Source organism: Rhincodon typus, chromosome 32 (genome assembly GCF_021869965.1).
Source record: "Rhincodon typus isolate 14 chromosome 32, sRhiTyp1.1, whole genome shotgun sequence".
NCBI classification, from domain to species: domain Eukaryota; kingdom Metazoa; phylum Chordata; class Chondrichthyes; order Orectolobiformes; family Rhincodontidae; genus Rhincodon; species Rhincodon typus.
In genome coordinates this window covers 6,326,969-6,399,057 of record NC_063363.1, presented here as the reverse complement: position 1 = coordinate 6,399,057, position 72,089 = coordinate 6,326,969, and the positions used below count along the sequence as shown (strand labels likewise).

The 72,089-nt window shown below is 39.9% G+C and overlaps 2 protein-coding genes across 2 annotated transcripts in view; both read left to right on the top strand.

Moving 5' to 3' along the window:
- The first annotated feature begins 15,233 nt into the window (after positions 1-15,233).
- htr3b (5-hydroxytryptamine (serotonin) receptor 3B) lies at positions 15,234-42,699 on the top strand. The gene is made up of 9 exons (XM_048615357.1): positions 15,234-15,270; positions 23,561-23,718; positions 24,408-24,452; positions 27,151-27,260; positions 28,829-28,998; positions 34,794-34,951; positions 36,234-36,444; positions 38,181-38,390; positions 42,416-42,699. Exons 1-9 carry the CDS (start codon positions 15,234-15,236, stop codon positions 42,697-42,699), a joined length of 1,383 nt encoding a protein of 460 aa, XP_048471314.1.
- A 14,557-nt stretch (positions 42,700-57,256) lies between these two features.
- The window catches only part of htr3a (5-hydroxytryptamine (serotonin) receptor 3A), a 20,471-nt gene continuing 5,638 nt past the window's right edge, over positions 57,257-72,089 (top strand). The window contains exons 1-5 of the mRNA XM_048615586.1: positions 57,257-57,320; positions 64,706-64,866; positions 67,485-67,529; positions 68,233-68,342; positions 69,981-70,150. Coding sequence (XP_048471543.1) covers positions 57,257-57,320; positions 64,706-64,866; positions 67,485-67,529; positions 68,233-68,342; positions 69,981-70,150 — 550 coding nt within the window. The remainder of the gene's footprint in view (positions 57,321-64,705; positions 64,867-67,484; positions 67,530-68,232; positions 68,343-69,980; positions 70,151-72,089) is intronic.

The window sequence follows — 72,089 nt, the reverse complement described above, 5'->3', positions numbered from 1 at the left end:
GTCTAATCACCTCATGGGGCCCATTGCCAAGTCTTTGAAAGAGAGGTTCCTGTTTTTCCATTCCAGTCTTAGCCCATGCCCTGAACATTATTTTCTCTCTTTCATGTACCTGTTGCCTTTTGAAAGTTCTTACTGATTGCAAGTCACAACTCTTTTTTTTTAATTCTGATCTCTGCTAATTACCTTAAATTGTGCCCTTCTGGTTAGAGTCCTAGAGTCATACAGCATGGAAACAGACCCTTTGGTTCAGCTAGTCCACTCCAACCATGTTCCCAAACTAAACTAAGTCAGAAGTTGCAGGACATCTTGTTATAATCCAACAGGTTTATTTGAAATCACAAGCTTTAGGAGTACTGCTCCTACATCAGGTGAAGTGGAGGGATGCACACAGCCCTCTGAAAGCTTGTGATTTCAAATAAATCTGTTGGACTATAACCTGGTGTCATGCGACCTCTGACTTTGTTGACCTCAGTCCAACACTGGCACTGCCACAACAAACTAAACTAGTCCTACTTGCCAGCGTTTGACACATATCCCTCCAAACCTTTCCTGTTAAAATATCTTTTAAATGTTGTAACCCTTCTGCCTCTTGGAAACAGCTTCTTATTTATTCAATTAAGACACTTTGTCACTTTTTCCCCTTTATTTCTCACAGAGTGTCATGAGCTTTTGGAACCAAAGTTGATGGAGATATTTTAAAGGCACAGGTAGATACATTCTTTATAGATGAGGAGGCAAAAGGTTATTAGAGATACTATTGTTATTATTAGTAGACAGAAATGTGGAGACATCAGATCAGCCCTGACCTTATTGAATGACACACCAGGCTAGAGGAACCGAGCAGTCTAATCGCAGAACAGCGAAGAAGGAGGCTTTTCAGCCCTCCTGTTCCTCACTTGTGTAGATATTTTCTAATTAACCTCTTCAGAGATGTTATTATACACCTCAGGAGCACGTGGGTCATGAACCCAGGCCTCCACAGTTGAAGATAGGCACAGTACCATGTGCCACTAGAGCCCCTTATTTGTATACTTGTGTATGTATGATTTTGAACATTTCTATTATACCTCCTCCTAATCTTCTCTGCTCAAAGAAGAACAATCCCAATTTCTCCAGTGTCTCTGCATAACTTAAGCCTCTCAGCCCTGGTACCATTGGGGTAAATCAACTTTGCACTCTGTCTCTCAACATTAAAAGAAAATTACTCTTGGCTCTTGAATATCATTTCCAATATGTTAATACTCCTAATCCCTACTAGTTCAAAGTTTGATCAATTAAGTATCATGTTGACCCACTTCAGAGGGACATTAGATGGCAAACACCTACCTGTGGGACTAGAGTCACGACTACATCAGACTAAATAATGATGGCAGATTTCCTCCCCTGAAGGACCTTAATGAATTAGATGGGTGTTTGATTCAGTCCTTTTCATTCAAAAACATCTTCAAAACCCATGACATCTACTACCTTGAAGGATAAGGACAGCAAATGCATGGTGGCAGTGAGCTGATTTCTTGAACTGTTCAGTCCTTGGGATGTAGGGACACCCACAGTGCTGTTGAGTTCTAGACCCAGGGACACCAAAGTAATGGTGATATCTTTCCAAGTCAGGATGTTGAGTGGCTTGGGGGTGTTGTGACAGATTACTTTACAAAATAATCTCAGGAGTCTCAAGGTACAGGTTAACTACTGATTATTGAGGCAATGTTAGCAGAGGATTCTGGGGTAATACTCAAATTCAACAAGGATTCATCAGATACTTACACATTGTAAGTCCTGTAGATAGTACATCACTTGAATTCTGAAATTGTCTAATTTAGACAAACACTCGTTTTCACAGATCAAAATGTTCAGGGGTGCCTAAACTCTCTGCTCTTGATCTACTCCCCATACCTTCTGTCTCAGCCTTGAGATCCCCATAGCTGTGTCTGGAAGCCTAGTATATTAGCAGAATTTCAAACTTGCCTGCCAGTTCTAAATCTTTTCAACCTGACAACTTTTCTTGAATAAAGAAAACTGAAAAACGAATCTTAAATAGGTGTTGTTTACTCAGCTAACTAAAACTCACTATTTTATTCAAATTCCAGCATAAGACTGATGTGGAATCAACCTATATTTATGTCATACCAAAAATTTCCCCTAACAGAGGATAACTTGGTGTTCCCATGTATCTGCTGCCTTTATCATTCCAGGTGTTACTTCCTGCATTTGCAATGGAAAGGTGCTTTAGGGAAATGGCACGTTGGGGGTGACTCATCTGAGAAGCAGGAGATCCCACAATGCAGTGGTCCCTTGATGCTCAGTCAGTCTCGTTTGTACGTTCAATTTTCTCAAATGCTACTTGAAACCCTAACTTTAGATTTAAAAGCAAAGAAAATTACCCCCGAGCCATGGCCAGGACTGTAAAATAAATACATTCCTTTTCTAGAGCCTGTTACAATGGATCACTGGTTCTTCAGGTCAATTTTTGCCAAGGTTTCTTTGACAAACTTTCCAAACCTGTGACCTCTACTACTGGGACTGACAAAGGCAGCAGATACATGGGAACACCACCAACTGCAAATGTCCTCCCAAGTCACATACCATCCTTACTTGGAATGCTATCACCATTCCTTCATGGGTGCTGAGTCAAAACCCTGGAACTCTGTCCCTAACAATTAACTATTAAACTTATCACAGTTGTAACCAGCGAGAAGGGTTTATGCTGTAGATTTCCAGAACAATATTTATTAAGATTTAAGAACTGATACACCTAATCAGATAGCATCCACATTGAAAATCAAGTAATATTTAGCCATCGTATGTTTCAACCTAATGCGGATTTTATTTTCAACTGAGAAACGTAAAGATAGGGATGATCTTCACAGAATGGAGTTGAAAAGAGTATGAGAGAATGTGTGAGAATAAAACAGTAAATGATTAAGGATGTAGGTCACATTCAATAAATACTTAATTCCAAAATTTTTTTTTTTAGTCATAATTATAATCACAATTATATTGATAATAAGGGCCTGGCATGTAACAAAATAATACAAATTTTGTATATACTGTACATTATAAAATATATCATGATTTGACCATCACAACCATTCACCTTCTTTGAGTTAAGAAACTCTATGCAATATACTTTGCTGCAGAAGTTTTCTGGTCCTGTGAGCTCAGTGAAAATGTGTTTGAGATAACCACTAATTGATGATTAGGGACTAGAGTGATAGCATTTGATAGTGCAATTAGCTGTATATAGTAAATGATAGCAGTGTGTTCACAGGTGACAGTAAACCTGTCCCAAGCTGTCAGTATGACTCAGTTATAGCATTCCTGCTTGTGTGTTATAATGTATCAATTCAGGTCCTGTTTATGCTGAATTGACACCATACTGCAGCACTGAGGGAGTACTGCACCATTACTGCAAACTTCTAAAGATATCAGGCAGCAGGAATGAAGTTACAATTGTTGAGGTAAACTTCTATTCAGAGAGTCTTTTTGGACATTGGTTAAAGTGTTGTCCAGTAAGTTTCCATTGCACAACTTGCTTTTCGATGTTTTCTACTTACAGATTGTCTGTAGGTATAATATTTCCTCAGGGTATGAGTTCCTACAATGAATTGTCAGGAGATGGGCATTGGTTGGCAGGAAAGCATTTTATAAACATCATGAGTTTTTCCAGAGATAATAAGAATTATGAGTTGGAGTAGGTTATTTGCCTTTCCAACTTGCTCTTTAATTCAAAAAGGTCTTCACTGATCTTTTATTTCAGCTACACTTTCACCAATATCTCCACATCCCTTAATTCCTCAGGTACCTAAACATCTATTGACCTCTAACTTAAATTGACTCAAAAACTGAGCCTCACAGCTCTCCAGGGTAGAGAATTGTAAAGATTCACAACCATTTGAATGAAGAAATTTCTGCTCATCTTAGTTCTAAATGACTGACCCCTTATACTGAGCCTGTTACCCGACGTTCTATATTCCCAAAGTAGGGTAAACATTTTCTCACAATCTATCCTGTCAAGTTCCTTAAGATTTTTATGTTGCGATGAGATCACCTCGCTTTCTCAAACCACCAGTGAATATTTCTCATCTATTCCATTCATCCTTACAAAAGAATCCACTTATGGGACTCAGTCAAATAAAATTTAATTGCACTCTCTCTCTATCTCGGACGAGCAGGTCGGAGAATGATGAGGGGTCTTGTGGTGCAGTGGTAGTCTCTCTCTGATCCAGTAGTGCATAATAACATCTCTAAACAGGTTGATTAGAAAATATCCAATCTAACAGAATAGTTTCAGAATCGACAAGTTTTGGCAGACTGTTGTTAGGACAAAACCAGAAATTGCTGGAAAAACTCAGCAGGTCTGGCAGCATCCGTGGAGACAAATCAGAGTTAATGTTTCAGGTCCAGTGACCTTTCCTCAGAACATCTACAATGTTCTCACAGACTCCCATAGAGGCTTTTGTGGTGCAATGGTAGATTCCTATCTCTGAGACATGGGATCCAGGTTCAAATCCTACCTCACCAAAGAAACGTCATAACATGTCTGAATCATGTTGATTATGGGGGAAGGGACTAGTATTACAGAGGCCTAGGCTCTACCAGTATGGGGTTAAATCCTACCACCATGGCATTCAGTTAACAAATCCGAATAAAGCTCAGTAAAGGTGACCATGTAACTGTTGTTGATTGTCCCATCTGTTTCTGAAAGGTTTGTAAAGATTGTTGTGACTCCAAGCAGCAAAGTGGTTGATTCTCAAGTGTCCTCATAAGCCACTCAGTTTGAGGAACGGGTGACAAATACTGGCCTTGCCAGTAGCACAATTCTCATTTGGGAATAATGAAGAAAAATCCTTTCCTTTAGATATTAAAACTGTACACAGTATTGCAGATGTGGCCTCATCAATGTTGAATTTATCAGTGATCAAATCACATGGAAGATTTATCTTGCACACCTTAAAACCTAAATGTGCAACTTCAAAACTTGTTTTTAGGACAGCAATGTTCTTGTATTGAGTTCTTTTTCATTTATGAGCATGAACATTGTAGTGATTTGAATGATGACCAGGTGGATCTCATTTAGTATGCGATCCCTGATTGGAGTTGTTAACCTGGGCCAATCAGGGAGCCTTGGTTGACATGATAAACAGAGTGACAAGGCTTCTGGTCACTGTAGGAACTGGCTCTCAACAGGCTGGTCAGAGTCCACATACTATGTATGTGTAAATAAAGGGTGACTAGGTAACACGATATTGGCCTCTGTGGAGTTATTTCAAACATGAAATTCACTTGTAATTGTTCTTGTAATTGTGATAAAAATTGATATGAGATTCCCTATTTAGAAACAATCACCATATACTTTATTTTTGACACTGCTGGTGTTCCCCTTTAAGTAACTCTTACTCTGGCCTTTATCGCCCTCATATGGCGGCATTCTGAATTACAGTTTATTCAGGGCTCTCTTTTGCACAACAGAAAGTGAAAAGCACAGATATGAGTCTAAGGCTTAACAATTCAAACATAAAATCAAGCAGAACTCATGACTAAACGCAAATAAGGTTCACGCAGAACCAATCAAAGTTTTGATAGGGAATGTGAATGTCTTTGGCTAGGCCAGCATTTATTGCCCATCCCTAATTGTCCTGGAGAAGGTGATGGTGAGCTGTCTTCTTGAGCTGCTGTAGCCCATGTGGTGTAGGGACACCTACAATGCTCAGTTCCAGGGTTTTGACCCAGCAACAGTGAATGAACAGTGGCATATTTCCAAGTCAGAATGGTGTGTGACTTGGAGAGGAACTTGCAGGTGGTGGTGTTCCCATGTATCTGCTGCCTTTGTCAGTCCCAGTAGTAGAGGTCACAGGTTTGGAAAGTTTGTCAAAGAAACCTTGGCAAAAATTGACCTGAAGAACCAGTGATCCATTGTAGCAGGCTCTAGAAAAGGAATGTATTTATTTTACAGTCCAGGCCATGGCTCGGGGGTAATTTTCTTTGCTTTTAAATCTAAAGTTAGGGTTTCAAGTAGCATTTGAGAAAATTGAACGTACAAACGAGACTGACTGAGCATCAAGGGACCACTGCATTGTGGGATCTCCTGCTTCTCAGATGAGTCACCCCCAACGTGCCATTTTCCTTAAGCACCTTTCCATGGCAAATGCAGGAAGTAACACCTGGAATGATAAAGGCAGCAGATACATGGGAACACCAAGTTATCCTCTGTTAGGGGAAATTTTTGGTATGACATAAATATAGGTTGATTCCACATCAGTCTTATGCTGGAATTTGAATAAAATAGTGAGTTTTAGTTAGCTGAGTAAACAACACCTATTTAAGATTCGTTTTTCAGTTTTCTTTATTCAAGAAAAGTTGTCAGGTTGAAAAGATTTAGAACTGGCAGGCAAGTTTGAAATTCTGCTAATATACTAGGCTTCCAGACACAGTTATGGGGATCTCAAGGCTGAGACAGAAGGTATGGGGAGTAGATCAAGAGCAGAGAGTTTAGGCACCCCTGAACATTTTGATCTGTGAAAACGAGTGTTTGTCTAAATTAGACAATTTCAGAATTCAAGTGATGTACTATCTACAGGACTTACAATGTGTAAGTATCTGATGAATCCTTGTTGAATTTGAGTATTACCCCAGAATCCTCTGCTAACATTGCCTCAATAATCAGTAGTTAACCTGTACCTTGAGACTCCTGAGATTATTTTGTAAAGTAATCTGTCACAACACCGCCAAGCCACTCAACATCCTGACTTGGAAAGATATCACCATTACTTTGGTGTCCCTGGGTCTAGAACTCAACAGCACTGTGGGTGTCCCTACATCCCAAGGACTGAACAGTTCAAGAAATCAGCTCACTGCCACCTTTTCAAGGGCAATTGGGATGGACAAAGAATGCTGGCCTAGCCAATGATGCCAACAACCAATGAATTAATAAAGAGAATGCCCTTATGCCTCATTTCTCCTCACTGTTCAATGCTGCCACCAGGTGAAGCAGCATTTAATGTGTACACCTTCCAATCTAGTCTACATTTGCTGCTCACAAGTTGATCTCTTCTACATTGAGGGAACAAAGACTGGATCGCCACTTTACAGAGCACATCACTTCAGTCTGCAAGAATGATCCAAGTTGCGGGTAGCCTATTATTTTAAATCTTTGCCTTGCCTTCATGCTCACATTCTTGATGTGTTGTACTGAGCCCATGTGCTCAATGAAAGCTTCAGTAACAGCACCTCATCCTTCAATCTGGCACTTTAATCACTCTAGACTCGACACGGAGTTTAACATTATCAGACTGTAAACCCTTGGGGGCAAAGGAACAGGAAGATGTCCTTCAGCCCATTGACCCTGCCTTGCCAATCAATACGATTGCAGATCATCAAACACTTCAATGCCTTTTACCCACCCCATCCTCATAACCCCCTATGACACTGGTTATCAGAAATCTATCAATCTGTACCTTAAACATAGTCAAAGCCTCCACAAAACTCTCTGGTAGAGACTTGCAAAGATTCACCACCATCTGAATAAAAAAGTTTCTCCTCATCTCTCCTGTTTTTGAACTGTGTGACCTGATTGTAAGCTCCCCAACCAGGGAAAATCTCTTCCTTGCATCTACCCTGTTTATCTCTTTAAATATTTTGTAAGTTTCAATGAGATCATCTGTTAGAGAATCCAGGCCTAATCACCCCAGTCTCTTTTCATAGGGCAGTTCCCGGGAACAGCTCTGGTGAATATTCATTACAATCCTTTTATCTTTCCTGGAATAAGGAGATCGAAACTGCAAATAGTACTCCTGATTTAGTCTCAATGAGCTCCTATAGAACTGAAGTAAGACTTCACTACTCCTATATTCAAATCCTCTTGTCCCCACTTCATTTCCTTTCTTTGACAATTTTGTATTTTTCTTTCAGCCAGCAGCACACACCTGCCCCAGATACATCTTTTGTTTCTTTGTTTTTGTTTTCTTGTGCCTTCTCCATTCTCTTTATTCCTGGCAGGCTGACATTTCTATCATTTAATCTCTCCTGGCTTCAACCCTATCTCAGTTGCTTTTGTCCCACCCACTCCTTGCTCAAAATCCATTATGTCTCTAACTTTTGCTAGTTCTGAAGAATGCTTACAGATCTAGAATCATTGAATTTACAGGACAGAAGGAGGCCATTCAACCCATCATGTCTTTATCAGCTCCCAAAAGAGCTACCCGGCTAATCCCATTCCTGAGTCCCACTTCTGTAGCCCTCTAAGTTCATTACTTCCAAATATATATCCAGGTCTGTTTTGAAACCTCCTATGGAGTCTGCCCCAGCCACTTTCCCAGCCAGCATATTCCAAATTCTAACATCTCTGTGTACTATCATCTGCAAATTTAGAGATTTTGCTCTTTACATCCATCTCCAAATCATCTATATAAACCAAAAAAACAAGCAAGGGTCCTAACATTGATATCTGGGGTACACCAATTTCAACTCATCTCCAATCTGCTAAATGCCCAACTACACCTACTCTCTGTTTTCTACCTTTTAGCCAACTTCCAGTCCATGCTGCCAAGGACCCATCAATTCCAAATACTTCTAATTTGCCAACCAACCTGCCATGTGGCACTGAATCAAATGCTTTCTGAAAGTCCAAATGTACAATATTCTCAGCATTGCCCTTATCCACCCCCGTGTCACTTTGTCAAAGAACTCAAATAAATTTGTCAGACATGACCTGCCATTAACAAAGCCATGTTGACTATCTAGCATTAACTTATTTTTCTCCAAATGTATATTTACCTTCCCCATATTATGGTCTCCATTGGTTTTTCCCTACTGACGGCAAGCTGACAGCTCCTGAGTTATCCTTTGTTAAACAATGCCATCATACTTGCAATCCTCCAGTTCCCTGAAACTAACCCTGTGTACAGAGAGGCCTGGAAAATTTCTGTACACAGCTCTATGATTTGCTCCCTTAACTCTCTCAGCAATCTAGACACATCCCATTCAGGCCTGTCAATTTTTCTACCTGGAGTGCATCCAGCCTTTTTAGCACCTCTTCTTTATCTCTCACTATCCTGCTGAGTTGCTAAAAACACATATTTTCAATTGGGCCATGGTCACCATTTTCTAATTTGGTAAAGACAGAAGCGAACTATTCATTTAGTACCTGTGACAGATCCTTTGCTTCAGTAAGCAGCTTACTCTGCTTGTTCCTTGAATCTGCTCTGGTTTAAATTTTAGACTCCTAAAATCTGTTGTTTTCCAATCTGGGATCTTAATACTTGTCTGATTTTTAAAAAATCTTTTCCAATTTAATATTGAACCTTATTGTATTATGATTATTATTTCCAAATACTCCTTCACTATGATATTCTCCACTTGGCCTATCTCATTTCCTAGCATAGCTCCTTCCCTGGTAGGACTGGAAATATACTGTTCCTGCACACATTGTAGGAATTTCATGCCCCACATTCTACAATTTTCCCAACAAAAGCAGAAGTTGCTGGAAAAGCTCTGCAGGTCTGGCAGCATCTGTGAAGAAAAAATAGTTCTGAGGAAGGGTCACTGGACCCAAAATGTTAACTCTGATTTTTTTTCTTCACAGATGCTGCCAGACCTGCTGAGCTTTTCCAACAACTTCTGTTTTTATTCCTAATTTACAACAGTTCTTTTGGTGTTTATCTACAATTTTCCTACTTTACCCTAGGGTAACTGAAGTCACCAACTATCATAATGCTACTTATGCTGCAGATTTCATAATCTGCCTACAAATACTCTCTTCTACTTCATCCTCACTATTTGGAGGTCCATAATAAATACCCAATAAAGCAATAATACCCTTCCTGTTTCTTACTTCTAACTACATAGATTCTAATTCAGGAACTGTATCTCATTCAAGGACTATATTATCTTTGACCAAGACTGCTACACATCCTCCCTTTTTACCTGCACTGTTTCTACTAATAATCTTATAAGCTGGGATCTTAAAAATCCAGTCCTGTTCAGACTTGAGCCACGTTTCTGTGAATGCAACTATGCTATATCCCCATAGAGCACTCACCCAGTTCCCCAACTTTGTTCACTATATTCTGTGCTTTTGCATATGTGCAATTTAACCCTGCCCGTATCTCTTTCTTGCCTATTGGAAGGTGGTCGCTTTCTTTGTTCACTGTCAACACTCAAGTCTTCCCTCACTTCCTTTTCCTCATATCCTTTCTTTTCTCTTTCACCCTCACTGGTACTTCCTAGTCAACCCAAACCCCTGTTTTAAGATCTGAAATCTTAACTCTGTTTTTCTCTCTGCACAGACGCTGCCTGACCAGCTGAGCACTTTTTATGCAAATTTCACATTTCCAGCATTTGCAGTGTACTGTTTTACACTAAATTGAGCTCATGTACCATCAAAGATGTATATAGAAGATGTTATGGCATTATTGTGAAGAAGAGTGGATGGGCTCTTTCCAGTATCCTTGTCAATATTGATCCCTTAACCCAAATTACTGGAAGATTGATCGGCCATTTACCTCAAAGCCATTTGAGGAAACTTGCTATAAACCAAAATTGGCTGCTACATTTTCTACATTACCACAAGACTACATTTCAGAATTGCTGTAACGTGCAGTGAAACATCCTAAAAATGGTACGTCAATGCAAGTCTATCCTAAATCATGATATGTTTTGCATCACATTCAGGGTCACCTTCAGTCCATCTTGTCACAGTTTAACCAACTCTTAAACTGCTCCAGAGCTTTTGTCTCACATAAAGTTGACTGATTGGTCAATGTACTGACTGCAATGCTGCTCCTTTCTGTGGGAATAAATTGATTCACAGAAAAGCCTTGGAAAGTGAATGTTCCTCAATAGTATTTGGTCTTTTGTTGCAGGGTTATTTGAAAGCACAAACATTTTCTAGCCACTATGTATAATAGGCAAATCACATAGGTAAGAATACATTATATACTGTGTGGGCTGTAGATCTTTCCTGAGATAAAGTGCCCAGAAATGAATGCATTCCTCCGGATGGGCCCTGTACAACTAAAGGATGACATCCATTTGTATTCCCGTCACTCTTGGAGAAAAAGGCCAACGTTCCATTATGAATAAATGAATTAACTTTACTGACATATGTACTCAAGTGGGTACAGTGAAATGTTTGTAAGTCACCACTCATGCCACCATCTTAGGTACAAAGTTACATAGGTGCAGATTCTTCAGTACAAGTTCTTAGGGAAAAAAAAATTAGAAAAATAAAAAAATAAGAAGTCCAGCATTGCAGATTTGCCTTTTTTGATTATTTTCTGTATCCGATAAATAATGACTCAGTTCTCCACTTTAACCTGACAAATAACCTGTCTATACAGTCACAGAGTGGAACTCTATTAAAGTGAAGATATTAATGTTACTGAAGAGTCAATGCATCTGCAGGTCAAACTAAGGACAACACAGCTATCAATCATAAGCTCGTGGAAACTTTTGACAATTTGCATAAGGGAGCACTTGTCAGGTCTGCAATAAGCAGTGTTGCTATTTGCCTGGGAGCTTATGGGTGCCACAGGTTTTATCTTGTACCTTTTGGCTTGCAACAAACAAACCTGCCCAGTTGCCTGAGGGGCTGCTCTGTTTGAACAGGAGAATATGTCTGCGCGTGTGCTGGCATCTGGCCCCCAGGCAGCTAGAACAATCTCAATTGAGCTTTACAACAAAATATTCAATCAAAAAGCAGGAAGTATGTTCTGAAATGTAGTAATTATCACTAACTGATGAACACAACAGCCATTTTGGGTGTATTAGGTTTCCACAAAGCATGATCATTAATGAGTGATTGAAGGTGGTGGTAGACAGGCTGTGAATCGTTTTAACTAATTCATGGGATGTAGGCATCAATGGCTGGGCCAGCATTCATTGCCCATCCCTACTAATAGAGTCGCAGACTCATAGAGATGTGCAGCACAGAAACCGAATCTTCGGCCCAACTCGTACATGCTGACCAGATACCCTAAATTAATCCAGTCCAATTTGCCAGCATTTGGCCCATACCCCTCTAAACGCTTCCTATTCATATACCCATCCAGATGCCTTTTAAATGTTGTAATTGTACCCAATTCCAGCACCTCCTCTGGCAGCTTATTCCATACACGCACCACCCTTTGCGTCAAAATGTTGCCCCTTAGGTCCCTTTTAACTCTTTCCCCTCTCAACGTAAACCTATGCCTCCAATTTTGTACTCCCTGGGGAAAAAACCTTGACTATTCACCCTATTCATGGCCTTCATGATTTTAGAAACCTCAATAAAGTCACTCCTCAGTCTCCAACACTCCAAGGAAAATAGTCCTAGCCTATTCAATCTCTCTCTATAGCTCAAACCCTCCGACCCAGGCAACATCCTTGTAAATCTTTTCTGAACACTTTCAAGTTTAACAGGTTTAACTTGTCCTCAAGAAGCTGATGGTCAACTGTCCACTTGAACCGCTACAGTCTGTGTGTTGTAGGTAAATCCACAATGCCAATAGGGAGGGAGAGGTAGGATTTTGACCCAGTGACAGTGAAGGAATGTTGATATATTTCCAAGTCAGATGGTGGTGTTCCCATGTATCTGCAGCCTTTGTCCTTTTAGATAAAAGTGGTCATGGGTTTGGAACATGTTGTTTAAAGAGCTTTGGTGAATTTTCGCAGTGCATCCTTTAGATTGTACACACTGGGGTTACTGAGCATCACATTATCTCTTTATCTTTGGTCTTATACATCATAGTCATTTCAGATTTTAAAATAATTAGTTTATTTGATTATTGTACAATACGAAAATGGCTTATACCTAATAACCCAACATTGCAAGTGTCTCAATCCTTCTCTATGTCAGATGGCAGGTTTGATAAACAGGGATTTCACAAGCTCACTGAAATCCCTTGTAATCAGAGCTTATGTTAGACAAATACAAAATAGTTGAGCATGTAGTGAATGCAGCATACTCACATGAAAACAGGTGGCTTTGGGTTACAAGAATTTGGAGTATGGTTCTCAAAGATTTCTATATTTGGGCCTCATGACTGGGTATGTTATAAATTAATTGATTGAGATTGATTATTATTGCATCACATGAATATCAGGGTGGTTGAAGGAAATTAGATATGCCCTGGATGAGAGAGTTCTGTAGCCTAGTGGTAGCAACACCACCTCTGGACCAGGAGAGCTGGCTAAGTCCCAACTGCTCCAGCAGTGTGAAATAACATCTCTAAAAAGGTTGATTAGAAGATATCTAGACCGTGGATGGGCTTGGTCCAGGAATTCCTGCACACTATTAATCTTTTACAGTGTGCCTAATGCCTGGTGGATGAACCTTTCTCACTGACTGGTGAATGTCCGGATAGGAAAATTGGCAACAAGTGAATATACCTGGAGCATTAAGTGAAAAGTGTGATTACAAATGTGCCCATGTTTTCTTTAATCTGGCATTTGGGCTATTACTGCCATTAGCGATAGCACAGGTTGCACAGGTGACAATTGCAGTTGAAGGAAATTCAGCAAAGTCTCAGTTGTTTCAGTCTGTGGCAATCACAGAGAGTGCAAAAGGTGATCAGCGATGATTCTTAATTCATTGTCATTTTGTTATCATTCATTCACGGGATTTGAGAGTTAATGGGAAGGGCAACTTTGCACATTTTGGACAGATTACTTGGACATTTATGAGGGCAGTTGTGCATTTGATTTATTTTCTTGAAGTGCCTGGATAACTTATTCAGAAGTTATCAGGTCATCAGGTTATAGTTCAACGGGTTTATCTGAAATCACAAGCTTTCAGAGCGCTGCTCCTTTGACAAGTGAAGTTACTTCACCTGACGACGGAGCAGCGCTCCGAAAGCTTGTGATTTCAAATAAATCTGTTGGACTATAACCTGGTATTGTGTAACTTCTGACTTTGTGCACCACAGTCCAACACCAGTCAGTGGGACCAAAACTAAGACGCTTTTCTTCGTGGATAAAGTTTGTTAACTACTGAGTCTTACAACTCCTTATGCACACCAGCTCCATCTATTTCCCTCCTTTTTAAAATCAATATGATTGGCCATCACATGCTCATTATCATCACATGCTGAGGTGGAAACTGAACCTAGACAGTTGGCCCAGAGATAAGAATACTACCATTACGCAACACGACTGCTAAAAAGGCATGTTGCTTTTTGATTTATCACCCAAATCACCCAATCAACTAATTAACAAATATTAAATTATATAAAAAGATGGAAAAAACAAGAGAGAAGTCTGAATCAAAATAGACTATGGGGTGGGGGGAGGTGGTGGAATAGTGCACCCTGTGGTACCCACAGCTCCCTAAAACCATCAAAGATCTGTTCCCCTTTAGTTTTCCCTAATCAACCTGTTCAGAAATTTTGTTACACACCTCTGCAGCGGGTGGGAATTGAACTTGTGTCTCCTGTCTCAGAGGTAAAGACACTACCACAGCATCACAAGAGCCCCTCTATTCTCCATTTTGTTTTGTATCCAGAAGAGCTCTTACACACAACTGTAACCCATCACCGAACGACCCATTGTATTTTCTTTTCATCCATTAACCAGCACCAGTAACTCAACCATGTTTTCCAATTGATTAATTTACATGCAAAGGCCATTAAGGACAATGCAGACCATCAAAGCTGAGGGAGAGGTAGGGAGAGAAGGGACAACTATTCCTCTTTGATTCTGTCCAGTCAATTAATTAATCAGTTGACATCAACCATCTACTTAACCATTTGCTAAAATGACACAGTTCACAAGAAAACTGAATTCACTGCTCCAAATCCAGAGTAGTGGCAGATTAAAAAGTGCAAGGGCATGAGTCATGTTAGGAACAAATAATGCCAGATAGAGACTGTTATGGGAATGCATTAAATGTGTTTACAATTGCTCAGCGTATGTATTATAAACCCCGTGAGATTCACTCCCATTAAGCCATTATCTTGTTAACATCTCTCACTCACAATAAAATGAAATTGCAATCTATAGGCAGAAAGCTGGGGTCCAAATTACAATCTTTTCAAGAAATCTCTCCCAGCTTTAGCTTCTTGCATCAAGGTACAGTCAAGGATCGGATTCTCGCTAAAAGTAATAGGCATATAATATTAACAATAAGATTTGGGAATAATTAACCAGGCTGCTATTTAAGCCTTATGAAGATCAGTCTGCCAGAATTGTTAAGTAATTTTCATCTGGTTTCAGTCTAGATAAAGCAACACTGATTTGAACCAAACTCCGACAGTGTGGAAATGGCATTGCTTCCATTCCTCTTCTGCCTGTTTGCAGGTAAGTTTTAATCACAATTTCTTTTTGTCCATCTCTGAACTTTGTGCATTATCTCGTGTGCACAAAATAGATGCATTTAAAAGTAAGTTTTTTTTAAGAAAAGCTGCAACCCATTTACCCCCTTTAAATGAACAATTGCACCAATGAAGAGTACAAAATGCTTTTATTATTGTAACAGGGTGGGTTTTTTTAATCTGAAAGGTTATTGGTATTATTTTGAAGGAAATGACTAAAGAAAAGATTTTTGGCCTAAATACATTTGACATCATTAACCCAAAAGAGTTAAACAAACCTCCAGATTTTTAATGCTTTCAAATTAATAGATGATTGCAATATTTTCATAAACTACTTTTGTAAAAACTTCTGCTTGTGATTTTATTTCCAATTCTACACTGGTGAAATTTGAATTGAAAAAGCTGATGATAAAGGTCTTCTTTAGACCTTTAGATCTTCTTTGTTCTTGGGACTACACAAGATTCAGTCAAAGACCACATTTAGAAGGCAACAACCTATATGTCTCTATAAGGTCAATTAAATTTGTTCAATACCTGCAAGTACTTGAAAATATGAGGATGCCCAGGAGTCATTCTGCTCAATGAACTCAAATCTTCATTCCAAATTGTTCAAAGTGTTGTTTGTATGGCCATTATTATACTTTCAGTCATCCCTTCCAGCTATGATCGCCAGGTTTGTGAAACCCATTCTTGGCCACTTCATTACTTTTTGGATTTTGTTATCATCTCTCTTATTCTTTTGAGGCTTGGCCCTTTCCCAAATTTCTTAGAAATGGTAAGCTACCTGCTGAGGATAATGAACTGTTTTAATAAAGTATTGGTATTGTTTGATTAACTTGTATTCTCTAAACAGTTGCAATGCTGTTGGATTTAAATATACTTGAGCTTAATTATAATAAAAACAGAAAGTGTTGGAGGAACTCAGCTGGTCTATGAATCTTCTGGTTGGACTCAAAATATTAATTCTGTTTCTCTCTCTATAAATGCTGCCAGACCTACTGAGTTTCTCCAAAACTTTCTGTTTTTATTTAAAATCTCCAGCATTCACGATTTCTGAATTTTATTTTAGCAGAGTAATATGATCTTTTTTCAAAACAGTATAGAAAGTGAATGTGCAATCACCAATTAAAATTCCTGAACTCTGGCATTTTCACTGCTCAAGTGAAAACATCCATCAATGGGTTTTCACAAACCTTCGTCTCTTTCAATTCATCTGCAATTTTCCATCACTCTAAAAAAAGGCTCAGTTGCCTTTCACTAATTTATTAAGTTTTCTGTGACAATTTGTCCTTTGACTTCCTTCTCTGGTCCTTTTCTTTCTCCTCGCTCTATCTATGGTGAATGTTGAATCCCGAACTCCAAACCATTTCTTTCCAGGTTTTCCATCTCTCTATGTTTTACAAAAGCTCGCATGAAATAAATTTTAAAGAATGATAAAGACAAGGTGATTCCGAAAGTAAACCTAAAAAGAAATTACCACAGAGAAATGGACCAATCAGTCCAGCAGATCTTCGCTGAGGTTTATGTCAACATAAACCACCTCCCATCCATTTTCACCTGATCCCATCAACTGGTACTTCTTTTCCCTTCTTCCACTTCTGCATATCTAAATTCACCGTAAATGCATCTGTTATTTGCTTATTTTACATGATAACTGCACATTTGAATTGATGCATTATGAGTAAATTCTCCACACTGATGTGGACATAGAATATTATAGAAATTATAACCATTACTGAAGCTCTTTTTCCAAAATGGATTTCATTAGCACACAGCTTCACTCGTTGGGATTTTTTCATTCTTCCATTTTTCTATGCCCACAAAACATGTACTTAGAAATTAGATTCGTAAATTTCTTCTTGCGCTTGTGCCTGATAGACTCTACGGAATATTGAAAACAGACAGAATATCACACAGACCATCCTCCCGGGTTTAATAAAAAGTAATTCAAAGGTTAACATTACAAGGCAGAGGGACTTGCATTTAAGAAAATTTTGGCCTTCATGCTCTTTCCCCATTGGAAAATATTACACAGTCCTGCAACCTCATGATCGAAGCATTAATTACCAGGTAGAAAATCTCTGCAGTGATCATTTACACAGTAAGTGCCCTTTTTACAAATAGCCCTTCAGAGACATAATTACTTTGGAAATCAGGCCCTTAATACACAGCCATTAACAAGCTATTGTGGTATGGGAATAAGGACTGAGAATTGATTTTTGAAAGAGATAGGCCTTAAATGAGAATCTAAAACAAGGATAATGTCATAACCATCAACTGATATAATTCATATCATCGTAAATGAGGCCAGCAAGATTACCTGAAGACTTGAAAGCAAAAATCAGTCAAAAATCAGTCTAGCAATTAAAAAAAGATTAATCAAACCAGTTGACCCCATTTTCCATTGGTGGGTGGGTGTAAGAAAGATTCTCTTGGTTAATCTATTAGAGTTTGAGATAGGCAAAGCTATAAACCAACACAGGTACCAGTTCGTGATTGGAACAAGGAGAATTTCATCTGAAAGACAATTAATTAAAATAATTCCCCTCCCTTCCTCTTTTAAAAGCAATTATTTTTTCCACATATTCCATTGAAATGTACTAGGGAAGGGTTATTCTGAGATTATACCCTCTGGTCCTAGACTCTTCCAGAAGGGAAACGACCTTTCTGCGTCTGTCCTGCAAATTCCCCCAAGAATCCTACATATTTCACTGAGCTTGCTTCTCATTCTTCTAAACTCCAATGAGTACAGCCCCAACCTACTCAATCTCTCCTCATGAGACAGTCCCTCTTGTATGTTCACCAGTTACCATAAATCTATACCAAGGGGTCACTGTTTAAAAATAATGGGTCACCTATTTAAGACGGAGATAAGGAAAACCTTTCTCACAGAATGATATAATTCTCTAGAACTCTCTTACTCAAAAGATGGTGGAAACAGAATGCTTACATCTTTTTAAGGCAGAAGTAGATAGATTCTTGATAAGAAAACTCATAAAGGGTTATCAGGGTACACTGGAAGGTGCAATCAATAGATCAGCCATGATATTACTAAATAGCAGAATAGGATTGAGGGCCCAAGTGGCCTTCTCCTGTTCCCAATTCTACATCCAATTGTAATTCCTGTCTTCATGTTATCAACACTCCTACCAATAGAAGCAATTCTGTAAATACCTTGCCTTAATATTTTTGTGTATTTTTGATTGTGGACTGAAATGAGAAAAAGACTGTTTTAAAAGCCAAGGATAGTGGAAGGGATTGTTGCAGACATTTAAAAAAAAAACTAGATTACAGATACTTTTTGTAAGTGCCGTTTCTGCTTCTGTTTGCTTAAGCAGTGGTAGTGGCATGTGTGGTGTAGGTTAGTGCGGATGAGCTTTAACCAGGGAATGTGTATGAAGTAAGATTCAGCCAGCAACACATAGCAGATTGGTCTGTGGAGAGGTGACCAATTTTGATGACAAAGGCCTTCTTCCTGCTACCAACCACGTGATTGGCTGTCAGGCAACTCAACAGCTTGAGGGTATGAACGAGGTGATCAGAAGCCTTTGGAACTCTGGAAAGGGAGGTGGTCTCTGTCTCCCTACTGTAAAACAAAACCAAAGCCTGCAGAAAGCCTGCTCATTTTCCCTCACCACATGCTGTAAATTGTGATTTTGTAAACAACAAGACAGTGACTTTGTAAGTTCTGAACTAGTTGCTTTCTGCTTCTTGAAAGCAAGTGAAAATATGTGGAGAAGAGAGATCGAGGAGCAGCAAGTCATGACAAATCAAAGAATCATTGCAGTGAACCCTGTGATAGGGACTATTGAACAGCTTTCGCCATTTTTCCCTTCACCCATAACATTTTTGTTTTGTCTGTCTGTGTGTGAAGGATGCATTTATAAAAGGGTTACAGTTTTAACTGGTAGAGTAATATATCGACAGTTCATAACTGTTCACTTGTTGCTAGAATCTATTTATTTGTATTAAATAGTGTTTCTAGGCAATCAGGAACCTGATCCATGTTTTCTATTAAGTTGTCTTAAAAGTCAGGGGAATTTTCCATATTTTGATTAAAATCTTTAACTTTTGTGATGACTCTAGGGATGGCAGGGTTTGATTTCCAGTGAGCTATCCCAGTGAGCTGTGACATTTCTGTCAAAAGCACTCATGATATGACCAACTCTATTGGATTTTAACTTTTGTCCAGGAGAACAGTATACACTGACATTTAATCATGCAGCATGGAAGCAGGCCCTTCAGTCCAACTTGTAAATGCCAGCCATGTTTATAAACTGAACTAGTCCCATTTGCTTCAGTGTTTCCATGTAGCAGAATTCCCTCAGGCCTAATAACATTGCAGTAAATCTCTTTTGTCCCCTCTCCAAGGCCTTGACGTTCTTACTAAAATGTTGTGCACTGAATTGAATACATAACTCCAGCTGTGCCCAAATCAGTCTTTTATAAAGATTTAACGTAACTTTGTCTTTTGGTTGTTCTGTCATGTAATATGGGATTTCCTGATTGCTCCTAAATTGAGTGGGCTGCCTAGATTATTTCACACGGCAGGTAAGAAGCAACCACATCACTATGGATTTGAAGTCACATAGAGGCCAGAATTGGTAAGGATGGCTTGTATTCTTCTGTAAAGGACATTGGTGTACCAGGAGGGTTTTCCTTCAATTATTAGTTCCATGGTTACCAATATTGATGGGCTTTAACAATGTTTAAATTCCACCATAATTATTGATAAAGCTAAAGATCTTTTTTGTTAACAGCCTTATCCATACCCTGACAACTTCATAGTTCACTCTGTTCCTTCACCCTCCTTAAGACAGTATTTAGTTTTTATTGCCTCTCCTCAATCTTCCTTCAACCATACTTATTCGACCATATCTATTAATTTCCATCTGACATATGTCTGTTCATTTCTCCAGTTCAGTTATCTCTGCCTTAAATTTGCTACAGTCATCCTCCCTATATTTTTGAAGTTTGTGTCACCTGCAAACTTCAACATTGGGTGCTTTATAGCCAAGGCAAGGTCATGAATATGTATCCAAAATAGCTGCAGACCTAGAATCAGTTCTTGGGGAAAACCATTGGATACCCTCCTCCAATCTGAATCACCATAATTTTCTGCAGTCTGTCCCTCACTCAATTATGTTTTTCATTCATGGGACATTTTGTAATGCTGGTTTGGCCACCATTAGTTGCTGGCCCATTTCTATTTGCTCTTGAAAAGGTTCCTTTTTGACCTACGGCGGTCCGCATGTTGTATGTAGACCTACAATGCCATTAGCGAGGGAGTTCCAGGATTTAGACTCAGCAGCAGTGAAGGAACAGTGATATATTTCCAAGTCAGGCTGCTGAGTGGCTTGAAGGGAACAAGTGGTTGTGTTGCCATATATCTGCCACCCTTATCCTTTGAAATTGAAGTGGTTGTGGTTTGGAAGGTGCTGTAAAAGGAGCCTTGGTGAATTTCTGCAGTGCATCTTGTAGATAGTACACACAGTTGATTCTGAACATCAGTGGTGGAGCAAATGGATGTTTGTTGATGCGCAATCAAGTGGGCTGCTTTGTCTTGGATGTTGCCATGCTTCTTGAGTGTTTTTGGAGCTGTACTCATCCAGACAAGTGGAGAGTTTTCCATCACACTCCTGACTTATGCCTTGTAGATGGTGAACAGGCTTTGGGGAGTCAGGAGATGTGTGATTTGTTCCAAGATTGCTAGCCTCTTTATGAGCCAATTAAAGGCTATTGGATTAAGAGCTGTGACCAGAAACTGAACTGGACTAATACTGTTTCAGAGATAGTAGGAACTGCAGATGCTGGAGAATCTGAGATAACAAGGTGTAGAGCTGGATGAACACAGCAGGCCAAGCAGCATCAGAGAAGCAGGAAGGCTGACATTTCGGGCCTAGACCCTGCTCCTCTGAAACAGTATTAGTCCAGTTCAGTTTCTGGTAACAGCTTTTAATCCAACAGCCTTTAATTGGCTCATAAAGATTTATTCGTAGTTGGAACAGAAAGAACTTTCTTTCCATCTCTATGACAGGTAGTGGTCCATTCATAAGTATCAGTTAATGGTTAGGAAAGGGAGTACTGCAACAGTCATCTGCTGGTTATTGGTGTAGGAGAAACTCAATTGACCAATGTCTGTTGTGGTTAGGTCACTCTGTTGAGCAGTATCTGTTTGTGGTTGAAACAGAAGGAACTTTAAAGGTAGTCAGATCATGCAGGAGGAGCACTATTGTATAGATGTTCAGTTTGACACCACAACACGCCTTATGGTATCACACTAGCTGTTACATGTGTTTAAGTATTCAGCTTCATTCAAGTTAAGCTGTTGGTAATCATGCAGAAGAGATTCTGAGTCCATATCCTAAGTGTAAAAATTAATCAACTTTCACAAATTATTTGTGCCCTAATCAATATTTTCCCACATTATTTCAGATCATAGATCTGTTACAATTGCCACAGGGAAACTTTAAACTAAAATAACCAAATTTACCAGCTTAGCCTCAATGAAGATATTATCAACACAATTTCACTTTTTGTAACTTTTACTTTAGTATGAATTTGAACTCATGGTTAATACATGTTGATTAACAGAAAAATGATTTAGAGGTAAACTTCATTTTAAATAGTTGGTCCAACAAAGATATAACTTATACCATTGCAAGCATGCTCCTTCATGCATGGAATTACATAACTACAATTCCATAATGTGATGTTTTTCATTCTTACAAGGTAGGTCAGATGTCCTACTTATTGTAACAGTTTAGTCCTGCTGAACTTATGCATTTCTCAGGGCAATGCCTTGAGTAGAGTCAATCTGCAAGGTTTAAATTTAAACACAATTTGACAGCTAATTGTCAATCATCACCTAACTGATACATTCATCATAACAATGCCGCTGTCAATCATTGTCCGCTTGCTACCCACTCAGCATTCTCTTCCATACAGTATAAAATTTTGTTCCCCTCTATATGAGTATTCTTGTAAATGTTATAATAAATATAAGTCAAAACCTTTTACAAAATGTGTCTTTTTTTCAGCAATACTCAACAGCTGTAACCTTCATGTTTCACAGGCATGAATATCAGCAGGGCACACTCTCTCCTTCAGTTCACAATTGTACTAATGATGTAGCTTTCCAGCTTTCCTTTTCAATTCATCAACCAATAACACTCTGGTTCATGGTTTGATCATTTCTAGGAAAACAGACAGCTCTTTAATACCCCAATCTTTTCACACAGCTTTCCTGGTTTTAGACCATTTTTAACTTGCTGACCCATTGCCTCCAAGTAAAACCAAATGCTTACTGGGAGTGATTTGCTTCTGATCCACACAAACATTCTCTATGTTGCACCTTCTGTCTCTGTCTGCTTTCTCATTGTGTTTATAGCTGTAGCTCCACACTCCAACTCTCCTCCTTCTGTCACTCAACATTTTATCTGCAGAACTCCTCTGTCCTTGCCAGTTACAGCCTACTTTAATGTTGGCTTTGCCAATGATCATCACGTCACATGGCACAGTATTTCTTAATACTCAGTACAGCAGCTCAGTGGTTAGCACTGCTGCCTCACAGTGTCTGGGACCCGGGTCTGATTCCACCCTCAGGCGACTGTCTGTGTGGAGTTTGCACGTTCTCCCCGTATCTGCATAGGTTTCTGCCGGATGCTCCGGTTTCCTCCCACAGTCCAAGGATGTGCAGGTTAGGTGGATTGGCCATGCTAAATTGTCCATAGTGTTCAGGAGTGTGTAAATTAGGTGGATTAGACATGGGAAATGCATGGTTATAGGGAAAGGGTAAGGGGATGGGTCTAGGTGGGATGCTCTTAGGAGGGTCAGTGTGGACTCGTTGGACCACACTGTAGGGATTCTATGATTCAAGAAAATCACAACTGATCAATCTACAATTGATACAAAGTCTTAAAAGACAGACACTTCAAAGCAATTACAAATGTTCCTTATCATACTGCTTCTAGAACATAGGTCATCTCCAATTGTGGAATAAATAGTCTATAAATTCAGCATATCATGCTGCTGTCAATTCTTTGATAGAGTTAAATAATTAGTCCTCCTACCTCCTTTCTTCCCAAAAGCCAAGAATGTTTTTAGCTTTTCAAATGTTAACTTATTCTCCTTTCAATAGTTACTATTGAGTCTGAATCCTCTCCACTTTTCACATAGTGTATTCAAGTTCATCATTATTCACTGCATAAAATAAATTTTCCTTATGTGGCCTTTTGTTCTTGTACCAATCTCTTCAGTATGTATTGTATTTTCAGGAGGGTGTGCTTACACTGCATCCCTTCAGAACTCAACACTACATCAACTGATGGAAAAGCTACTGAAAAACTATAACAAGGGAGTCCGACCAGTCAAAAACTGGACACAACCTACAACCATTTATATTGACTTCATCCTCCATGCAGTGCTGGAAGTGGTAAGTGTTACCCTTAAAAGATAAATGTACTCAAGATGCAATCATAAGTATATTTTATGTGAGGTAGGGTGTAGTTATTTTGCCTACAAAGAACATCTGCATCTTCATTAAGTCCTCACATCAAAGCCTTGGGATGTCCCAAAGAGTTTTACAGCCAATGAAGCAGTGTAGAAGTGTAATTAGAATTGTAACAGAAGACACATGGCAGCATTACCAGATGATTTGTTTTTGTCATGTTGACCAAGGAATCTGCCCTGGCCAGGACACCGGGAAGAACACCTTCTTTGAAATAGTCTCATGGGGATATTTTGAGAGAGCAAGTAGGGATCTCAGGTTAATGGTTGATTCAAAAGATGGCAACTCCAACAGTACAGCACTCCCTCAGCAGTGCAATGGAGCATCAACTTGGACTTTGTGCATGCTCTCAGGAGTGAGGCTTGAACCCAGAACCTATTGGCACAAAGGCAAGAGCCATTGAACCTTGGCTGGCACTACAGGGCTCTTGACAAAGGCACCACTATTATTCAATCACAACAAACTCTGTCAACGTGAGTTATTAGATTTTGACTGGTAAGCTAAAAAGACCATTCAATTGATTTTCACAAAGAATCTCCTTAAATATTTGCAGAAATATTGATCTGAATAAATTTCCCAGCTCTTTACAAAAGCCTATTTATTTGCTATTTCAGGATGGCCAGAACCAAAAACTAAGGACAAATATCTGGTACCAGCAGGTATGTACAGCATCAGGCACTCAATATGAATCTGTAGATCTCTATCAGACCATAAAATTTATAATGCAATAAGCTAAATGTTCTTGCAGAGCTCCTCATATTTGAAGCTTCTCACTCCTGGAGTAACAGAGGGCTCAGAATGACACACCAGCATTAATGATAGGATTACTTTCTCCCAAAAAAGCTCCCATATTTCTGATTTCATTTTTAAGGAACAAAGCTGACAAGCAAATTCTTAGGGGTGACTGTTCAAAGGAGAGGGTTTCTCAGGAGACAAACGTTAATTATATAGCTAAGTACCCACTCCTCTTTCCCTTTACACTGGAATCCATTGCTAATGAACATTGGGTGTCAGCAGCACTGATCAGCTGTCTCGTGTTGCAAAAATGTGTTTCTGCCTCATTGTCATTTAGATTACAGCTTTAATAAACAGTCATAAACTGATCATCAATATCAGGGAAGTACTGAGTGTATTGCACATAAATAAGCCTCAAGCCTACACTCTGGTCAATAATATTAAGCCCTCAAAACCACAATATTGTGGACACTATGCATCTTGTTTTTCACTTATGTCTCTTTTTCTCAACCACTTCCCCTTCTCCCTGTTGAATGTAACATTACCACATGATATCTTACTGATAGAGGAATAGATTTGAGTTATATAGAACTTTTCAGAGTCTCGGGAAGCCTCAAAGTATTTCACAGTCAAATCTGAAGTGCAATCATATTGTAATGTAGGAAACAAGGCAGCTGATCTGCACAGAGAAAGCTCTGACAAATAAGAATGTGATAATAACCAGACAATCTGTTTTTGTTACATTGGTAGAATGATAAATATTCGCCTGGAGAAAGGAAACAGGTCATCTTTCTTCTTTGAAAAAGTGCAACTGGATCTGAGGAGGCAGATAAGACCTCAATTTAATATCCCAACCATCATACATCACCTTCCAAACCCACGACCACTTCCATCTAGAAGGACAAGGGCATCAGACATATAGGAACACCACCACCTCCAAGTTCCCCTCCAAGCCACTCACCATCCTGACTTGGAAATATATCATCGTCCCTTCACTGTTGCTGGGTCAAAATCCTGGAATTCCCTCCCTAATAGCATTGTGGGTCAACCCACAGCAGGAGGACTGCAGTGGTTCAAGAAGGCAGCTCACCACCACCTTCTCAAGGGCAACTAGGGATGGGCAAGAAATGCTGGCCAGCCAGTGGCACCCACAAAAAAAAAGAAAAAGAGAAAAAAAAAGACAATGTCTCCAGTGAGAAAGTTAAGGCACATTGAATTGAGGGAAACTTGGTGAGATAGATCAGAAACTGGCTTTGTAATAGGACACAAAGGCCAGTGGTAGAAGGCAGTGTTCAGAGGTGTACCACAAGGATTAGTACTGGGACCCTTATTGTTTGTTACATACATAAACGATATCGATGAAAATATGGGGGAAATGTTAATCAAATTTGCAGACGACACCAAGATTGGTAGAAAGATTAATAGTGAAAGAGATGGTTGTATGTTACAGGAAGATATAGAAGGATTGATCAGCTGGTCAGACCAGTGGCAGATGGTATTTAACTCTGATAAGTGTGAGGAGATGAACTTTAGAAGAAGAAACAAAATGAGGGAATTTTTAATGAATGTCGACACACTGAGTAGCTTAGAGAAATATAGGGATCTTGGGGTAATTCTTCACAGATCTCTGAAGTTGGTATAGCACGTGAATAGGATAGTTAAGAAGACATATGGGGTACTTCCTTTCGTCAGCTCTGCCATAGAATATAAGAGCAAGGACATAATGTTGGAGTTTTACAGAGCATTGGTTAGGCCACAGCTGGAGTATTGTATGCAGTTCTGGTCATCTCACTACAGGAAGAATATGTTAGAACTAGAAGGGGTTACAGAAGAGGTTCACCATGATGTTGCCCGTGATGGAGAAATTGAGCTTTAAGGAGAGACTAGATAGGCATAGATTGTTTTGTTCAGAGCAGAGAAGACTGAAGGGACACATGATAGAGGTGTATAAGATTATGAGAGGTATGGACAAGGTGAATAGAGAGCAGCTGTTCCCCTTGGTTGAGGGGTCAATCATGAGACGGCATAGTTTAGGGTAAGGGGCAGGCGATTTGGGAAAAAAATACTTTTTTCACTCAGAGGATGATAGGAATCTGGAATGCACTGCCTGGGAAGGTAATGGAGGCTGGAAACCTTACTACGTTTAAAATATATTTAGATGAGCACTTCAGATATCATAACAATCAAGGATACAGGACAAGTGCAGGAAATTGGGATTAGTGCTCTTTTAGCAGTAGTTTCATCAGTGCTGACTCGATGGGCTGAAGGGCCTTTTCTGCACTGTATGAATCTATGAATCTTTGAATGGTGCAATGTTCCCTCAGTACTGAACCTTAGTGACAATCTACATGTGCTGAGGTCCACAAACTACAGTGTATACCAAATTCTCAGCAAATGGTAATAAAGATCATGAACTCCAGGTCAATTGCCAGCCTTGCACTCTGTAAGATCAAACAATAGACAATATGGCCAGGAATTAAATTTGAAACCTTTGAAATCAGGACTAACAGGTTGGGCCATTGATATCTCCAACACAACATCCTGCTGTTTCTGCTTTTCAGTGGCTTATTGTAAAGAACTATTTCAAAGCTTCCTCTCATGGGCTCCTTGATTTTTGCACAGATATGGATGGATGAGTTCCTCATATGGAATCCTGCAAGTTTTAATGGCATCAATGAAATCTCACTGCCCGTCGAAACTATTTGGATCCCTGACATATTAATCCAGGAATTGTGAGTAACGGTTGTTTAATGAATAACAGATAAAGCGTCCATCCCTAATTATTCATTATTGAATAGTTGTTTTCTATTAACCAATATAACCAAAAACGAAGATATGCAATTACATGGCATCTTTCACAACATCCCAACGCACTTGATGGTCAGCTTTAATACGTGGTCAATGTTGTAATATAGGAACTTCAGGCAGTATCCAACATCAGCAGTTCCATGAAGAGAGGGAGACCCTTTCTGCAGACCATGGCAGGAGCATGCATGAAGTTTTAGAGAAGATGTGAGGAAAAACTTTTTCACCCAGAGAGTTGTGGGAATATGGAACTCATTGCCTGTAAGAATGGTAGAGGCAGAAACACTCCTCACATTTAACAAGTATTTAGATGTGCACTTACAATGCCAAGCCACACAAGGTTATGTTCCAAGTGCTGGAAAATGGGATTAGAGTAGTTGGGTGCTTGATTTTGACCAGCACAGCATCAATGTGTGAAAGGGTTTTTTTTTCCTGTGCTGTAGACTTTTATGACTCGATGAATCTTTTTAACAGAGGGAGGCTGTTGCACTTTAGCAACCACATGGTTCTGGGTGGCCAGGAAATAGGATTTACAAGCTCACAGTCAACCTAGCCATATTATGAATCACCTTCCACAGCTATCACATCTAGGTGTGGGCTTTGCACCACAGAGTGTCTAAGAGGCAGACAAACCTACTACAGTGCCACAAGTCCTCCTTCATCATCTGAATGACATGTAGCAAGGTCCCACAAATAGTATTGTGATAATGAAAAGGCAAATTGTCCTTCTGATGCTGATTGCATGGTAACTATTGATGAGGACACCAGGGAGAATGCAGGACACTATTTCAAGAAGTACTGTTGGATCCTTTCCCTCTACATAAGGGAGCACCATTCCTTCAGGAAAGCATTGAAGTTAACGTCAAAACTTTACTCAGGTTCCAGGAGGGGAACTTGAACCCTCAACCTCTCATCCATCAATAAGAGTTCCATCAATAAGTTATATCTATAGGTTTCCCAATTGTCAATCATCAATACTTTAGGATCCTTGTTTACTGTCTCTACATTTATTATACCTGCCATTTACGTTTTAAATGACAGATTACAAACTTCATGAGGGTGAAGTCTGGATCCATTTCCATGGCCTAGTGATGTAATTGCAAGTTTATTAATCTAGATAATGTTCCAGAGACCCAGGTTCAAATCTTGCCGTGGCAAATGGTGAAATTTGAATTCAATGAAAATCTGGAATTATGAGATGACCATGAAACCCATTTGGCTCACTAACATCCTCACTCAGTCTCGCCTATGTGTGACTGCAGGCCCACAATAATGAGGTTGACTGTTAACTGCCCTCTGAGCAGTTATGCCCAATTATTGTAAATTTTTTTTTAAAAAATGTCCATCTCAACAGTTGTTCTTATGGCTTTTTAATTTGCTTCACCTTCATGCCTTGTTTCTCTATTTCTAACCATTTCTCATATGCTGATTTCCTGTGCCATTTGTTAGCAAGCCAGATATGCATTGACCAAATCCTGTTATTTTCCTCATACAGTATTGATGTGGGAAGATCACCTTACATGCCCTACGTGTATGTGAATTCCTCAGGGCATATTAAAAACTACAAGCCAATACAAGTCGTCTCTGCCTGCAGACTGGAGATATATGCCTTCCCATTTGACAAGCAGAACTGCACCTTCACATTCTGTAGCTGGCTGCATACAGGTGAGCAGAGAAAAAAATCAACAGCAACTTGCATTTATATAGTGCCTTTAAGGCAGCCAAACATGACAGGAGCATTATCAGACAAGATTTAATTCCAGGGACATATAGCTGACCAGAAATTCAATCAAAGCTAAGGAGGAACTTAAAAATGGGGACTGAGGTGGAGGGGTTTAGGAAGGGAATTCAATAGTTTTGGCATTCCTTTATTGTATAATCTCTCACAGCTCTGCATCAAGTTTTGTTCCTTCACACACCCAAGGAAATGTACATTATTAATCTGTACCTCTCCCCATCCTCCATTTCTGAGAGAGTCATTGGTTTACTGAGCAACAACACTCTGTACCTTTTGGTCAAAAGTAAATAAGAAATTAAGACGGAGAGATTTGATGTTGATAATACAAAGTTGTTTGAAGCCTTTAATTGATTGTCACTGGCCACGGACAAATAGTAGATCCTCAAACCGGCTCATAGTTGGTTCACCAATGTCACATTGTTATAATAATTTCTACCGAAGTTCAATCAGGACTTCAATTTGTGTTTGGAATTGCTACATCTTTTTGGAAAGTAACGTGGGGTTTAGAATAAGTTGGTAGAGAGAAACTGCTTTCATTAGAAGGTGAATCAATAACCAGGTTTAAAAAACATAGAACATAGAAGCAGGGGAAGCAGGGGAACAGCCCACTATGTCTGCACTGACCATGATGCCATTCTAAATTAATCCAATCTGCCTGCACATGGTTCATACCCCTCTTTTCATTGCTTATTCATGTTTCTGTCTAAATGTATCTTTAATGTTGCTGCCGTATGTGCTTCTACCACCTCCCCTGGCAGCACATTCCAGGCACCTATCACCCTCCGCAGAAAAAAACTTGCCTACTACATCTCCTTTAAACTTGCCCCCTCTCACATTAAAAGTGTACCCACTAATATTTGACGTTTCCACTCTGGAAAAAAAGACTCTGACTCTCCACCCTATCCATGCTTCTCATAATTTCGTATACTTCTATCAGGTTGCTCCTCAGCCTCTGATGCTCTAATAAGAACAATCCAAGTTTATCCAACGTCTCCTTGTACCTAATGCCCTCCAATCCAGGCAGCATCCTCCCAAACCTCTTTTGCATCCTGTCCAAAGCCTCTGCATCTTTCCTATAATGTAGCAGCCAGAACTACCCACAGTACTTCAAAATTGGCCTAAGTGAAGTCTTATGCAGTTGTAACATGAATTGCCAACTATAATATTCGATACCCCAATCAATGAAGACAGCATGTCATACCCCTTCTTTACCACCTTATCCACTTATGTTGCCACTTTCAGGGAGCTATGGACTTGCACCAAGATTCCTCTGTACAACAACACTCCTAAGGGTCCTGCCATTTTCTGTATACTTTTCTCTTTGACCTCACACTTGTCCAAATTAAACTCCGTCTGCAATTCCTCTGCTCAACTTTCAAACTGATCTTTTTCTGAATGTGTCATTTGACAACCTTCCTCACTATCCACAATTCCGGCAATTTTTGTGTAGTCTGCAAACTTACTGATCAGACCACCTACATTTTCATCCAAGTCATATGTATTACAAACAACAGAAATCCCAACACTAATTCTTGCGGAACACCACTGGTTACAATCCTCCAGCCAGAAAAACACTCCTCCATAAGTGCATTCTGTTGTTTATGACCAAACCAGTTTTGTATCCACTCACTGTGGATCCCATGTGCTTAATTTGCTGCACCAGCCTACCATGAGGGACATGTCAAATGCTTCACTAAAGTCCATATAGACAACATCCACTGCCCTACTGTCTTCAATCATCTGTGTTACTTCTTCAAGAAACACAATCAAATTTGAGACAACACCTCCACACAAAAGTCATGCTGACTATCCCTAATAAGTCCATTCTTTTCCAAATGCGAGTAACTCTTCTTCCTCAGAATCTTCTTCAATAATTTCCCTACCACTGTTGTAAGGCTCACTAGCCTATAATTTCCTGGATTAATCCTGTTGCCCTTCTTAAACAAAGGAATAATATTGACTATTTTCCAGTCTTCTGGCATCTCACCCATAGCTAAAGTGGATACAAAGATCTCTATCAAGGTCCCAGCAATCTCCTCCCTTACCTCCCTCAGTATCCTGGATTGATCCCATCAGTAACTGGGGACTTATCTATCTTAATGTTTTTCAAGACTCCCAACACCTCCTCCTTCTTAATATTGACATGCCCTAGAACATCAACATACCCTTCCTTAATCTTACCATCATCTATGTCCTTCTCCTTGGTAAATACCAATGCAAAGTACTCATTAAGGACCTCATTCACTTCGTCTGGATCCAGACATAAAGTCCATCCTTTGTCTTTGAGTAGACCTACCCTTTCTCTAGCTACCTTCTTGCCCCTAATATATGTATAAAATGCCTTGGGATTCTCCTTAATCCTATTTGCTGAGGATATTTAATGGCCCCTTTTAGCCCTCCTAATTCCTTGAATAAGTTCTCTCCTTCTTCCTTTATATTGCTCAAGGGCCTTGTCTGATTTCAATTTCCTAAACCTCACATATGCTTCCTTTTTCTTTTTTTTGGTAAGATTCTTGTAAAGAAATTTCTCCCAAGATCCTTTCATTTGATGTCTTGTCACCATCTTATATTTATAACACTCAATGTCACTAAAAAAGCTTGACACCATCAGGACAGAGCAGCCCACTGGATTGGGAACCACATCGACATTCAGTTGTTCTACCACTGACACTCAGTAGCAGCAGTGTGTAATATCTACAAGATACACAGCATGAACTCACCGAGGCTCCTTAGACAGCATTTTTCAAACTCATGACGACTTCCATCTAGAAGGACAAGGGCAGCAGATACATGGGAACACCAGCTGCAAGTTCCTCTCCAAACTACTCACCATCCTGACTTGGAAATATATCACCATTCCTTCACTGTTGCCAGGTCAAAACCCTGGAATTCCCTGCCTAACAGCATTGTGAGTCTGTACAGAACATGGAATGTGACGGTTCAAGAAGGCAGCTCACTACCATCTCCTTGAGGCAACTAGGGATAGACATAAATGCTAGCCTAGCCAATGACAACCACATCCCAGGAGTGAATTAAAAAAATTATGGCCCCTTGTAAGTGGAAACAGATTTCTGTGGATAACCTATCAACTCTTTCATTGTTTTATCATTGAGAGAATCTGATAAAGAATTTCCATAGTCTGATAAAGTAAATAAGCAAAAATCTGCTTTTGCTGATTAATGGATCGGCAACTAGAGGGGATAAATTTTTAAGACCATTCAGAGAAGCTAATAGAATTTTCTTTTTATGTGGAGAAATATTAGGGTCAAAACATGGAATGCCCAATCAAAAACAATGGCGGAGGTAGCATCCAAAATAGCTTTTCAAATGGAAATGGATAAATTGAAGAAAAAGTTCTTTTAAAGTGTTGGAATGTGTGGCAAGAGTGTGGAGAAAAGGACAGGACAATGCAGATTGTTCTTTCATTGACTTAGCAGAAGTTTAATTGTTCAAATGGTGTCTTGTCTGCAGCTAAAGCTTCTGATTCTATTTTACAGAAAATTCAGTTCCTCCTTTAAATATTTGTTAGTCTGACTAAGTCGAGGTCAGGAGAAAGTAGTATTGCACAAAATGCATTTTGTGAAGAGTGTTGTCAGGTCTATTAAAGGGTCTTATATCCACAATGAAAGAAAGACGAGGGTAAGCAGGCACCAAAAAGATAAACTCAAGCCCGTGTGGTGCAGTGGTGGTGTTCCTACCTCTGAGCTAGGAGGCCTGGGTTCAAGTCCTACCTGCTCCAGAGGTGCATAATAGCAATAGGTTAATTAGAAAATATCTCAAAAAGATAATCTTTCTGGGGAAAACAGTTCAGACATCAGCTCTGACTTTGCAGCAGTCTGTCTATTCTCTATCTCTTCTCATCCGGTCCTCTTAAAATAATTCTTTACAAGAATCTTACCAAAAGAAAGATAAAGGAAGCATTTGTGAGGTTTAGGAAACTGAAATCAGATAAGACCCTTGAGGAATATGTTCATATCCACAATCCAGTTAAATGTCTTCACTTATGATCAATTTTCCATTTCTACTTCTATAAGAGATGCCTCCTTTATCTTACCTTTCTCAATTACAGTCTGCAGCACTTATGGCGAATACAGATTTTTTTTTTAAATGCCACAACTTATTCCTGTCAGACCTTTATGAATAAGAGAAAGGACAACTTTTCCATGGAAAATGAATGATGAAAAGCCCATCTAGATTTTCATGGAGAACATTGCTGCTATACATAGAATGGAGTGATAATTTATAATGCCTAAAATGGCAACATCACTCATGCAGGCACAACCCAAAAAGTCAGCTGACTATCACATGACAGGCCTCAGTAAGGGTCTGTGCATGGGCCCGTGACATCGCTGCATTCTGTGTGCAGGGAACATAAGCACTAGAAGCACGAGGAGGCCATTCAGCCCCTCAAGACTGCTTGACCATTCAGTACAATCATGGATGATTTCATTGCGACCTCAACTCTACTCTCCTGCCTGACCTCTATAACCCTTCAACTCATTATTAATTAAAAGCCTGTCTATCTCTTCCTTAAATTTACTCAGTTTGTCACCATCCATCACATGCTGTGGTAGTGAGTTTCACAGATTCACAACCCTTTGAGAGAAGTAATTCATCCTCATCTGTTTTAAATATGCTTTCCACAAAAACAATGACCTCTCATTCTAGTTTGCCCCATATGGCAAAACTTCCACTCTACCTCTACTTGTCAATCCCCTTTAGCATCTTATATAACTCAATTACATCTCCTCTCATTCTTCTAAACTTGAGAAAGTATAGGGCTAAATTGCTCAATCTCCCTTCATAAGATAAACCCCTCGTCTCTGGAATCAACCTAGTGAACCTCCCTGAACTGCCTCCAAAGCGACTACTCCCTTCCTCAAGTAAGGGGACCAAAACTGTCCACAATACTTCAGGTATGGTCTCATTAATGCCTTGTACAGTTGCCCTCTTATTATACTCTATTCCTTTCACAATCAATGCCAAAAGTTATCAGCAGCAAATGCGCTGCTAATGAGGAAGTTCAGGCAGAGGCAGAGGGAGTAGGACAAAAGCGGGCGCAGAGGAGAGGACCTCCCATGTACCGGGAATAGGTGGAGGCGTTCACTGCGACCCAGCAGCCTTTTCTTCTGGGAGTGATGGAAAGGATAGAGGAAGTTTGGGAGGCTGCATGGAACGTGGGAGAGAGAGAGAGGGATGCAATAAAGAAGAGACTAACTGCAAGACAAAATAACCTTTTTCTAAATTTTTTTGCATTGGGGTACTCTCTTTTGTATCCTACAGCACCATCTTTAGACAGTCAGCTGCTTCTTATTGTTTAAAAATGACGCCGGGTTTGTTTCTGCTCCTTGCACCACCCAAAAATGGTGTTCGTAGGACACTCTGCAGACTCAGAAAGAGACATCAAACTATTTGTTCAAAGATTTAATGGTCAGGAATATCTTCACAGGGGTTTCTTCTTGTTCAAAGTCTTGACTTTTGTTACTTTGCTCCTTCAGTAAAATACTTAGATAGTGCAATAGTCATTATAGACACTGTGCAAACTCCATTCAGTTATAGATTCACAGAATGTTTACAGCACGGAAGAAGGTCATTCTGCCCATTGTATCTGTGCTGGCTCTCTAAAAGAGAGTGCCACTTCCCTGCTTTTTCCCTGTAGCCCTGACTATATTTCCTCATAGGATATTCACTCATGTGCCACCTTTCTCCTCTTATTTTGCAGTAAATGATATCAATCTCAAGCTTTGGAGAAGCCACGAAGAAATTGAAAATAACACTAGTGCATTTTTAAATGATGGGGAATGGGAACTCCTCTCTGTTCCATCCAAATATGAGAAGTTGTATAATGAAGGGAGGGAATACGCTCAAATTCAGTTTAACGTAAGTGGATGTGAGACTTCATGGTCAACCTTTGTGCAGAAAGAATGGAGACACTGCTTAGTTATTATTTTGTAATTAATGTATTCACCATAAACAATTTCAAAACCACCCACTAATCCAGCAGAGGGCTGTGGGGTTCGGTGGCTTTTGAAGTCCTTAGCCAGGAGATGGCGTAATTGAACCACAACATCAAGAATTTAAACAATTCCAGCAGAACTTCACTTCCTTTTTCATCTTTGAGCATACAGTGGAGGGCTGAGGAAGAGCCATGGACAATAGTCAACCCAAATGCACAGCACACACACATCCACAAAAGCAGATGCATGCACACACACGTGCACACAGACAAGCACACACTTGCACATGCACACACACAGACATCCATGCACACACACACGCACATTGACAAGCACACACACGTACATACACACAGAGACATGAATGCACACATACATGCACATGTGCATGCACACACACACGCAGGCATGCATACACACAAGCTCAGGCACCTACCTACCCACCTTCTTAGGGAATGTTTTAGAGTGGAGAAGGTGTTCTCTCAAACCATCCTCAGGGAATCCTCTCCTTTATCCCCTTGAAACTTCAGTGGAGACCTGGCTTGGGTCTCCATGCAGGGCATCTAAAGATCTTCAAATATTTTATCTGTTAGATAATTGATCCTGGTGAGGGTAAGTGTGGGATAATGATGGCCTAATGGTATTGTCACTGGACTAGTAATCTAGCAAACCAGGCTCTTGGGTCATGAGTTCTAATCTCAGTCTGGTAGCAAATGGCATTTTAAATTCAACGAATTAAATCTGGAATTGACTAGTCTCAGTAATGGTGACCATTAAACAATTGTTGTAAAAACCTATCTGGTTCACTCGTGCCCCTTAAGGGAAAGGAAATCTGCCTTCCTTACCAGTTCTGGCCTACAGGTGACTGCGCAGCTGCAGCAATGTGGTTGGCTCTTAACTGTCCTTGAAATGGCCTAGCAAGCTGCTGAGTACAAGGCAGTTAAACATTAGCAATAAAATGCTGGCCTTGGTAGAAATATCCACATTCTGGGGAAGAATTAAAAGCAAATGGCAGTGTATTCTCAAAGAAAAATTGGTTCTTTGACCCACTGTAAGGGGCCCCATCCATATTGCAATGACAGGTTGGCTCAAGGGGTCATTTCTGCAAGGCCCTGGAGCTCGTTCTGCAAATCTCTTACCATCTCGCCTCCCCTCTTAAAGCGAGTGGCAAAAGTAACAAATATTCACTTCCCTTTCCATTGCAGGTTGTAATAAGACGAAGACCATTGCTTTACGTGATCAGTCTCCTGTTACCCAGCATATTTCTGATGCTGGTAGATGTGACTAGCTACTTTCTGCCTCCAAACAGCAGTGGGCGAATAACTTTCAAATCCAGCATCCTGCTTGGATACACGGTGTTTCGGATGAACCTAAGAGATGACCTTCCTGCTACTGCTGTGACTACACCTCTCATTGGTAAAACGCTCTTGTCTTTTCCACACATTCAGCGATTCTTTAAAATAAGCAGTGAAATAGAAATGAGCAATCTACATCCACGTTCAGGTATATTCTGGTGGCAGAGTTTGGGACATAGAAGTAAATTACTTCTTGGCCTTTCACCTCCCAGATCTCTGCTCAAATTCAACCCAAATATTCAGATGAAATGAGAACAGAAAACCCCAGCCAGGCAACCTTGGTACAGGGGGTCTCCAATTTACCTTTTTTTCATTCATTCATGGGATGTGGGCATCGATGACTTGCCAGCATTTATTTCCCACCCCTAAATGACCTCCTCAGATACTGAAGCAATCTGAATTCAAAAGCAACAAGATCTGTGTAATATCCACGCTAGGGCTGATAAGTGGCAAGTAACATTTGTGCCACACAAATGCCAGGCAATGACCATCTCCAAAAGAGACAATCCTAGGAGTTACCATTGATCAGAAACTCAACTGGACTCGCCACATAAACGCAATGGCTGCAAGACCAAGTCAGAGGCTAGGAATAATGCGACGAGTTACTCACTTCCTGACTCTCCAAAGCCTGTCCACCATCTACAAGGCATAAGTCAGGAGTGTGATGAAATATTCCCCACTTGCCTGGATAGGTGCAGCTCCAACAACACCCAATAAGCTTGACACCATCCAGGACAAAGCAGCCCACTTAATTGGCACTACATCCATAAGCATCCACTCCCTCCACCACCAACACTCAAAAGCAGCAGTGTGTACTATCTACAAGATGCGCTGCAGACAAACTCACCAAAAATCCTTAGACAGCACCTTCCAAACCCAAGACCATTTCCATCTAGAAGGACAAGGGCAACAGGTGCGTGGGAACACCACCACCTGCAAGTTCCACTCCAAGCCACTCACCACTCTGACTTGGAAATATATCGCTGTTCCTTCACTGTTGCTGGGACAATATCCTGGAATTCCCTCCCTCAGAGCATTGTGGGTCAACCTACAATATGTAGACTGCAGCGGCTGTAGAAGGCAGCTCACCACCAGCTTCTCAAGGGCAACTAGGGATGGGCAAGAAATGCTGGCCAGCCAGTAATGCCCATGTTCCATGATCAAATAATTAAGAAGTCAAACTTACAAATGTGATCCCATACAGGGGTGTAATATTTAAAGACTTGACATATGAACATCTCCTGTACTTCTCAACAGCTACTTTACATTGCCCTGCATAGTGTTCTGACTTGGTACAAATCCTTTTGCGAACAGACTCCAGAATGGAACCTATTCACAACCTGAGGACTACATGTACTGCTGGGATGTTGGTCAGTCAGTTTTATTTGTAGCTGATGAAAGCCCAGTTTCCTTGGCCTCAGAAAAAAACAGGTGAAAGGAGCCTCACAGATCCTTCATATAAATGTATTCACAGCGCTTCTTCTGGTCCTAGCGTAGCTGGAAACTCTGTTGTATCCTCCTCTGCCATGAGCACACTTATTTACCTGAGCACCATCTTGCTCCCTCTAAAATCTCTTCCTGTTTCCTAAACTCATATCAGCCAGTCAGTAGTCTCTCCCTAACTCCTTCTGTCTTTCAGGCTGACTGTTAAGAGGGGGGACAACTGAAAGGAACTTAAAGTTAAAACCTACAGTCGCATGTCCATCAGGAAACGAGAAATAAAATGCCAGGTTATGAGCATAAATATTCCTTCGCTTGTGCAAACCTGAACATCTGCCTTTGATCTCCCATTTTCAGGTGTATTCTTTGCTGTCTGTATGGCCCTTCTTGTGATCAGTTTGGCTGAGTCAATTCTAATTGCAAAGCTCCTGAGCATGAGTGAGGAAGCTGAGCCCAGGACTGATGTCTCCAAGTGTTGTGTCTCGAAACTGATTTCTTCAAACTGGAGCACCACAGACAGTCTCTGCACTTCCCTTAGGACCCAAGAAGGCATCTGTAATGACAGTGGTGAGAACTCTTTTACTGTTTCAGATATTTGTCTTTTATTTTGCTCCCAGTTTCCACACAAGTTCCCAACACTTACCCTTCCACTTCTATCCCTTTTTTCTATCTTTCTTCTGAGCTGAGTGGACACAGCTACTCTTCATCATTGCCCAGAAGTGATTACTATCGCTTGGTGGGGGTGGGGAGTCAACTGGCTATTGGTTTACATAGCCATCACAATTCAAACCAAGTTGGATCCAACTAGGGATGTGGGCATCACTGGCTATCCCAGCAGTTATTGCCCATCCTACTTGCCCTTGAGAACGTGGTGGTGAGCTGCTTTCTTGAACCATTGCAGTCTATGTGCTGTAGACCCACAATGCTATTAGGGAGGGAGTTCCAGGATTTTGACCCAGTGACACTGAAGGAACGATGATATATTTCCAAGTCAGTGTGGTGAGTGGCTTGGAAGGGAACAAATGGTTGTGTTGTCATATATCTGCCACCCTTGTCCTTTGAAATTGGAGTGGTTGGAGTTTGGAAGGTGCTGAACCTTGGTGAACTTCTGCAATGCACCTTGTAGGTAATACACACTGCTGCCACTGAGTATCGTTGGTGGAGGGACTAAATGTCTGCGTCAAATCAAGTGGGAAGCTTTGTCCTTCTTGAGTGTTGTCAAGTCTCCCTGGCAAGTGGAGAGTATTCCACCACACTCTTGACTTTTACCTTGTAGATGATAGACAGGCTTTGGGGAGGCAGGAAGTGAGTTACTCATTGCAAGATTCCTAACTCTGGCCTTCTATTGTAGCCACTGTTTTTATATGACTTGTTAAGTTCAGTTTCTGGTCAAGGGTAAACACGACAATGTTGATAGCGTAGCATTCAGTGATACTGATGTCATTGAATATCAAGGAATGATGGTCAGATTCTCTCATTGGAGATGGTCATTGCCCAGTACTTGTATGGCATGCACATTACTTGCCACTTGTCAGCCCAAACCTGGATATTGTCCAGGTCTTGCTGCATTTGGACATGGACAGCTTCAGTTTCTGAGGAATTGCAGATGGTGCTGAACATTGTGCAGTCATCAGTGAAAATCACCACTTCTGACCTCATAACATAGGGGAGATCAGTCAGGCCATTACCCTGAGGAAATCCTGCAGAGATGTCCTGGAGCTGAGATGATTGACCTCCAACAACCACAACCATCTTCCTATGTGCCAAGTATGATTCCAACCAGTGGAGAGTTTTTCCCCTGATTCCCATTAATTCCAGTTTTACTCGGGTTCCTTGATGCCACACTCAGTTGAACGCAGCCTTGATGTCAAGGGCTGTCACTCTCACCTTTCCTTTGGAATTTAGCTCTTTTGTTGATGGTTGAGTCAAAGCTGTAATGGGATCAGGAGCTAAGTGGCCCTGGCAGAACCCAAACTGGGCATCACTGAGCAGGTTATTGCTGAGCAGGTGCTGCTTAATAGCACTGTTGATAACACTTTCCATCACTTTAATGATAATCGAGAGTAGACAGATGGGGTAGTAATTGGCAGGATTGGATTTGTCCTGCTTTTCATGGATACTTACTATCAGGGCCCATTTGATTGGAATTAGGAGCTGGAATCTTGCCTGATATTTAGCTATCTTGAATCCACTGGACTGGCGATGACTGGGTGGGGCATGAAAGTAGAAGAGGGGGAGTTTGATTGGAAGGGAATATTGAACCACTTGTCAATCTCTAACAATTGCTCATTTTGACAGCTAGATTACCAGGGCTGTCCTAGAACTGAAACACCCTCGGAAAACCTCTGAAAACATTATATATTCGGCGGGTGCGAGAATGAAAACAGGTATCAGATTTGTCGTGACTAGCGTAGTCTCAAAAGGTAGACCCAGTGGCTGTTAACATATAAAGCCAGGATGCTCCAGGGTATTGTATTTGGAAGCTGTGTAAAAGATTGAATCATTCATAAAACAAGGAGGCACCTATGGAGCTGGGATCTTGGGACTATCTTGCCAAGGAAAAGGATGTTTTATTTCTTTGTCTTCACACTTCCCCTGTGGAGATTTGTATGAAAGGATTCACAAGCTGATGAATAAACTGACAGGTCAGGAAATGTTCTCTCTTTCCGTATTCATATTCATACCAGTTGGCAGAATGGTTGGACATGCACAGTTTTATAGTTAAAGGATGGCTCTTCCTCCACTCATCAAAATGAGGAGTTTACAATGTCAGTCCAGAATTTAGAGCCTGATAATTGTTAAATGAGTATGTGCTCAAGGAGAATGCCAAGAGATTTTATCTCCCTATCATTATACTATCCCAGGGTTTGCTCACAACAGGGGCCTGGAAAAAATCCAGTCTCTGCACAATCCTAGAACGTTAGTAACCGTTGGTTGAATAAATGTTTTGAATTTTACTTCCATCTACTGTGAGTGTCTAAAAAGCAAACAGTTGCAAAAAGAATTTGCAGTTATATAACCGCTTCCACATTGTCATAATTTCCCAGAGGCCTTTACAAACAAAGTAATCTTGAAATACAATCATTGCTGTAATGTAGGGAAATGCAACTGTGGACTTTCACACATCAACCTCCTTCAAAATGCAGTGACAAATGATCTACTAAGCTGTTTCATTGAATGTTGACTGAGAGATAGATACTGGCCGGGACTCTGGGAAGGGTTTTCGTGTACCTCATCAAAATACCATAGGAAGACTTCTTCAAAATGTCTACCTGAAAGAGCAGACAGGGCATCCACTTAATGTTTAGACTAAAGGCTAAGACTTCTGACAGTGTGTAGCACTACCTCTGCACTGCAATACAGCGTAATCACAGTGTACTTATGGCTAAGTACAGGCAGTACAGGTTGTAAATGGGTTCCATTCCTGAGTCCATTCGCAAGTTGATATGTATGCAAGTTGGAACACAATGCAGAATGATATGTTGGCTCTTTAAAACTGCACTGTTGTGTGGGATCGTGTTTGTAAGAACAAGCATTTTATAAATCAAGACCCTCTGTATTAGGAGTGGGACTTGAACTCATAACCTTCTAGCTCACAGAAGAAATACCACCAATCGAGCCACACTTGGCACTCAGCCGCTCTTACCCATCTGGTTGAAGCACAGGTAAATAGAGTTTACATAGTTGAGGAAGTTTTGCCTTGACAGCCTGATTCCTATGTCTCACTCTCCAACTTCCTTAGCTCGTGAATTTTCAAAAGTTGTCAACAGAGTGTCACAAAAGCAATGCCTTTGAATAGGCACGTACCCATAATTGAAGTGTTTTAAATGATGAAAAGATTTATTGGTGAGTAAACTGAGAGAAAAGATTTCTTGTGATGAATTGGGGAGCACAAACAAAGAGGCAAAAGACTAAAATTAGAGCAAAGACATTAAGTGGTAAGGTCAGGAAGCCCTTCTTCATTTAAATAGTAGTGAAAATCTGTCCTCCAAGGAGCTGTTAAGGTTGGGGTGTAGTTGAAAATTTCAAAATAAAGATTGATAACTTTTGTAAAAACTCAAAAAACTGCGGATGCTGGAAATCAGAAACAAAAGCAGAAATTGCACGAAACGCTCAGCAGGTCTGGCAGCATCTGTGGAGGGAAATCAGACTTCACGTTGAGGGAGAACTTTGAGGAAGGGTCACTCAACCCAAAATGGTAAGTCTGATTTCTCTTGATTTGTGTTTGAAAATGTTTTAAAGGCTGTGAAACCAATTCAGGTATATATGCAGAGCAGCCATGATCTCAATGTCAGGCAGAAGATATTCAAAGTTAGAGGTTATAGTCCAACAGGTTTATTTGAAATCACAAGCGTTCGGAGTGCTGCTCCTTCGTCAGCTTCACCTGACAAAGTAGCAGTGCTCTGAAAGCTCATGATTTCAAATAAACTTGTTGGACTATAACCTGGTGTCGTGTGAGTTCTGAATTTCTCCGACCCAGTCCAACACCAGTACCTCCACATTGGAGATTCTCAAGAGGCCGAATGGTGCACTCTTGTTCCTACAAAATCCAAAGTCTGCTTAAATGCTCTTGTCTTTATTATTTAATCAAGTTTTTGACAGTGATACTGAAACTCCTGGACAACATGAAGATAAAAATCTCAACAAAGAGGCCCAAGGTTTGCAGGTCAAAGAGGTCCCTGTGAAAGAGATACTGAAGGAGATTTCTTCAATCAAGTTCTACTTGCATGAGACAGAAGATGCAACTGATCCTAAGAATGACTGGCTGGCATTTTGTTACAGATTTGACATATTTCTTTTCCATGTGTATTTGGTGATACTTGGAGTTTTCACTGTAACAATGAGCACCCTCTGGCTGATATGGAGTTACCCTTAGACCTCAAGTACTAAAGCCCTGAGACGGCAGGCTGAACCAGCAAAACAGTCATTCTTTACATTTACCCCTTTCTGATATTTCTTGTTCTGTTTTGTTAAAATTTGGATTACCTGGGATTTTGGGAGGAAGCTAACTTTAATGAGGAAGGGGCTGCTGAGTGGAGAATGTGTTCAGTCCGAATAATTTGTTTGTGACTAGACCAAGATGATTTGAGAAATTGTTTAGTCATTTGGACAGTTTCCCTCTTCATCTCATTAGAGATCAGACAGTATAATACAACGGACTGAATGGCCTCACTCTAGGCTGTACTATCGTCATCAACTAGCGAGAGGCAATTAGTCCATCTCTTATCCCTTGCAGATTCTCCAATTTAGGCAGCTTCTCAATCCTTTAAAAACTAATCTGGCAAACTGCATGTTCTGAAATCATCTCCTGAATATCCATCCAGTGACCCTCAATGGCTAAGTTTCTCAGCAAGAAACAAGTGTTACTGCTTCATTCTGCAGACTCTGAGTTTAAATTCTTGTCTGCAAAACAAACCAATAGAAAGTCCTTATAACCTGACGGCAGAACAGATTACATATCATGATGCATGTTTAGAGAAACAATATTATCTGAATACTGGATAACCATTCACCATAAGGTGTATATAATAAAGGGAACATTAAGGTGATTTTAAATCTGGCTAAAATGATTTCAAAGGCATTTGGAAGTTTTTTTGCTTGGAAACATCTGATTGAGGGCTGAAGCAAATACACAACAGACCCAACTATGTCTTACAAAGGGGAAGACAGGTCAATGTATTAACCTTAAATCTTTTTTCAAAGGTTTCTGCTTAGATGCTCTTCACAAAATGGGTTTCATTTTAACCTCATTTGGTGGACACAAATTATTTGCCCCTTTTGCAACTTTCCCATTTCACTTTCCAGTTTTAGTTAAATGCATAAAATGAACTGTTAAAATACTTGCCCCGTTGTTCCATTGGAAGGATTATAACAATGACAGCAAACAAGTCAATTTCTCCAACACTTTTAATATAATAAAACATCCCAAGGCACTTCACTAAAAGACAGTGACCAAAACCTTGATCAGAGACACAAATTTTATCAAGCATTCTAATGGACAAAAAAAATGAAAAGATTCATGGAGGTAATTCCATAAGTTAGGTTCCATCCAGCTAAAAGTACAGCTGCTAACATTTATCCAATTCATTTTGCTTTCGTTTGATTTTCTTTGCAATTTCAAATTCTAGGCGTCACCTGTGTCCATGTGAGTGGTGTTGCAGTGAAAGATGTTGCAACCAATAACATCACAAAGTAACCACTAGCTGCAGGACATCTTAATGTAAAGGAAAGAATTAAAAACATTGTTGCTTTAGTACATTGTGCCTGCAGTAGGTAAGACTTGGACATGAGCCTGCAGCTACCCATGTTATAATCTGAAAATCCCCAGCTAGTGAGCAATACGAGACAAAGCCAACTTTTATTCAGTCTTGTATTTATTTACACAGTGAAACATTACTAGCATTTATCTCCTTACACAACTACCTGACATTTCAATGCGTGTCATCTACATATGCCCAAGTGAAACCCTAATGCATGCTTCCACTCGCATATAATTAAATACAATTGATATACCGTTAACAACATAGACCATTATTGTGCAACAACAGCTTACATTTATGTAGCAGGTTTGACACAGTAAAAGTATCTTAAGGTGTTTCATAGGGCAGGGTTATCATTAAGCATATAATGAGAGATTAGGACATGTCACAAAATCTTTTGGTCAAAGAAATAGGTTTTACAAGACAACTTAAAAGAAGAAGATTGATGTCTAGAGGTTGTAAGAGTTATAGTGGAGAGGTGATTCTAGAGTTAGGAGATTCTAAGATTTGACCCCAGTAAATCCTGAAAAATACATTTCACGGCATGGATGTATTTAGATATCTAGTACATAGAATTTCAGCCTCAAGGGAAATCCAGGCACAAAATATTTTTTTCCAAATTCGAGTTGAGATTTTGGCATTGTATTCAGTTTTCAGATCTGGAAATCAGAATGATGAATTGAGATTTTTCTAGTCAGAGACTCTATCCAGGTATTTAGGTGGGACTTGTGGCAAAACGAATATGAAATACCTTAAAATATGTATTCACCATTCTCTACCTTGAGTTGGAAGTAGAATCAAAACAAAAGCGCATATGCATGTTTGGGAAATAATCATTTTATTTGGAATCAATTCATGCTAAAAAAAAAAGATAGGTGTACCAAATGTATATATCCTTAGCTCCATATGCCTCCGAGCAAATAACTCTTGCCCTTTTGTACTTCAGTACACGTGACATCAAATCAAATCTTAAGAAGATTCCATTTGTACATATGACTGTTGGAGAGAGCTTCAGGGTTGATGTGGAATGAAAGGTGACTTTGGATTGGCACTCTGTGCTCACTGCATCTGGCCAGATTGACTTCAGTGTTGTTTCCACAGTCGGCATGTTCTCATGTTCCTGTATTAAGTGAATGCCTTGTTTGCAGTGCACTTCCTGCCTTTGTAAAGGAGCTGTCATGTGTTAACTAAATATATGCAAAAAATAAACTTGCTTTGAATTAAATGCAATCTTTTATCTGAGTTGTCCATTGACAGACATAAGTATAGGACTAACATCCTATTCTAAAACAGTAGTTTTCATTCATACATGGGATACAGTAGGCCAGTGTTTATTGCCCATCCCTATTTACCCTGAAGAAAGTGGTTGTGAGCTGCTTTCTTACACTACTGCAGTCCAACTCTGGGGGCAAAAGAGGAGACACTAAATAAATCAGGAGTTAGGGATTGGGTAAGCTTAAGTCTGGGTTTTAAAAGCCTGAGGTTTCCTGGCAGAAAGATTGAGGAAGATAAACCAATCTACAGGTCTGCGATCTTCTGAAAGAAAATCTTTTGTTGAATTTGTATAAGATACTCATTCAACCTAAGTTGTGTCCAGTTCTGAGTGTCACGCTTCAGGAAGGATTTGAAAACATTGGAGAGAGTGCAGAAGTGATTTATGAGAACGTTTCAGGAAAGAGCCACTTTAGTCAGTGAATGGAGTATCATGAGAGAGCTGGACAGAATAGATGGGGAAAAATTATCTCCATTCCTGAAAGGATGGAGGATGAGAGGACATAGATTTCAAGTAACTGGCAAAAGAATCAAGAGCAACATGAGAAAAAAACATTTTCCTGCAACAAATGGTTTGGGTCTAGAATGGGCTGTCTGAATGTATCGTGGAGTTAGCTTCAATTGAAGCTTTCAAAATGGAATTAATTATTATCTAAAAAGAAAGAATGTGCAAGGTTAGAGGGGAAGAGACAGGAGAATGGAGTTAGGGGAATTACCCTTCATCAGGACTTTTGGTCTAGGCCTGAAACATCGACTCTCCTACGCCTCTGGTGCTGCCTGACCTGCTGTGTTCCCCCAGCTCCATATTGTATCGAAGTTGTGGAGTATCCCTGACATGGGATGAACAACGGTATAAGTTAATTTTGTTCCAGTGTTTTACTACAGCAAAAACTCAAGATAAAAATATATAAAATAAATATACAAAAACTGATGTTGTGTGATTAATGAAGCTAATGAAGCTAATGAAGACAACGGTGCCTAAAAGACAGCTTAGAAAAATTCCCAAATTTGACTGCAGAGTAAATTGGATGTGTTAAATTCAATGGTGCGCCAAAACAGGGTCTTAAGCGATGTCACCTCCATTCATTATCAATGCATTGCAAGATAGGTATTTCTCTGAGGAGTTCTGAGGAAGTTCCGAGGAAGGGTCACCGGACCCGAAACGTTAACTCTGTTTTCTCCTCCACAGATGCTGCCAGACCTGCTGAGCTTTTCCAGCAACTTTGTTTTTGTTCCTGATTTACAGCATCCGCAGTTCTTTTGGTTTTTATTAGGTATTTCCCTGTAGCCAGCAAATAGTGGGAGAGAACAATGGAACAATGTCATACATTTCTCTTAAACACCATGTTGCCTCAGCTCTTATGTGATAGGTGGCACAGAGGTAGCGACATGAATTCTCAAGAGTTCTTGAAATAAAGCTGCATTGGAAATTCAAAAGAAAACTTGGGAGCCAAAATGACGAAACTTCTTTTCAAACCCCCACAGCCACTCTGACTGACAGCAGAGATAACCTAATGATACATGGGCAACAGTGTCTATATTGCTGCATCCTGCCTTGTGATTGAAAAAATAGATTTCATTGAAATGAGAGCGTCTGTGCACAATTAGTAAAATAGCATAGGCCTCTAATCTATAAATGAAGGTTAACTGCATCTTGGATCCATTCAAATCCACTTTTTTCCGAACCTGAATGACACAGAGGGAAAAGCATGAATGAACAATCAACTACTCCATATGCATTTCAGATGCAGTTCATGGCCATCATTAGACTTCAAAAAGACCATAATGACATTGGATAAACACAGAGCTTAGTTAAATTGTTCCACTTAAAAAAGGTCAGGAGAGAAAATTATGATAATTTCTTGACCTTTTCAGAAGTGTCAATTTGAGTTAGAGACAGTTTGAAGTAAATGTTATTTTTCTTCTGTCATTCCTTGCTGATTGTATTTAGCTCTCACCTTTCCACTTAACTCAGTTCCACAGTTGCATTCACAGAAGATGCCAATGAACTTGAATGGATGTGCCTTTATCATAGACTAGACTTTGAAATGTAAAGCTACTTATAAACAGGAAAAGCCCCAAATTAATTTTTAAAAAGGCTGTGCCTCTATCAGGCGAGTATCAACCTCCAAAAGTAATGTTGCCATGAATGGCTGTGTCTCTCTGCTCTTACTTATCGGCTAAGTGAGTTGCACAGTCACCTTGTAAATGGTGTGGGTTAAAATCCCATTTCAGGCCATTGAACCACAAAAGTTAGATGACAAGCCAGAGCATTAATAAGGGAGTATTTCACCTTTGGAACAGAGCAGTAGGGCATTTGAGCATGTTCCACCATTCTAGATCATGGTTCATCATCTATCTTAATGCTATATTCCCATGTTATCCTCATATCTATTGATGTCGTTAGTTATGAGAAATATGCCAAATGAAAGCAAATTACTGCAGATACAGGAGATCTGAAATGAAAACTGAAAGCGTTGGAAAAACTCAGCAGATCTGGCCACCAAAACTGTGGAGGAAGTCCAAAACATGAGGGCATAGGTTTCAAGTGAGAGGGAAAGATTTAAAAGGGTCCCAAGGGGCAAATTTTTCACACAGGGAGTGATGTGCATATGGAATGAACTGCCAGAGGAAGGCTGGTACAATTACAACATGTAAAAGGCATCTGGATGGGTACGTGAATAGGAAGGGATTAGACGGATATGGGGCAAATGCTGGCAAATAGGCCTAGATTCATTTAGGATCTCTGATCGGGGCATGGGCAAGTTGGACCAAAGGGTCTGTTTCTGTGCTGTACAGCTCTATGACTCTATGACTCTCAATACAGAATTTATACTTCAGATTCAGTATGACACTTTTTTGGAACGGTTCAGAGCTTCTGAAGAAGTTATACTGGATTCAAAATGTTAATAAAAACCAAAAGAACTGCGGATGCTGTAAATCAGGAACAAAAACAAAGTTGCTGGAAAAGCTCAGCAGGTCTGGCAGCATCTGTGGAGGAGAAAACAGAGTTAACGTTTCGGGTCCGGTGACCCTTCCTCAGAACTGATGGTGGCTGGGAAAATGTCAGTTTAAATGCAGAAAATAGGGAGGTGGGTGGGGTAGGGAGTAAACGATAGGATAGAGCTCAAAGAGAGAGAAAGACAGTTGGACAGACAAAGGAGTTGCTAACGATCAGGCTGGGAGGGTGAATAGTTGTTAATGGGGACTGTTTTTCCACTTGGGGACCCTACAGCCCTCCGGACTCAATATTGAGTTCAATAATTTTAGGGCCTAAACTCTCCCATGTCCCAGCCCCTCACCCCACATACCAGGCCTCGTTACCTCATAGCCTGCCACTACACACCCCCTGTTGTTAGTCACTAACAGTCCCCATTAACAACTACTCACCCTCCCAGCCTGATCGTTAGCAACTCCTTTGTCTATCCAACTGTCTTTCTCTCTCTTTAGCCTCTATCCTATCGTTTACTCCCTACCCCACCCACCTTCCTATTTTCTGCATATAAACTGACGTTTTCCCAGCCACCATCAGTTCTGAGGAAGGGTCACCGGATCCGAAACGTTACCTCTGTTTTGTCCTCCACAGATGCTGCCAGACCTGCTGAGCTTTTCCAGCAACTTTGTTTTTGTTCAAAATGTTAACTATGTTTGTCTCTCCACAGATGCCACCAGACCTTTTGAGTTTCTCCAGCATGTTCAGTTTTTAATTCAGAAAGCTATTAATCTCCATCTTGAATTTGCTCAATGACTGATCTTCCACTGGGATTGAGAATTCAAAAGATTCCTCATTCTTTGAGTGAAGAAATTCCTCCTCAATTTAACCCTGAGAATGTGTCCCTTGGTTGTAGAGTCCCCACAGCCAGGGTAAGCATCCTTTCTGCGTCTACTCTGTCTCACATGTAAGAATGTTCTTATTTTCTATGAGATCAGCTCTCATTCTTCTCAACTTTGGAGAATACAGGCCCATGCTCTTCAATCTCTCATCGTAGAGTAGCCCCACCATCCCTAGGAATCAATGTGGTGAACCTTCTTCTATGGCAAGTAAATCCTTAAGACAAAGAGACCAGAACTTCTCAAAATACTCCTGTCTGATCTCACCAGTCTTCTATATAATTGAAGCAAGAATTCTTTGTTCTATACTCAAATCCTTATGTGATAAAGCCTGACATATTGTTTGCTTTTCAAATCGCTTCCAGTACCTGCATGCTAGTTTTTAGTGACTTATGAACAAGGACACTTGTGTCCCTTTGAATATCAACACTTTCCAATTGTTCACCACTTAAGAAATACTACGGACTTTATTCCTCCTATAGAAGTGCACACTTACCACCACTATACTCCATCTGCCATGCTCTTGCTCTTTACTCAGCCTGCCTAAATCTCCTTGAAGCCTCAATACATCCTCCCACAACTCACATTCTCAGCAAGTTTTGTATTATCTGCAAATTTAGAAATAATACAATCGGTGCATCCAAATTATTCATTAAAGATAGTGAACAACTGGGGCCCAAGCACTGGTCCATCTGGCAGCCTGCTAGTCACGGACTGTCAATATGGGAATGACCCATTTATTCTTAATCTCTGATTTCTGCCTGTTAATCAGTTCTCAATACCATTACCTCCAATTCCATGTGCTTTAATTTTGGTTTCTGACTTGCTTTGTGGGACTTTATCAAAACCCTTCTGAAACTCCAAATACACCACAACCACTGGCTCATCCTTAATGAGTCAGCTAGTAACATTCTCAGAAAACTCTATCAGGTTTATTAAAGATAACAAGGTGTAGAGCTGGATGAACACAGCAGGCCAAGCAGCATCAGAGGAACAGGAAGGCTGACGTTTCGGGCCTAGACCCTTCTTCAGAAAATCTACTATCTCTGAAACAGGTTTATTAAACATGTTCTACCCTTCAAAATTCCACATTGACTCTGTCTAAACGATAATTAATTAAGCATCCAGGAGTCATCTCCCTTATAATAGATTTTAATATTTTCACTATTTTTGATTTCAGACTCCAGACTTCATTCCTTGTATTCTCTTTCTCTCCTTTCTTAAGCAATAGGATTACAAATGCAACCTTCTTGTCTACAGTCACCATTGCAAAATTAATAGAATTATGAAAGATGATCACCAATGCATCTATTATCTCTACAACCATCTCTTTCAACACTCTATCATGAAGGTCATTGAGTCCTGGGGATTTTACAAATTTCTGCCCAATTAATTTCTTCAGTACTACCTTTTTTTAAAAATTAATACTAACTTCTTTCAGTTTCACACTCTTGCTTTAACCTTGTATCATATTTATATCAGGAAAGCCTTTTATGACTTGTTCTATAAAGACAGACACAAATCATTTACTTAGCTTCTCTGACATTTTTCTATTTCCTATTACAAATTCTCCCATCTCTGCATTTAATGTATTTTATTTGACTTTTATAATCTTTACATTTTTACATGCCTGTAGAATATTTACAATCCATTTTTATGTTTCTTGATACTTCACATTCATATTCTATTGTCTATCAATTTCTTGGACCTTCCTTGCTGAATTCTAAAATTCTCCCAAACTTCAGGCTTAGAACTGTTTTGACAACTTTATAAGCCTTTCCATTTGATCAAATATTATTCTCAACTTCCATTGTTTGCCACGATGTTCCCCATTTTTCCTGTCGGGTGTTTCAGGACGCTGTCTGTTGGAACATCATTTGATGAAGGCCTTGTTCTCTCTCTCTGTTGGAGACAGAAAATATCATTGGTATTATTTTAGATAAGAGTATAGAAGTTATCTTTGATATCCTTGTTAATATTTAACCACTCAAACAACATCATTAAATCAGATTATCTGATCACTGACTCATTGTTATGATTGCTGTGTGCAAATTAGTTGCTGCATTTATTACATTACAAGAGAAACTATATTTCAGAAAATATTTAACAGTTTATAAACCACCTTGAGTTATTTGCTATAGAAATATAAGGTCCTTCTTTCACTTTTTCCTCCAGAAATGTATCTGAAAGTATTTACATATTATAGTGCCAGTCTCAACAAAGTCAGGCTATGCCAAGCATTGCCTTCCTCATCAAAATTACCAGATAATGCTAGTCTTTTCCTCTTACTGGGCAAAGTGAAATTGGCAAATTACATAGTAGTTCATAAGATGAGCAAAACTGGAAGGAAAAATTGGGTAGTTAGAGAGACAGGAAGAGGGAGAAAGAGAGAGAGAGAGTGTCATCAATGGAATTTAAACATAAATTGCCACTTCACCAATTATACTGTTCACTTCATTATTCATTCCATAACTTTTTATGCTGTAAATGCCAAACACTTAGCAACAAATCTTTCACTAATTTCTCATTTGAATCTGTTTCTTCCAGCAATTGGACCCTTCAACATGATAAACATTTAGATTGGGTCACTTTTGTCAATATGTTTCATATGATTTCCGCAACTTTTCTTAGGTCACCCTGAGGTCACATGTCTTTTCCAAAAGCAGATAGCTTAAGACCTTGCTGACAAAAAAAAATGTTCCATTTTGTGACTGTTAAAGATTGGTACATTTACAGTGGAAAACAGGAGAAAGAACAAGATATGGGTTGAGGCTACTTTCTGAGAGAGCCGACAACATAGCAACATCAGCACACCTAACATCAATGTGGGGCCATGCTGCTTATCAGTAGGTCATTAATGGTCATTGTTGTTGGGTTTGCTTTAACTACGTATTGATGTTAATGAATTGACCAAGTTTTGAACTTAACGTGGTTGTCACAATAGTTACTAAACTACATGTGTCCAAAAACTCTAGCTCATCCAAAACCCTGCAGATCATACTTTGGAGATTAGTTAATTCAGTTAGGTGGACAGCTGGTTTTCAATGCAGACTGATGCTATTAGGGCAGGTTCAATTTCCATACCAGCTAAGGTTGCCCTGAAGGCCCCATCTTCTCAACATCTCCCTTGCCTGAGGTGTGATGACCCTCAAGTTACACCGATCAACAGATCCTTCTCTTTCACTCTCTCTAATGAGAGAGCAGCCTTTGGGACCATGGTCACTTTTACTGACATCCTATTCATGTCCTCATTCACACTAACCTGTTTGCCCATTGCCCCTGTGCTTCCTGACCCATATCCTTTCTGTGATGTACTTCAGATTATTTAATTAGGTTGAAGACAATACATCAATGCAAGTTGTTGTTTGCAGACTGGTGGGACAGAAGAGCAGACACAGTGGGCTGAATAATATCCTTCTGCACCTTTGATTCTGTGAAGTGTCCTCTTTCTGACACAATAAGGGACCTGGATGAAATAAACTACATTCTCACTGGATCCCAACCATTTTATGGGGGGTGCAAATTGGAGGGTTGACTTAACTTTTAAGCAAGGCTTTTACAATTAATAATTTTAAAAAGTAAATTTAGGTAAATAATATGTATGCAATATAATTCTGAGCAGTTCTAGCATGTATGAAAAATCAGCAAGTCTCCCATCCCCTTACAGGATAGACAAGTGATCTTACGACTGAGCAAGGGAGACGGGAACTGATCTAATCAAGGCTAAACATATTAAAACCAATGAAAACGAACAACTAAATTGAAGCAATTTGGATATCATTTTCCTATTGAATTGGCTGCATGGCAAATTTAAGAGATGATTACCAACAGGCTTCAGGTAATTTGAAAGGCAACAACAGGTCAAATGACATTGAACATAAGAAGTAACAGGAGCTAAAGCTTTGACGGTCAAAGGAATGTTCTGGCAGGACCTTAATTATGTTTATGAAGTGTGCTCTGTCAGGGTTGATTTAGAAAGGACAGGATCTCTTTTCCTTTGATTTTTCTTTTCCTTGTCATTTCCCTTAGCTGTCACACTGAACCATCCCCAACTGCCATTGTTATTCTAAACTGTGAAATGGAATGCTCATTGCACTGAAGTATCCACAGGGTGATGGACAACGATGGAATGTCATGCTAACATCAGCTGACAAAATTTTAGAAAAGGAAAGGAGAGCAATTTGGAGGATTTAGTTCTACTCATTGAAGTGAAAGAGTGTACAAATGAGAAACAGAACACTTTCAGTTCCAAATCAAGTGTCACAACAAACAATTGTAGATCAGGTACGGGCAGGCCAAGTAATATCTGCACCATTGGCTTCTTTCCAATCCTAGGAACAGCACCTTCTTCTCTCCCAAACTATTCTCAGTCTGTCTGAATGTTATTACTAACAAGTCTTATTAGGGGTAGTTTGACACAAATGCTTGGTGAAAACTGGACTGAGACTGCCAAAATTAATTACACATAGGGCTTTTACAGACAACAGAGATTTTATTCCCAATAATCTCGTAGTGTTTAATATCTATACTAGTATCTATACGGTCCCTCACAGACTCTGTTCCACTCTCAGGTGAATCTGTAGGTGGCTTTACAGACCAATGCAGCTACCGCAGGCTCTGTTATACTTGGGGCAGGTAGTGGTCATAGTAAGGGGTGGATAGGGCATTGGTCTGGCAGCGCGCTCCTTTCAATGTCTTTGCCTGGCTGCCATTTTTTCCCAACAGCAAGTCTCCAGGAGCTTAATGTCTTCCCGGATGCACCTCCTCCACTTTGGACAGTCTAGGGATAGTCATTCCCAGGTGTGCGTGGGAATGTCGCACTTTGCCAGTGAGGCCTTGAGGGTATCAAGGTGGATGGATTTGGGGTCTAATGGAGAGCGGGCTGGAAAGTAGAGTTGAGGCAGAAGGTCAGCTGTGATCACACCGAGTGTAAGGCAAGACTGAAATGTTGACTGGGCTACTCCTGCTCTTGTTTTTTTTTTATATTCTATTCAAATCATTGTTTCAATATTAAAATATTATGTCCAATTTGAGCACCCTACCTTAGGAAGCATGTCAAGACCATGGTGAAGATACAAGTAGATTTATTAAAATAATGTGTCAGATGGGTGTTTTTAGGTATGGGCTTTTGCCCGGTAGAATAGTGAAGATTAAGACAAACTCTGATAAAGGTGTTCAAACACACTTTATTAATACATTATTGTTAAAATATAAATAAAAGAAAGAAGGATTAGAATAACAACTCCATTGGAAACTTAACAAAATGATAGACTATTTAGCTACTAAACAGCAACTGTTCCAGTATAATAACATCAGACAAACACACCTTTGGCAAAGGCAAATTCAGTAAAATAGATTGTCTCATAGGCAATTCTCCAGTAATTTTTCCAGGAGAAAAGAATATCAAGAGAAAACCCTTGAGATAGAGAGAAAACTGAAGCATTTTGTTGTAACAGAGAGAGATTTATTGCAACGTCCAAACCTCAATAGCTACTGAAAGCTAAATTAAAATCCTGGCTTTGTGGGAGATTAACCCCACCCATTCAAGCTGCTTCTATTGTTCCAACTTTAAAAAAAATGCAAGGCCTCACAAGCTGTTTACTCTTCTGGCTTGAAGCAGACCGCTCAGACTTTTGTCTTAACCTCTCTTCATGAAAAAAGCCAGTACAAAATACACATCTTAAAGCCATAGTATCATTACAAGTCCTAGCGTCATACTTAGAAATCTTTTCTGTACCATCTCATTGTCTGCGATTTTTAGCAAGAAGAAGAAAACATGAGAGAAAATGTCAAAAAATGAAAAAGCACCTCAATTAATGTAAAACAAAACAAAAAAATGTATTGTTTCCATGAAGTTTGCACTGTATTTCCTAGACTAGAAAGTGTGTACTCCATGTGCACCACTGTCATGTTGTTTATTGGAGTGTTTTCACATGATAATTCATTGCTGTAATAAAAATCACTTCCTGTTGGACAGCCTTATGATAAAGGTAAGTGTCTCAAATATTATGTCTTCCTTATTCAGATGAAACATTGCTCCTCTCATCTCTGGTTCATCTTTCACCATAAATCAGTGTCTTTCCATCGACTGAGAACAGACTATCCTTCTCAGCGCTGCTCTAATTTCTCGTGATTTTGAACATTTCTGCTAAACTTCCTTTCAACTTTCTCTAAGGAGAACAGCTCCAGCTTCTCCAATTTATCTTCATGGCTGAAGACCTTCTTCCTTTGAGGCTCTGAACCAAAGGTGAAACTTTAAAATTAAATGAATTGGTGTGTGTACAAATAGGTGACTGGGCTCCTTCCGACTTACAACTAGAATAGGGCTGGTGGCACCAGTGTCTGACTCCACCATTGGGACCTGAGAATTACAGGAAGGGTCCTAGAACTATCCCAGAGCCTGGCTATTCACTGTGTCTGAGGAAGGACCTGTGGCAACAAGAGAGTGGTCAAGACGTGCATTCCTCAAAGCTTCACCTTTTGGTGGATCTTCAAGTATCAATTGTGTAAACGTCAGGCGAAAACTTGTCCCCTCCACCACCCCTTCACAAAATTCCTCATGGTTTAACAATGGAAAATGAAAGAGAACATTCTTCAGATTTTCGGAAAAGTGGAAATGGAAAAGCGTACTGTTGTGCTGACAGTATCCTTTTTCCAGTTCAGGAGCCAGGGGGTTAAGGTTTGACAGCAGAGATCGAAAGAAAATGTTTTATTAACTCACTTAAATGATATTAAATCTCTGCTAATAGTATCACACTCTCCTGTGTGTTATTGATAATGAAAAATCTCACAGAATTATTTTAGACCAAATTTAATTACTATTGTTATTTTGTTTTTTTTAAAAAAGTGCTCTTTTCTAAGTGTATGAATCCCAGCATTGGCAGTAATTCATGAAGAAACTGATCATACTGCTGGTCACTTTAATACGATTTGATAACAGCTGATCTACTTAGTAAATTTGCTGTAAGTCATTTGACCTGATTATGAGTAAACTCGATTGTTTCCAGACACGAAGGAAGAGATCCCTTTGGGAAAATATCAAGTGCAGAGCACAGACAGACAAACACACATCATTACATTTTTCCACTCAGTATGAAACTTGATGCTAAGTGGCTGTGTTTTATTACATTATTTAAAGAAGACAACTATGAGGATAGGCAGGCCGGCCCATTAGCACCATTAGTAAACGGCTAGACAATTGGATTAAGCCTCTCTCTTGTTTCTCGCTTTCTCCCCATCTCAATAACAAACTATTCCCCTATACCTTATTCCAAACTGCTTCTGAAGAACTGAGAAGTATAAATTATTTCCTTGCTGGAAAATTTATTGTTAAATGCTGACAGAGAAGATGAATTTGATTTAAGGTTGTCTGTGGAAGATTACAACACAGGCAATGGGGAGAGACTAGTGGTCACCAATTAATGTATTAGATCCTACTTCTCCCCTCAGCGACGGTGACTATAAAACCATAAAGCATGCCACTATTGTCAATCTTTCGTTGTCTTGTTTACTGCATAATCAATTGTTCAATAAAATGATTCTACAAATCAATGAAATTTTCAGCATTTTAAACCTCCTACTGTACGGTCGCAAGGAATTATTATCCACACAAATTACGACATTGATCAAATCATAGTCCATTAAATGTCATTGCTCGATCTTCTGCCCAGTTGTTTTTATGTCAGTCTGCTCCTATCTATTTGAATGTGATTTCTATCTTCTTTGTTGCTCTGTGAGCTAGCTGTTGCTGCACAAGTCACTGAGGCTCTTAGGCTGTGCAGAAGAGTCAGACCACAGGAATGACATCAGCCAGCAGTATGGACTGAAACCCAATGCAGATCTGTCTTTCACATCTGATTACACAGGCAATTAATCATCCCAAGCTGCAAAACACAAGAGGAGGCCAGGCAAAAAAAAATTGCCCATGGATCTGGGGATTTGAGCGAAGCTTCATTTTAATGGAAAGAGAAGATCACAAGTCCCAGAGAGGTTCAGATCCACCTGCAACTCACTGCTGCACAGAGCATCTGAGGAAGCTATCATTACCTCGTGGAGCTCATAGAGAGAAAGATGAATTTCTACTCTTTCTGGGCATCTGTTCCTTTGATTCTCACAACATTGTTGCTTTCTGAAGGTAAGACAATCTTTACAATCCTTTTGAAATCAAATGTGTACAACTGCCACTTTTCATCCATTCTCATCCTGCTGGGTATCCAGTTTGTTAAGTACCCTGAGAAGTTTCTTTCAAAGGGCGCACCCTATTTAAACCTGAATGATTGTAATGCTTGTCCTTAAATTGGATAGTATAAATCAATTTTAACTACCGTGTAATGCTTTCAAATGCCACTTTGTGACCTAACACTTAAATGGACATTGCTGCCATGATTGGTCATTAGCAGATTTAACTGAAAGAAGGCATGCCAATATGAGATTACACACAGTCCACTGATGTCCCCTTAATCCATCAGAGAATCACAGCTTCTCGATAAATAAGCTAGCCAAGCCAGTCTTGGCAAGTGGCCTATTCTGAATCTTGAACTAGAAGGTCTTTAACGTTGGAGTGCAGATGTTTGCAGGTACTTCCGAAATAATGAATCATTTGTTTAGATTGTTTGATAGTTTTCACTGACAGTAGCAAAGCTGACAATCAGCAGTGCAAAATAAATGAATTGTTCCAGTGCATCTTCCGGATTGCTTTTAAACATCAGGATATAGATAGGCTGGAGACTTGGTCAGAGAAATGGCAAATGGAGTTTAAATCCGCACAAATGCGAACTGATGCATTTTTGGAAGATCTTTTTCAGGAGAGAAGCATACAGTAAATGGCAGAACGCTTAGTAACAGTAACATATAGAGACATTGAGAAATACAGGTCCACATTTCCCTGGAAGTAGCGACACAAACAGGTAAAGTTTTCAAGAAGACATGTGATATGCTTGCCTTCATCAGTCAGGGCATAAAGTATAAAAATTGGCAAGTCATGTTGCAGATGTACAGAACTTTAGTTAGGCCATACTTGGAATTTTGTGTACAATTCTGGTCGCCATGTTACCAGAAGGATGTAGGGGCTTTGGCAAGAGTACAAAAATGGTTTACCAGGATGCTACCTGGTTTGGAGGGTATGAGCTATGAGGAGAGTTTGGACAAACTCAGTTTGTTTTTACTTTTCATGACAAAGAATGAGAGCTGACCTAATAGAGGTTTACAAAATTTTGAGAGGCACGGATAGAAATGGATGGTCAGAGTCTATTTCCCCAGGGTAGAAATGTCAATTACTAGGGGTCGTAGATTTAAATTAAAAGCGGGTAAATTTGAACAGGATGTGAGAGACAAGTTTTTTATACAGAGGGTGGTAAATGCATGTAATGTGCTGCCAGAGGGTGTGGTGGGGCCAGATACAATAGCAACTTTTAAAAGGCAACTTGATACATACGTGAATAGGCAGGGAATAGAGGGATATAGACCACCTAGAGGCAAAAGGTTTCTCGTTTGGAAAGACATCATGTGTCAGCGCAGTGTTGGTGGGTAAGAGCCTATTCCTATGCTGTACTGTTCTTTGTTCTTTATCATTCGTGCCAGAATACAACAGAATAAAAATGAAAACATTCTGGACAAATATATGCAGAACAAGACCGACAAATGGATTTACTGAGAGGTCAGTTCTCCTCTCTCTCCTTACAAATTAGAGGATATTATATCGATGCAGCAAGCTACAGTTTGACTGAATGGGCAATTTCAGCCCATAGTTCCTTACACATGGATTCTCAATCTTTGTGTATTCTTCCAAGAAAGGAGCATCACCTTCCTAGTAATTACAGAGCAGCAGTAACGAGAACCTGGCAGAATTTGACCTACCCACCGAGAGACCAAGCACATTCATTGATAATTTGCGGAGACAAAAATCTTGAATAATGTGTACTCGTCAGGGATAGCAAAGCCGTGCTTAATTACATTGTTATGGGAAAATTATATATTTCCTGGTTTATTATGTAATAATTACAAATGTATGCATTGTGGATCTGGTATGATTCTAAAAAGAATGAGAGCCAATTTGCACAGAACAAGTTCCCATAAACAGCAATGTGATCATGAACGAATTAGCAGTTTTATGTTGAGGGATAAATTATGCCAGGGCACTGGAAAGAACTCCACTGTTCTAGGAAATAGTGGTAAGGGATCTTTTACATCTACTTGACTAGACTGTTTAACTCTCATATGAGAGACAGCACCTCCACTGAGGTGAGACTTGAGACCACAACCTCCTGCCTCAGACAACAGTGTTACCAACTAAGTCATTGCTGACACTTCTCTGATATGTTTAATGCTTCCAGCAATGAGGAATTTCAGTTACGAAGAAAGATTAGACAAAGTTGAGACTATTCTCCTTTGAGAGGACAAGCTGAACAAGGGATTTGATAGAAGTTTTCAAAATCACAAGGAGATTGCATAGAGTAGATTGGGAGAAACTGTTCCCATTTGTAAATGAGAAGGCAGAGATATAACATCATTTGCAAAAGAAGCAAATGTGGTATGAGAGAACAAGGTGTACAGCTGGATGAACACAGCAGGCCAAGCAGCATCAGAGGAGCAGGAAGGCTGACATTTTGGGCCTAGACCCTTCTTCAGAAATGGGGGAGGGGAAGGGGGTTCTGAAATAAATAGGGAGAGATCCACTGAGGTTTGTCCGGAGGGAGGAGGCTCCTCTGATGCTGCTTGGCCTGCTGTGTTCATCCAGCTCTACACCTTGTTATCTCAGATTCTCCAACATCTGCAGTTCCTATTATCTGTGGTATGACAGAAAAGCCTTTATTTATTGAGTAATCAGGATCTGGAACACATTAGCTCGAAATGTGTTCAATTGATGTATTCAGGAGACTATTAGCTGCTTATTTAAATAGAAGCATCAGGGTTATGGGGAAAAGGCAGGAGGATGGCATTAAATCATCACACTCATTAGACAGCTGGTCCAGACTCATAATGCCAAATGGAAACAACAAATGCTGGAGATCACAGCAGGTCAGGCAGCATCCATAGAGAGAGCAAGCTAATCTTTTGAGTCTGGATGATTCTTCGTCAGAGCTGAATGAAGTGATAAACAGTCTGATGAAGAGTAATCCTGACTCGAAGTGTTAGCTTGCTCTCTCCCCTTGGATGCTGTCTGACCCACTGTGATCTCCTGTGTTGGTTATTTTCAGTACAGATTCCAGTATCTGCAGTAATTTGCTCTGTCATACTGCCAAATGGCTTCTTCTGCACAGTCACAATTATGTGGTTCTGTGATGTGCCTGATACACTTCGATCACACTCTGTATGCAGAATTGTGATTGATTTGTAGGCAACGGATAAATAAAAGATCAGACAGAAGTGTTGGAATCCTCAAAGTACATTAAACTACTTAAGCTTCATTTGAAATTTTAGTTTTAGAGTTTGTTCAGCAGAGGTTGTTCCTGAAGGTGGTAACTAATATGAATGAGTCAAAATTCCATGATAAAATCAGGTACAACCACTTGCAAAGGTTAAAGTGGCCAACAAATGGTGATTGGTAAAATAGCAGGCATTATAATTTCAGATGCTCCACAAAATACACCTTGAATATAACATTGTTTTTCTGCTCACTTCCCTCTTGAGATATGAATATGGATCCTCTTTAAGGAAGAAAACTGACAGCCAACTGCTTCCTCTACTGTACAGGTATTTCAAACAACCTGCTCAAACACATTATGATAAACATCCTGAGCAGGTGGGACTTGAACCTGGAACTTCTGTCCCTGAGACAGAGACATTACCAGTGCACCACAAGATGCCTTCCCTCTATGATGTAAGTTAGGCAATTTACTGCAATGTTGGATGTCGACACAATGTATCAGTCTAAATTGAATTCCAATTGCATTTATTTTCCCTCTGGAGTTTAATATGATAGGAATGGTTTTAGCAGCTATCAATTTATAAGTAGTTCCTTTCTACCAAATACTGTTGGTGGATTTGGTAAATGAATGTTATTGCGAAATCACTTCAATAACAATAAATACATAACAAGGAAGGTAACCCAATTAATCCAACTCCCTGCTGATCAGTGTCAGATTGAAGATCAAGATTCATTCATTTTCCGAGCTGGATTTGTTGTTATCAGCTGCGGCTGACTATTGCTGGGCTAGATAGAGAAAAATTGACCAATTCTCACACTTGCCATTGATCCCAGTACTGCAAGGTTGATTGTAGAAGGTTGTTTGTGTCCAGGAGGCCGGTGTCCAGTGGCATACCACAGGGATCAGTGCTGGGTCCCTTACTGTTCATGATATATATTAATCACATAGAGGAGAATGTGGGGAGATGATTAGTACGTTTGCGGGTTATACAGAGAATGGTCAAGTGGTTAATAGTGAGGAAGAAGTTCTTAGCTTACAGGAAGATATAGACAGGTTGGTCAGATGGGTAGATGGAACGTAACCCTGAAAAGTGTGAGGTGACGCATTTTGGAAGACGGAACAAGACAAAGGAGTACTCAAAGAATGGCAAAACACTCAAAGCTCCAAGGAGCAAAGGGACCTTGGAGTTCTTGTCCACAGATCCCTGAAAGCGACTGCCCAGGTTAATAGGGTCATTAAGAAAGTATATGGGACACTTGCCTTTATTAGTCAAGGCTAGATTATAAGAGCAGGGAGGTTATGTTGGAGCTGCACAGGACTTTGCTTAGGCCACAGTTGGAGTACTGTGTGCAGTTCTGGTCACCACATTATAGGAAGAATGTGATTGCACTGGAGGGGGTGCAGAGGACATTCACGAGGATGTTGCCTGGGATGGAGCATATTAACTATGAAGAGAGACTAGATAGACTCAGTTTATTTCCTTTGGTGCAGAGAAGGCTAGGGGGTTTCTGGATTGAAATGTATAACATTATGAGGGAGTGGACTGGGTGGATAGAAAGCAGCAGTTCCCCTTAGTTGAATGTTCAATAACTAGTGGTCATAATTCTAAGTTGAAAGACAGGAGGTTTAGAAAGGGTGTGAGGAAATATTTCTTCACCCAGAAGGTGGCGGGAATCTGGAATACACCGCCTAGGAGATATTAGAAGCGGAACACCTCACAACCTTTAAAGAGTAAAAACCAAAGGAACTGCAGATGCTGTAAATCAGGAACAAAAACAGAAGTTGCTGGAAAAGCTCAGCAGGTCTGGCAGCATCTGTGAAGAAAATAATCAGAATTAATGTTTCGGGTTGGGTGACCCTCCCTCAGAACCTTTAAAGAGTACTTGGACGAGCACTTAAAATGTCATCGAAGAGTATGGGCCAAGTGCTGGAAAGTGTGATGAGTGGAGATAGGTCGATGCAGACTTGATGGGCTGAAGGGCCCCTTCTGTGCTGTATGGCTCAATGAGTATTGGTGGCGTTAGACACACAGCCCAGATTGTACAGAATGGGTTCCATGTTTCTTTACACATTGGGAATTGATCTTCAGCTTCATGATATTGTGCACACAAACTCTCTGACACACTGCTATTAACAAGTAGCGCAAATCCACATTGGTGAATGGGTAGAGGCTAACGAAAGGGTGACACTGGTTGTCAATGACAGCGAACAGCAGGTACTACTGAACTGATAATCCACCTTAAAACCTGAGCAAAAAGGTCTTGTGGCACTGTGGTAGTGTCCCTACCTCAGGACTAAAAGATCCAAGTTCAAGTTTCACCTGTTCAGAAGGCTTGTCTGAGCATGTTGATTGAAGTACCATACAGTAGAGGCAGCAAGTTGACTGTCATGTTTTATTGGTGGTGTTTAGCAGATGAAAAAAATACCTTTGGTGATGGAGGAAAGTAAAATGTTCACTTGTGTGTAAGAGCACTTCTGGGTATAAAAAATCCTGAGCAACCATCTTTCTAATTGACTTCAAAGAGAAAGAAAATTGCGGGGCTAGATGGATGGATCTGGTGTAAAGTGAGCTGCCAATTCTCTATCATCCATTTTGCAGTCTTGAAGACCAATTTCATCCCTCATTCTTACCAGGGTAATTTTTACAGCGTGAAATGACACATGTGGAATTTGTTATGTATTATATAGGCCAGACTGGGTGAAGATGGCAAATTATGTTCCACATAAAACATTAGTGAACCTGGTGGATTTTTTAATGACGATTTTCAGGCACCATTACTGATATCCACTTTTTATATTTTCCAATCAACCGGTCCAGAAATGTTATTACACACCTCTGAAGTAGGTGGGACTTGAACCTGGGCCTGTCCTAGCTCAAACTCGGGACATTATCCACTGCACCACAAGCACCTTAACATCTATTTTTTTTTTCTAGATTCATTTAATGAATGGCATTTAAATTCCCCATATTCCTTGGAGAGAATTTGAATTCATATCTCCAGAACACTAGTCCAGTTCTCTGGGCTTCTGGCCCAGTAACATAACCACTATGCCATTTATTAAGAAAAATTTCCTTTTGATAGTTTCTCGGTCCATGCTTATGAAAGAATTTTCTTTGATGGCTGATTGAGTAAAAGGAAGACTTTATCAACTTATAATGTTTTATGAAATATCTGTTTCCCACTGCGTTTTTACAACTCCACTTGGAATATGACTTCTGCTACTTATTATAGGCACATATTCCAATATTCTAGGATTTAGCATCAATGTTTTGTTTTAATTTCCAGGGAATTAAGTTATCTCGAAGCAAAAATAATGTGTGGAGTTTGATGGACTTGCAGAGATCCGTTGCATATTTACTATTTCTAAACAATAAAACGTAAATAGACACCTCAACGATTTATCAAGGACAATCATCTAGCTTCAACAGGTTTATCTCTGGTACTCTTGATTTTAATTGTTGGAGACTGATGCACTAGCCAAGCTCAAAGTATTGGTAACTTTTTCACCAGCTCATCTTCAGGCACTCAATGTCAATTCAATTAAACACTCCCAAAAATATTATCTGAATAAATATCATTGAAACAGCATATATGACTGAGTGAAATTCCCATAGACAGTTTGCAATAAGATTACAAAGTTAAGGTTTAAGAGAGATTGTGGCAAATAATTGCGTAACAATATTATTCAATAGAATCAGAAGATGTGGAGATCCCTCTATATGTGTTGTACTATTCTATAGAGTACCCAGTGTTTGAGCAGGTTTAGAGGCAAATATCTAAATTCATTTAATTACTTATCTCTCAACCAAAAAGATTATCTGGTCATTATCTCATTGCTGCTTGTGGGAATCTGCCATGTTTCCTCTGTTATAATAGCAACTACTTCAGAAAGTACTTAAAAAGCTATAAAGAATTTCAAGGCATCCTGAGGTCAGGGATGTTGTTGTATAAATCACAGAATAACATAACAATACAGCATGGAAGGAGGCTATTCAGCCCCTCAAGGTCTGTGCTGGAATTTTTGAACAGCAGTGCATTTCATCTCGGACTCCAGCTCTTCCCCCAAAACCATGTATTTTTCTCTTCCCCTTTGCAAGTTCTCTCTTTTCCTTTATGATACACCTACAAATCAAAGAGTTTTATTTTGTCAGGACAGAGAAGTGGAAACCAAACAGAGAGCCCAAGACCAGGTTTACTCCAGCTTTCGGACTATCTCATGACCAATTATTCCAAGGGAGTCCGTCCTGTACGAGACTGGAGGAAAACAACAACAGTGGCTATTGATGTCATGGTGTATGCAATTCTAGATGTGGTACGTAATCCCAACATCTCTCATGATGCTGCCTAAATGGTCACAATTTCTCAATTGGCTTTCGATGAAGCTCCAAAGTGGTCACTCATGTTCAATTGTCTTTCGTTTCAATGTTTTCCTGGCTTACCTAAAAGGGTATGAAATTGAAGTGATTCAGTCACTAAACTAGTAACCCGGTGAGTGCAAATTCAAATCTCAACCATAAGGATTGGACTTCAGTTTCAAAAATCTAGAATTAACAGGGCAGAACAGGTCTTTTCTAAAAAAAAAAGACACGATCCATAAGCTTGTATACAACTACCCGGAACACGGATGTCCCTTGCGGAAGGGAGACTTGCATACTTACACAGTCTGGTCTGCATGTGACTCCAGTCCCACACCAACAACTGCCCTTGTGAAATGATCTAGTAAACTGCTTAGTTCTAACCAGAGTTGAGTAAAAGGTGCTTGCAACACCTACATATGCCCAAGAATGAAAATGCAGTCACAATGATGTTTCCTGCTCTGTCCCGGGCCACTCAGAGGTGATTTGATTTATTTATTGTCATGTGTACCCAAGTACAGTGAAAAGCTTTGTTTACGAGCAGCTCAGGCAGATCACATTAAGCAAGGACATAGAGACCACAGGGTGAAAAACAACTTAGACAGAAGCATATGGATTATATCGCCCGGGGCATGCGCTAGGCAAGATCAACATTAACAGGATCAGCATTATTTGAAGTTAGAGAGTCCATTCATCTGTCTAATAATGGCTGGAAAGAAGCTGTTCCTGAACCTGCTCGTGCATGGGTTCAAGCTTCTGTATCTTCTGCCTGACAGAAGAGGCTGTGGGAGAGCATTACTGGGGTGCGATGGGTCTTTGATGATGTTGGCAGCCTTTCCATGGCAGCAAGCCATTTAACTGGAGTCCATGGATGGAAGTTTGGCTTCTGTGATGGTCTGGACTGCGCACACCACCTTCTGTAGTTTCTTACTGTTCTGGGCAGTTATGCACCCAGACAGAATGCTTTCAGTGGTGCATCTGTAAAAGTTGGTAAGGGTCTTAAGTTGGTAAGGTGCTTAAGTAAATTCCTGACTGAGAAGCATTTTTTAAGGCTCGATATTTATGGTTAGACATGTAGAACATGAAATGTTACAGCGAGTGACCTTGCTCCTATTAAGATCTCTGGGCTCCATATTTCAAAGGCGTCAGACAGATTTCATTGATTCCACCCAGGAACATCAGTGAGGCTGTGTTCACCATTGCTAGAAGGGTCTAATACGAAGAAAAAATTAACCACTCATTAGTGATCCTTCTCTAGATATTCTTTTGAATGTTGTTCAGGAGAGAAAGGAAGTTCTTTTCCCCACGGAATACCACAGGAGTCTATCCTGACTGATGAAGGCAGCCTGGACAAAGATGACTGTAAAGGTTAGTGCCTCTGAGTGGCTCGAGAGAGGCCAGTAGCAACTAGAGCATGAATTGATCTGCTACGCTCCACCAGGGTATGTACCACGGTCTACTCAGTGCTTCTTGCCCCTAGGAGTGTGAGTAATCGGGTTACCATACCAGAAGACTGTCACATGCAAGATGGGATGCCAGGGTCATCATTAGATGTGTTGTGTAATCAACTTTACTTGCACACAATGGTACTGCCTCTCACACTTTACACTTAAAATTGAAAAAAGGAGCGACAACACTCAGTAGCTCACATGCCGTTGGATATTTGGCCTTTCTTCACAACTAGAAGATTGTACACCTCTGGCAGCTTTTCACCAAAGACTTACATGGAACTAGTACACAACAACAAAAATGGCTTCAGGATGAGCAGCTCAGGTATCTCGGGTGCACTTACCATATAATGCTTCATTATTTTTCATCAACTGGAGCTCTTCGACAAACTGAACCACTTTTCACAGCTGAACCTTTTAACATTCAAATTCCCTCATGCCACATTCTTCTTAGTAGTAACACATACCAACAATCACCATTCTGGGGATTGACTTTCAAATGTACCAATGCAGGTATAGTGCTCACATCCCCATACTAATATCCCTTAATACTTCCCTCCAATTGCAGGAGAAGAATATGCAACATATGTGGGAATGTACCCAGACTCGCGTTGATGGATATGGGGGGAGGGGGCTGGTGGGAAGTGGCTGTCTAACATAAGGTTCCTCAACCCCTTTATCAGTGTTGGTACAAAGAAACTCCTTGGTTATGAAGGAGCTAAATTACTGGGCAGGTTTGGAGATGGGGAGTGAGGATAGATAAATTTCACCCTGTCTCACGTATATAGTGAGATTGTGAACAAATGATTTCCATTCTTGCCTAATGGAATTGCGCCCTTGAAAGTAATTCCAGCTTCTGAGGTGTTCATGAATATTCATGACATGCAAATGAATACAAACAGAATTCTGATCAGGGGTCAATCCACTCTGAAAGGTTCCAGCTACTTAATACCAAACTTTAACTAGCTGCCGGGAAACTAAACTTTTGTCTCCGTCCAATTAAGTTGCCCTACCCACCCTTCTAAACCTTCTGGGTCAGTGGGAAGATTCCACCCTAAAGAGCCCTCCCTTCTCACTCATAACTGAGAATGTACCTTTGGTTAATGTTGTCATTTGTTTAATTTCAGGATGAGAAAAATCAAGTTTTAACCACTTATATCTGGTACCGACAGGTGAGAACATGCAACTGACTTGAGATTGGTGCATTTTTGTTCGATTTAATATGTAGAGAAAAGATAGTTATAAATTTGCTTCAAGTCAGCAAGTTCCATTTCTTTACCAAAATGTTTTATTACACCTCTTTCTCAATGTTATGCTGTTCCTTTTCTTGCAGATTTCACATCAATCTAATACAATTTGCCCTATTCAGGATTTAGCCCAACTCCTTTTTCATAGGAAAAAAGTCAACATCCACCACACTTGGTTTAATGTTTACATTGACTTAATGATGAATGCACTGTTGACAGTTGTAAAAACCCATCTGGCTCACTCCTTTAGGGAAGGAAGTCTGCCATCCTTAGTGGGTCTTGTCTATATACAACTCCAGATCCATCATTATGCCACTGAGTCTTAACTACCCTTTGGCCAGCTAGGGATGGGCAATAGATGCTGGCTTAGCCAATGACGCCATCCCATGAATTTAAAAATAAATAAATTTCACCAGATTTGAGGTTTATCAAACATCAATTGAGTTACCCAAATGTATCCCAGCTTTTATTTAAAATTGCATTCCCACAAAGTCTCGATACAAAATTGAATTATCTGAAAATTGACTTCTATACCTTGTTAATCCAGCTGCTTGTCTGCATACTAGGTAGAATATTTGTGTGGAACAGTGCAGACCCTCAGAGTAACAGATTCTGCAACATTTTTTAGATCTGGACAGATGAATTCTTGATGTGGAATCCCAAGAACTTTGATGACATCAAGCAGATATCAATTCCCACTGCAAACATATGGGTGCCAGACATTTTAATAAATGAATTGTAAGTAATCTTACCATTAATAAAAACAGAGCAGGGAAAAATAAAAACTTGCATCTAGTGTTGGTATCAAGGATACTTTTGACCCACATGGGTATTTTTGAATCCTGTCCTTCAAAGTTTCTAAGCTCTGCTTTACTAAAGACAGTCTGATCTTTTCTTTAGTTCAGTTTCAATTTTACTGTCATCTTCTGCTCTAAGAATATCTGGTATTGATTGTCATCACAGTCTCAGAACTTGCACTATGATTTCACATTCCTTTCCTCCCACAAGATTTGGAGACAACTATACTGATACTGAGGAGCAAGGTAGTTCCCACAGTATCTCAATAATCTTCAACAGGTTGATTTGATTTGATTTAATTTATTATTGTCACATGTATCTAGATACAGTGAAAAGTTTTGTTTTGCGTGCAGAACAGGCAGATCATACCATACAAAATGCATTAGGGTAATAGGACAGAGTGGAGAATTCAACTTTACAGCTGAAGAGAAGGTGCACAAAGAGCAAGATCAACATTAAACTTAAAATTTGAAAGGTCCATTCAGAAGCCTAAGAACAGTGGGGAAGAAGCTGTTCTTGAATCTGTTGGTATGTGTGTTTAAGCTTTGGTATCCTCCGCCCGACAGAAGAGATTGGAACAGATTATAACAGGGGTGGGAGGTGGATTATGTTGGCTGCCTTCCCAAGGCAGTGAGAAGTATAGATGGAGTGAATGGATGAATGGTTGGCTTGCGTGATGTATTGGACTATGTTCACAACTCTCTGCAGTATCTTACAATCCTCGACACAGCAGTTACTGCACCAAGCTCTGACACATCTGGATAGAATGCTTACAGGCAGTCTGCTCACTTTGGCAGCTCAATGTAAGCACTGGGACTCAGGAACATCTCTGTAACCTTCTCCAGCACTGAAACCCTTCAAGGACTCTATTAACCTGCAACTCTAGACTCTGGTGTAATTCCTGCTTTCAGAATTGATTTTTTTTAATCAACATGTTGAAAGATTCTATCACACACCTCTAGGGCAGGTGGGACTTGAACCCAGACCTTCTGGCCCAATGGTAAAGACATTACCTTGCACTACAAGAGCCCTCCTGCTTTCATTGTTCCAAAGGTAGTGACAATACCTCCAGCTGCATACAGAGCTCCAGCTCTGAAATTCCCTCAGTAGACCTCTCCACCCACCCCCACCTCCTCCACCCCCATTCTTCCTCCTCCTTTAAGGCGTTCTTTTTGACTGCTATCAATCACCTATCCTAACCTGTCCTAGGAAGCATATTCGGATATTTCGCTACATTATATAAATGCTTATAGTTGTAAAGATTTCTCATTTGCAGTTGCTATGTGTAGATGCATGGAACAAAAGTATGGAGTGAAACTGGTTAGCAGATCCACTCAGGATTTTCCCATGAGCCTTCCAGCAGCCAGTTACAACGTTGAATTGAACTGACAGCATTGTGTCGAGAACACACAATCCAATCTCACATTTGCCTCGTCCCGACTACCTCATTTCACTCCATCATCCAATCCTTCAGGTTCCTCTTACCCTTGTGTTTACCTCATCTTTTCTTAAATGCAGCAATGCTACTCACCTCAACTAGTCCTGTGGTCATGTATTGAAACATGTGTTTTCATGTAGTGTTGATGTAGGTAAGTCACCTGATATCCCATACGTCTACGTTGACTATGAAGGCCGAGTGAAAAACTACAAACCCATCCAAGTAGTTACTGCCTGTAGCCTGGATATCTACAACTTCCCATTTGACGTCCAGAACTGCACATTCACATTCACAAGTTGGCTACACAACAGTAAGTAATAGATGATGTATAAAATACAATAAGCTTTGTTTGCTGTGATCTTTGAAGAAAGGTGAGAATTTAGAGAGAGGAACTAGAGAGATACTTTTGACTCACATTGAAGCAAAACATAAAGAGATGACACAAGTATGTCAATTCACTTTTATGCAGGGTTAAAACTCTCATGTAAATGTATCATTCCTGTCTAGTGTTGCATTGTATCTCTCAGCAGATCCATTATATACCTTAAAGGCACATGCTTATGATATCATTACCATATTATGGCACGTGACCTAGTGGTATAAAGGTGTCAGTCACCATCTTCCTGAGCTCTGTCTTTTTGCAGCATGGCATGCTGAGGAAAGCATGCCACAGTTTATCCAAGTTGCTTGGCTTGAGTCTAGAAATGCAAGTGCCTGTGCTTATTATGTAAATATGTAGATATCAAGTGCTGTAGCTAAAGTCCCTAACAGCTCCTTGGTGGTATGTGACCCACGTCTCATTTGTATGTTACGGAAGCCAACCTAATTATCACAGCTTGATAGTGGAAGAATATTAGCTATCATGTCACCTCGCACCATCTAGAACAGATGGAAAACTACTTCAAGTAAAATTCCAAGACCACAGAGCAGTTTGGTACTTCAGTGAACATATAGCTGGAAATACATTAGAATATGGGCTGACAATAGGAACATTGGCAATGTCAAGGAGCAGGAAATTCTGCACATTGAAGTTTATTCTTCATGCTGTTGATCACCAATCCTGGCATACACTTTCTCTGGTACATTATTACAAATATTTATCACATTCTAATTATGTAGTTGATTTCAAGTTATCTATTTGTCACCTTACAATAAGGCATAATTTTTCTATTATAAATTTTAAATTTACTTTCACTCGTTTAACTTAATTTTCTCTGGTCCTACAAGCTTGTCTTGCTTGTAGTAAGATTCCAGGGGAAAAAAAAACAAGAGATTGCACCAGGTAATAATGGTACTCATTTAACGAGCTAGTGCAGGCACAATGGGCCAAATGGCCCCCTTTCTGTGCCAAAACACTTCTGTGATTCTGTGGCCTTATCGTCACCATGTTAATACTTTATACAGCTTGATCCACTTCCTCTTTTAACTACTTTTCTAGACCGTAAAGCTTAATCTCCTTTCGTTGTTCATAATAGTTCACTTTAGTTTTTGCTAAGCAAAATTTTCAAACCATTTTTGTGACTCATTCAGTTAATGGGTGAGAATAGATGATTTTCTTCTGAATTCCCTGCCTGAAGGCAGGCCTGACGTAGGTTCCGTAATCCCCCCAGCTCGAATAGGAATTGAACACCCTACCATTGGCATCAATCTCATCCCCGCATCAGTCCGCTAGGAAGTCTGAGTTACTCTGGCAACACTCACTTCTGACATGTCAGTGCACAAGAACACTTAGATCTGGAACTCACTTACAGTCTGGAACTATGGATAGTGATGGTAAGTCTCTCCATCACATGGCTGACCAGGAATCCCTCTGGCACTTAGCAGTTGCCATAGGCATGTGTTGGAAGGATTTGCAGGTTGATACTCAACGTGTCTGATTTCATAGTGAATGGACTTTCCTTTGTCATTAAGTCCTGGAGTGGGATTTGAACTGCAAACTTCTGGTTCAGAGGCAGGTACATTGCCACTGCACCACAAGACCTCATCAGTAAGGAGTTCAAAAGTACTATTAAAAAGGACAGAGAAAATTGGTGATGGAACAACATTATGCCCATAGGTGTCACTAGTGTGTGTTATAAATAAGAGATAATTCAGCGATGGCAAAACTTTCTCTGAGATCATTGTGGAAGAACATATATTTATCATGCTTCAGATGCTGCTGGTGCTGTTATTGAGTTGAACTCCAGTCAACTGTTTACTGTAGCAACATTGGAAGATTCAATCATTGAATGACATGGTTTAGAAGTTTA

Coding starts and splice junctions, on each gene's coding strand:
- htr3b (XM_048615357.1), top strand. CDS start 15,234: ATGGCATTGCTTCCATTCCTCTTCTGCCTGTTTGCAG. Junction 15,271..23,560: donor CCTCTTCTGCCTGTTTGCAG/GTAAGTTTTAAT, acceptor TTGTATTTTCAG/GAGGGTGTGCTTACACTGCA. Junction 38,391..42,415: donor AGGCATCTGTAATGACAGTG/GTGAGAACTCTT, acceptor TATTTAATCAAG/TTTTTGACAGTGATACTGAA.